This window comes from Carassius auratus, unplaced genomic scaffold (genome assembly GCF_003368295.1).
Source record: "Carassius auratus strain Wakin unplaced genomic scaffold, ASM336829v1 scaf_tig00036030, whole genome shotgun sequence".
Lineage (NCBI taxonomy): Eukaryota > Metazoa > Chordata > Actinopteri > Cypriniformes > Cyprinidae > Carassius > Carassius auratus.
In genome coordinates, this window is record NW_020526281.1 from 1 (window position 1) to 72,089 (window position 72,089).

General features: G+C 36.5%; 2 protein-coding genes and 1 pseudogene across 3 annotated transcripts; all 3 read left to right on the forward strand.

The window, feature by feature from the left end:
• The first annotated feature begins 1,716 nt into the window (after window positions 1-1,716).
• LOC113082405 (NXPE family member 3-like) lies at window positions 1,717-14,146 on the forward strand (annotated as a pseudogene).
• A 4,911-nt stretch (window positions 14,147-19,057) lies between these two features.
• On the forward strand, window positions 19,058-27,729 carry LOC113082406 (uncharacterized). The gene is made up of 6 exons (XM_026254062.1): window positions 19,058-19,386; window positions 20,847-21,248; window positions 26,020-26,085; window positions 27,228-27,323; window positions 27,435-27,478; window positions 27,691-27,729. The coding sequence occupies exons 1-6, from the start codon at window positions 19,341-19,343 to the stop codon at window positions 27,727-27,729; spliced, it is 693 nt and encodes a 230-aa protein (XP_026109847.1). The 5' UTR covers window positions 19,058-19,340.
• Window positions 27,730-30,712: 2,983 nt separating this feature from the next.
• LOC113082404 (uncharacterized) lies at window positions 30,713-35,725 on the forward strand. Of its 2 annotated transcripts, none has more exons than XM_026254061.1 (6): window positions 30,713-30,976; window positions 33,427-33,822; window positions 33,982-34,047; window positions 34,429-34,545; window positions 34,700-34,746; window positions 34,955-35,725. In XM_026254061.1, the coding sequence occupies exons 1-6, from the start codon at window positions 30,928-30,930 to the stop codon at window positions 34,970-34,972; spliced, it is 693 nt and encodes a 230-aa protein (XP_026109846.1). In that variant the 5' UTR covers window positions 30,713-30,927; the 3' UTR covers window positions 34,973-35,725. The 2 variants fall into 2 exon arrangements, with proteins under 2 accessions (XP_026109846.1, XP_026109845.1); XM_026254060.1 differs by having other exon boundaries at window positions 30,714-30,976; window positions 34,420-34,545.
• The last annotated feature ends 36,364 nt before the right edge of the window (window positions 35,726-72,089 follow it).

Consider the following 72,089-nt stretch of genomic DNA (forward strand, 5'->3'; position numbering starts at 1 on the left):
ACTAATCCTTGGTTTTATTGAATAAAATATTATTTTGTGTCATTCTGAATGCTTGAGACTTTAAAATCAATCTTATTTTTTTACTTCCATAATAATTTGAGGAGGGGACATAACAATACAAATTCTGCTTAGGGCACCCATTTGGCCAGCAGCATTCCATATTATTTTAAAAAATTAAATAATAAAAATAATACATAAAATAAAAAAATTGTACAAAACATAATCCAAATTATGCATTAATTTAGCAGCATTCCAAATAAAAAAAAAAGGAAAGGTATACAGCTTTGAACCCAAGAGTAAATAAATAAAAATACAAACATAATTAAAGTAAATAAAATAAAACTACAATAGAAGGCCGTGAATATGAATATGAATACGAATATGAATAAATAGCCTACTACAACCGAATGGTGATTTTTGAGTGGCTCTAATTTGATTTGCAAACCACTAATAAGACATAATTACAGAAAAACAAACAAAAAAATATAAATAGAAGCCCGTGAATATGAATTTGAATATGAATAAATATAACAACCGAAGGAGAAGTTACTAAAAGAGGAAAACAGTAGCGCCTTGAACTCGCTAAAATCTAAATCTACCATACCATCACTGTGTCTGTCATTTGCTCCTGCTTTTTAATGTTTCACTTGGAAATTAGACAGAGGAGTGCGGCTGAAGGCAAGGGAGGGGTAAAAGGTGATCAGCCACCAGGACATCAAAGCAGATGTCACATAAAACAAAAGATCAGAATGGTTTAAACCAATGAGACAGGCATGATCATACTTTATGAATGACAGACAAACAACCAGTTTAACAGGTGTGGTTTTTTATAGCCTATATAAATTATTCCATTGCATATTCATCATTTACAAACTGATGACAGACGTAGCCGTGGTCATACCATCCACGATGGGTTCAAATACACAAGGTAATCAGTAGTGCATGGGCATTATTACAAAGGGATGTTATGGTTGAACATTTGAAAGATTTGGCAAGTGATATTTTCTGTGTTTCAGTTTACAGGTTAAGAAAATATGTATTTTTTACATGTTCTATTTGGATTACATTCTGCCTGGTAAGTTCATATTTAAATACACTTACTTACTAACTAACTATATATATATATATATATATATATATATATATATATATATATATATATATATATACAGTCTTGTTCAAAATAATAGCAGTACAATGTGACTAACCAGAATAATCAAGGTTTTTAGTATATTTTTTATTGCTACGTGGCAAACAAGTTACCAGTAGGTTCAGTAGATTCTCAGAAAACAAACAAGACCCAGCATTCATGATATGCACGCTCTTAAGGCTGTGCAATTGGGCAATTAGTTGAATTAGTTGAAAGGGGTGTGTTCAAAAAAATAGCAGTGTGGCATTCAATCACTGAGGTCATCAATTTTGTGAAGAAACAGGTGTGAATCAGGTGGCCCCTATTTAAGGATGAAGCCAACACTTGTTGAACATGCATTTGAAAGCTGAGGAAAATGGGCATCGTATCAACGAACATTGTTCAGAAGAACAGCGTACTTGGATATAAAACAGTATGATTAGAGAGGGAAACCTATAAGAGGTGCAAAAATGATAGGCTGTTCAGCTAAAATGATCTCCAAATGCCTTAAAACGGAGAAGCAAAACCAGAGAGACGTGAGAAACAAGGATAGACAACCATCAAAATGGATAGAAGAATAACCAGAAATGGCCAAAAGGCTCAGACCAATGATCACCCTCCAGATGAACAAAGACAGTCTGGAGTTACTGTAAGTACTGTGACAGTTAGAAGACGTCTGTGTGAAGCTAATCTATTTTCAGAATTCCCCGCCAAGTCCCTCTTTAAAAAAAGGCATGTTGCAGAAGGGTTACAATTGCCAAAGAACACATCAACTGGCCTAAGAGAATGGAGGAACATTTTGTGGACTGATGAGAGTAAATTGTGAGTCCAAGGCCACAGGAAGTTTGTGAGACGACCCCCAATCTCTGAATTCAAGCCACAGTACACCGTGAAGACAGTGAAGCATGGAGGTGCAAGCATCATGATATGGGCATGTTTCTCCTACTATGGGTTGGGCCTATTTATCGCATACCAGGGGGTCATGGATCAGTTGTGCATATGTTAAAATACTTGAAGAGGTCATGTTGCCCTATGCTGAAGAGGACATGCCCTTGAAATGGTTGTTTCAACAAGACAATGACCCCAAAACACACTAGTAACGGGCAAAGTCTTGGTTCCAAACCAACAAAATTAATGTTATGGAGTGGCCAGCCCAATCTCCAGACCTTAATCCAATTGGAGAACTTGTGGGGTGATATCAAAAATGCTATGTTTCTGAAGCAAAACCAAGAAATGTGAATGAATTGTGGAATGTTGTTAAAGAATCATGGAGTGGAATAACAGCTGAGAGGTGCCACAAGTTGGTTGACTCCATGCCACACAGATGTCAAGCAGTTTTAAAAAACTGTGGTCATACCAACTAAATATTAGTTTAGTGATTTCCACAGGATTGCTAAATCCCAGAAAAAAAACATGTTTGTACAAAATAGTTTTGAGTTTGTACAGTCAAAGGTAGACACTGCTATTTTTTTGAACACACCCCTTTCAACTAATTGCCCAATTGCACAGCCTTAAGAGCGTGCATATCATGAATGCTGGGTCTTGTTTGTTTTCTGACAATCTACTGAACCCTACTGGTAACTTGTTTGCCACCGTAGCAATAAAAATTATACTAAAAACCTTGATTATTTCTGGTTAGTCACATGTACTGCTATTATTTTGAACAAGACCCCTGATCCCTGACAACAAGATACACAGAAAAATCCCAGTGTTAATTTAACACTCTGAGTGTGGAGTCTGTGGACTCATATAAACTCTGGAGATTTTGCTGTGTAGGTTTGTATTGCCATTTTGAATTGAATTGAGTCAATCCTTTATATTAAAATTCAGTTCCTCAGTCTGATTCATACAACATGCAGAATTTGAATTTAAGAAAAGTCAAAAACTTATAGAACAGGGGTCTTATTTATGAAACAAGACATTAGGGAAATATGAGATACAGACTATATAAAATGCCATTTGTAAAACATTAATTGTAAATAAAAAAAAATAAAATAAAAAACTATTTATAAGCCAAAACATAGTGTCCCAGATTTGAGCATGAGCTGTCCCACATTAGAAAATCCACAAATTCTTAAACGATTTGGCACTAGGAGCACTAATATGTGCCATATCCCCTTTAATTAAAATTTCTGGAAAAGTTCTTCTGATTTAGATAGGGAACATCTTGGTTTTTTTTTATAATGATTTAACATTTTGATGTATCATTTTGGCTTCATATGGAAATATGATGCACAAGTCAAATAGCTAAAAGTGTCCCACATTACCCTAATCCACCTTAAGTGATTAATGACATATTTCCATTTTGGGATGGAGTATTCCTTTAAGATAATCTTTTTTACCTCATTGCCGGGGTTTTATTTATAAACGTTGCATATGCACAAAATAGGTATAAGAATTGCGTACAACAATTTTGTATGCACATATCGGGATTTATGTACGCACCTTACAGACATTCTAGACCATGTATATGCACTATTTTTCCTGGCGTGATAAAGTAATGAAGTAAGGAACGATTTTAAAATCTGTTTCATTTCAATATACACCTTTTATATTAAATATTCCACTCTCATTAATGGAGATAAGCACTGAAAATACATAAAGTCATTACGCAGAAGTTAAACAAAAAATTATATGAGTTTAGACATATTTAGTGGAAGCGCTTTGATCACTTTTCCTGTTGCACGCTGTTTTAATGACAGCGAGGAGTGCTATGCACAATAATTCATCTTTAAACTAAACTGCAGATCTCATGCTATGTGAAAATATTTTAGTGAGAACAAATGATCAGTGATGCGCACTTCGTTATTATGGCATACACTGCTGGATTCAGTTTTCGAACGGTCCAGTTTGAATAGGTCCAATGATAATAGCTTACCGTACAACCGAAGCTGCACGGAGGTGATGATGTCGCCTGAAGTCATCTCCACAACATTAAGAAAAACGCCACTGTATCTGAAGGATACAACTTGAAGAAAATGGTAATTTTGGTAAAAGTTTTCTTTTTTTTAAATAGGCTACTTTGTCAGTCACTCAAAGAGTCAGACGATTCTATTTACACTGCAATAAATATAGGCTAAAATAACTAAAATATGTTCACCTTATCAGCTAAACTGATAAGGCAAACTAGAAAACCAGATGAGGTTATCCATATTAAAATTAGGTGTGGTAAACTAAATCTATGTGTATTTTGGGGAGGAGTCGCGGTGGAAATGCACGTATGCACAATTTTTATTCTGACTGGGATTTATAAAGGGATTTTTGTGCAGGTTCTGGCATATGCAATGGTTTTATAAATATGAAACTTTTGTGCATACGCAAAAATCTAGCTTTTGTGCCTATGTACACTTTTAGGATGAAATCTACAAAGAGTTTTATAAATGAGACCCCAGATCTTTTGGAGCAAAAAGATGGCACATGTGTCAGTGTGTTTGGGAGCGGCCAAATGTGGCGCCTACGTAGGCTATATATTACTATATATACTCTCATATGACCTCATCTAAGAACCTTTAACTAATGTATTGTATATAATGACTAATTGTATATATATATATATATATATATATATATATATATATATTATATATATATATATATATATATATATATATATATATATATATATATATATATATGTGTGTGTGTGTGTGTGTGTTTGTGTGTGTGTGTGATTTATATCATGATTCATTTCCAGATTTTTTTGGAATTGCTTCCAAATAAGACAATTTCACCTCCCTGCCCCTAAACAAATTCCACCAAAAAATATCTCATTTACAATATCAGCGTCTGAGATGGGAATCAGTGATGAGGAGTGGGAAAGTCTACAGAGGACTCTCGACTGGCCTGGTCCAGATCAACAAATCACTCCACTGGATCTGAGCACAAGTCCAGTCCACTCAAATTTCTCTACAGTGGAACCGAAAAAAGAGTTATAAAGTGGGAGATAACATCTCCGTTATCATCACAGCCAGAGACCACAACAAGAACCTGAAAAGATATGGAGGAGACTTTTTCAAAGCAAAGCTTTTCAATTCAGAGCTAAATGTGTGTTTAAGTACATTTAGGTCATTTATAATATGTTTATTGTAAAGTTTTTTGGCATTACAGTTATCCTCTTCCATTCTTCTTGAAGGCGAGTGTGTACGGGGAGGTTGTGGATCATCGTAATGGGACTTACTCAGTCATTCTTCTCCTTCCCTGGGAAGGTCAGGCACAAGTCTTCGTACGTCTTGAGCACTCCAGTGAGGTTGTGCAGATTCTTAAAAAATACAGGGAGTCTTCATTCCCACGCAGCCACTATAAAGGCTACTTTGAAGGAGCAGGACCCAATAAAACCAGGATCAGTGAAGTAGTAGAATGTAATATTAAATGGGGTGAAGGAAGTTGGAGTAAAAGCAACTGCTGCTGCGAGTATAAGGATATAAAAACTGGAACGGTGTGGCAGTGTGAGAGACCAAAGAAACTGCCATGTGACAAACTGGTTTATCACTCAAAAGGAGGTTTGGAAAACCCATTAAATCCCTTTGAGAAGCAGCTTTTTGTGAAGTAAGAAATGAGTCTAAACTAATTTCAGAAGAAATGTATATCCGTATAGAAAAAAGGTGTATATAAAATATCTCTCTCCCTCTCTTCACAGGACTTTAACAAATGTTCGTATTACTGGAGACACACAAATCATCAATATCCTTCCCAACACTACAGGCAATGGTATGAGTATATCTCTGTGTTAAGTGCTTCAGCAAATACATTTGTTCTATAGCTGACAATGCAGTGATTTGAGTGAAAGTCATGCATTGAGTTACTTTACTTCTACACACTAAGTGTTTGCATTTTTATATTAAGAAATATGCCTTCTCAGTGGACTAAAATGAAATAAGTTCATAGTACTAACATCGTAGGAATGCTAGTTTTTAAACTTTAACTGTTTGAAGCAGTGGGAGTGGAGCTAATTTCCATGGTAGAATTTACAGTAAAATACTGTAAAAACAAATTAAGAGTGGAAAATTAATGGTTGAGAGCTGTAAATGAACAGTACTTTACTGGCACCCCTGCTGCCAGTAAATTACTGTTATTTAACGGCACACTTTTTTTACAGTGTATGATCTGTGTACATTTTGACAATTTAATTTACTGTTTGGAAAGAATAAATAGAAGTAGAAAGGAAACGATGGATTTTTTTCTTCCTCTTTTAGCAAACTGAATGGCTTGATTTCTTTAATTCACTTACATTCTCTTAGCATTTTATTTTTCCAAACATGAAATGGTCAAAACACACACAAACAGATATCATCTTAAATCAAATTTAGTTACGGGAGAATTGACTGAATTAGAATATTTAGTGCACAGTCCTTTCAGATGAATGTTTCTTTGCTTTAGGCACAACAGAGAGATGCAGATCAGGATTGAAGACACCAGTTCCTGCAGGGTTCTATTTGAAAGATGTCTGGAAGTCTTTCGTATGCAACACTCAACAGTTCGATTATGCCCAAATGTTGGAATGTCTCCAAAATAAGATTGTCTACATGCTAGGAGACTCCACCACAAGGCAGTGGTTTGAGTTTTTTGAAAGAAAAGTGCCAGGCAAGTTGATCAGCGACATAAATGGCTTTGATTTGGGGGTTATGACTTTTCTGTCTCTCAATAAAAAAAATGTGTGATAGCATGGATGTATAACATGTCTTTGTTTTATACATTCTTCAAAATATCTAGTTCAAGGAAAGAAAGATATTATGAATTTAATACATAATATAATATTATAATAACATAATAATACATGTTACATGTGTTTGGGTGAGCTTGAGTAAGTGATGTGATTGGATCATTTCCATTATGTGCCCATATACTTCTTGGGATTGCTGTATGCAATATCCAAAGGCAACTGCGTAAAGCTGTTTAATTTTCGCTTCTCCTTATTAGGCTTAAAAAGAATGAACCTCCAGGCTCTTTCTTATGGACCCCTAATGGCTGTGGAGTTGAAAAATAATGTTATTATTCACTGGAGGCCTCATGGTGTTCCTATGCAATTTCCTGTAATACCTATGACCAACCTGCATTTTATCTCCAATATTATTGATAATATAGCCGGTGGTCCTCATGTAGTCATTGTCTTTACAATCTCTGCCCACCTGGTGTTTCACCCGATAACATTTTATGTTCACGAAGTGGCCAAAATCCGTCAGTCTGTTGTTGCCCTGCTAAGTCGTGCACCACAGACCACCATCGTCATCAAGTCTGGAAACACTGCAGGATATAAGGTACGCTTAGTCACTTCAAATACTTTTCCATCTTGTTTTATAACGACAATATTTATGGTCAATGGGAAAATATGATGCATTTGTTCTGTTGGTGTCATTTTGAAAGTCTAGAAATACTGGGCTCATAGGTGCGTGTTAGGAACAAATTTATTCTAATGTACAACAATAATTTAGATTCAGTATAAAATTCCTTAGTTTCAAAGGATAATTTATCAATAAATAAAGAAATGTTTCTGTCATGCCTCCACTGAGCCCACTGAGTTTTAACAGACCCCCTGAAGCGTGCGGTGGGTTAAGTGGGGTAAAGCCCTGCATTTCAGCCAGAGCCCGACGGGCCCCGATTTATTTATGCCCCTACACAGCAAAATCTCCAGTGTTAATTTTACACTCTTGAGTATGGACTCATATAAACACTTAAGCAGTGTTAAAAGTAACACTGGAGCAGAGTTGAAGTTAATGAGATAATTAAGAAGTTAATTGAGTTATGATTGAGCATTACTGAAGACACCTGAAGTTAACAAGCCGACTCACCAAACGAGAAACTAACAATTTGTGTGTCACCATTATAGTGGTCAGTGTTTGCTTTAGTTGGGATCTTGACCCTTCAGTTATTAACTTTAGACTTTGTGTTGCTGTGGTAACATAATTAATAACATACATACCAAAGCAAAAGCAATCATGTGTGCTATTGATTGTGGTTTGAGCTATTTGTCATGTAGTGTCCCGAATGCGTAAGTTCAGGTTTTTTTAATGTATACATAAATTAAGTGGAAAAAAAACAGATAGCAATCCAGCATTTTTTGGCATAATGTGACATGTTTTTAAAAGTTAGTTCTACATAAAGAAAAAAAATCTTTAGTTTAGTTACACAGACATCAGTGTGAGCATCACAACAACAGTGACCATCAAAAAAGCATGTTGTAGCCAATAAAAACTCATCCATGGCTCCCATCATGCATTGCGGCATGAATAAATTATGAGCTGAACTGTCTTTTTAACTTTTTATTCTAACTAAATTTTATTTTTGCTTTTTTATGTGAATTTTTAGTATTTAGTTTTGTGATGTTCAGAATAGATGTGTTTATCTGGATATGCTGTTTGTCACCGTTGTTGAGATTCATACGCTGATTATTGTTATCTTTGTGTGCCTAAAATAAACACTCTCTAATAAAAAATAAAAAAAATCAGAGTCACTTGCAAAAGATAGCTACAAAATGTGTAGAAAATGCAGACGCTTTCATTGGGGAATCAAAGCTGTTACAATCAATAGTGGAAGTTGTATTTAGAGATCAAGATGGCGGCGCGATCACATCGCGAGGCTCAGCGTCTTACCAGATTTTGGAAATTAGTGTTAATCTACCTGGTTATTTCACTCGTGTTCGCGCGATTCAGTTTTGCGAACTACATCTATACTAAACAGTCACTTTTGGACATCAACAAACGGTGTTCCAACATAGTTTTAGATCATCCTTTCGACTTCAGCGAACTCCCGTCGGAGCTACTGAGATCACCGCGGACAAGCGGATCACTCGTACCGACCGGAAGTTCTCAGCGTCGGCGTCAAGACCGTAAACAAAGACGGGGAAATCGTGGAGGGCTGCGTGCTAAGCTAAGGCTAAATCCACATCGACCAGCTCTTCCCAGCATCTTCCTTGCCAATGTACGGTCTCTGATGAACAAGATGGACGAACTAAAGATCTGGACCCTCACACAGAAATGGCTTATGGACTGTAATGTTATGTTTTTCACTGAAACATGGCTCTGCAACGATGGCCCAAGCAGCGGGGTACATATGGATGGACGCTCTTTCTTCAGGGCTGACAGAGTAGCAGCAACCTCTGGTAAAAACAAAGGTGGTGGAGTATGCATTTATGTTAACAAATCATGGTGTAAATACTCTGTCATTGTTGATACCCACTGCTCTGCTGATCTGGAGTTCCTGATTATCAAGTGCAGGCCATTCTATCTAACACGTGAGTTTACTTGCATTCTTGCTGCTGCAGTTTATGTACCTCCGGACGCTAATGCTAACGTGGCTATGAAAGAACTTTGTGCTGCTATTAGCAAATTACAAACCCTGCACACGGATGGAGCCTTTATTGTTGCTGGGGACTTCAATCACAGCACTTTAAGATCTGTTCTCCCTAGATTTCATCAAAATGTCTCCTGCACTACAAGGGGACATAAAACACTGGACCACGTTTATACTAATGTGACTGATGCCTACAAAGTCACACCCCTCCCCCATCTGGGTCAGTCTGACCACCTCTCTTTGTTCCTGCTCCCCAAGTATACTCCGGTCATCAAATGTGTGAAACCTACAATAAGGACTGTTAAAATCTGGCTGGAAGGTGCTGACTCCACTCTTCAACATCAGTTCCAGCACACAGACTGGAGTGAGTTTGCTGCCCAGGCCACCACAAACTCTCAGATTAACATTGACACTTACACAAACTCTGTCCTGGAGCACATCAACAGATGTGTAAGCAGAGTGACCACACTCAAAAAAATAAAAATTTTCCCCAATCAGAAGCCCTGGATGAACAGAGAGGTTCGCCTCCTGCTCAAAGCAAGAGATGCAGCCTTCAGGTCTGGAGACCAGGAGGCTTACAGCTCAGCCAGAGCCAACCTGAGGAAGGGTATCTACCAGGCCAAACTCACACACAAACAGAGGATTGAAGAACACTTCAATTCTTCAGACCCCCGGCGTATGTGGCAAGGCATACAATCTATCACAGATTACAAACCATCTAACTCTGTGCCCCCCTCCAGCTCTGCCTCCCTCCCAGACGAGCTCAATCACTTTTATGCTCGCTTTGACAAAAATAATAAGGAAATCTCACTCAAAGCTGAGCATCAACCCAGTGAACTGCCTCTCACACTCTCCACATCAGATGTTTACTCTACTCTGCGTAAAGTGAATGGATGGAAAGCAGCTGGCCCTGATGGAATACCTGGTCGTGTGCTTAAAGCCTGTGCGGAGCAGCTGGCTGAGGTCTTCACTGACATTTTCAATCTGTCCCTGGCCCAAACAACTGTCCCCACTTGCTTCAAAACCTCCACCATCGTGCCTGTACCGAAGCACTCCACTGCCTCGGTCCCTAACGACTTTCGCCCTGTTGCACTCACCCCCATCATTGCCAAGTGCTTTGAGAAACTGGTCGCATCCCACTTAAAATCCTGTCTCCCTGCTACATTAGACCCATTCCAATTTGCCTATCGCAACAATAGGTCAACAGAGGACGCCATCTCAACGGCACTTCACTCTGCCCTCACCCACCTGGACAGTCAGAACACACATGTGAGATTGCTGTTCATAGATTTCAGTTCTGCATTTAATACGGTAATCCCCTCCAAGCTGATCTCCAAACTCAGCCATCTTGGAATCAGCACACCCACCTGCAACTGGATTTTAGATTCTCTGACTAACAGACCTCAGTCTGTTAAGTTAGATAACCTCTCCTCCTCCATCATATCCCTGAACACTGGAGTGCCACAAGGCTGTGTACTTAGCCCTCTCCTGTACTCCCTATTCACCCATAACTGTGTTCCTGTTTATGGCTCCAACACCATAATCAAATTTGCAGATGACACCACGGTGGTAGGTCTGATCAAGGATGACGATGAGTCAGCCTACAGGGATGAGGTGCAGCGCCTGGCTGTGTGGTGTGCCACCAACAACCTGGAACTAAACACCCAGAAGACTAAGGAGATCATTGTGGACTTCAGGCGGACTAGGAATCATGCACACACACCCATCTACATCAACGGAGCTGTAGTGGAGCGTGTGTCGAAAAAGGCTCAGCAGCGCCTTTACTTCCTACGAAGCCTTAAAAAAGTTCAACTCAGTCCTAGGATCCTTTCTGAATTCTACCGCTGTACCATTGAGAGCATACTCACAAACTGCATCTCAGTGTGGTACAGCAATATCTCTGCATCTGACCGCAAAGCACTCCAGCGGGTGGTGAAAACTGCTCAACGGATCACCGGCACCCAGTTAAACTCCATCGAGAGCATTTATCAGAAGCGCTGTCTGGGCAGGGCAAGAAACATCATCAAGGATGCCTCTCACCCTAACCATGGACTTTTCACCCTCTTTCCATCCGGCAGGCGTTACAGGAGCCTACGCTCTCGAACTAGTAGGCTCAGGAAGAGCTTCTTTCCCGAGGCTGTGACACTCCTGAACGCCACACCACCAATCTAACCTGCACCTGCTCTTTTACTGCACTGGTCACAGTACTTTACATACATGTATTGCACTACTCATATTTTGCACAGACTGCACATGGTTAAATCCATTACACTATAAACTGTCTAAAGCTGTTACTGTACAAGCACAGTAAACTATTCTACAAAAAATATCATTGCACTACTGTTATTTTGCATATAATTGTTAAACAATACTTTTGCACACTCATTTATTTATTATTACTGTTCTCAAGTTCCTGCTATTCATAATGTATAAATAATCCTTCTTTGCTCTGTTCATAATGTACATACAATCCCTACATTACATTCATATTGATATTCTGTATATACTCTGATCAATATTGTATATAGCAACTCCACTGTACATTCTGTATATCATAAGCTTTACTTATTCTGCACTTTTATGTATATATAACACTATATTCTTGAACTTCTGGTTAGATGCTAACTGCATTTCATTAGCTCTGTACTTGTACTCTGCATAATGGCAATACAGTTGAATCTAATCTAATCTAATCTAACACTGTCAATTAGTTCAGTAACTCAGGTCAAACAACGATTACATTAAAACATAATCATCATCACCACCCGATGACATTTGCTCTTGGCTTGCCAAACAAATTTTAAATGTAAAAAGCCACAAGCCAAGATCACAACTAAAGCAAACACTGACCACTATAATGGTGACACACAAATTGTGATTTTCTCGGTTGGTGAGTCTGCTTGTTAACATCAGGTGTCTTCAATAATGCTCAATCATAACTCAATTAATTTCTTAATGATCTCATTAACTTCAACTCTGCTTCAGTGTGTTACTTTTAACACTGCTTCAGTGTTTATATGAGTCCACACTCAAGACTGTTAAATTAACACTGGGGATTTTGCTGTGTACGATCGGGCTTCGGGCCAATTTTCATGTTATAGCTCACATGCGGCCGAGCCTCTGGCCTTTTTTGGGTTATCCATATCTAACGATATGATCATGCGCATCTAATCAGTAAAGCTGCTTCCGTGATCACCGCTAAAATCGCCATCACATAATTGGAGTGACATTTAATAGACAGAGCCGATTCATCTGCGATAATGAACACGATATGGCGAGGCTTGTCAGCGATCTACGGCTCTGTCTATTAAATGCCACTCCAATTATAAGCAGGTGATGGAGATTTTAGCGGTGATCACGGAAGCAGCTTTACTGATTAGATGCGCATGATCATATCGTTAGATATATCGCCCAGCCCTAGGTTAAAACCTCCCACTCTGCATAGTATTCTTTTTCTCCACGATGTTCTGTAAGAGACTGTTCTAACTTTTCGTTTGACTGGACTTTATTTTCGTTTAACTGTTGGAAAATGGAAAAAATAATGGACATGTTCTGTGGTGCATTTTTGAGGTAAAATAATCTGCAGGTTTGTTTTTAATTAATTTAATTTAATTTGTTTAGATTGTAGGCTATTTCTCATTTTGTTTACGAGCGCTGTTGCGAGCCTTGGTATTTCAAAAATTTTCATTTTACTCATCACTGTGGTTTAATAAATAAACATTAAACTAACTGCCTGTGTGATATGCTTGAAGTGTTTTATATCTATTAATTTTATTGTAGCCAAGTAAAGTATTAGCGTTGATTCTGATAATTGATAATTCTGATGAGCGGTCGGACATGGGTCGGGCTAGGGCCTGAGCGTCTCGGGCCAGGGCCGGGATCGGGCCTAGATTTGAGGCCTGTGCAGGGCTCTATAGTGGGGGGTAACCGAGAATGAATGTGGAAAGTCACATGAGAGGAAGCAATGCCTCCATCGTGATATGATTCGATATGGATAAAGTTATGTTTGGCTGTGATTGATTCATTCGATAAATCCCCCATCTTGTGTACATGCGTGTTCCCCTTTCGTAAATCACGGTATAATGACGTTAAAGGGAAGACTAATTAAGTATGTAAACAACTGACACACTTTGTTATATTGATAAAACTTGTAATCACTTGGTGACAGGATCTGTGGGATTTTTTAGAGAGCAATCAGCTTTAGTAAAGTAAATCTCCATTTCTGTCACCAATATTTACCTCAATTAAAATAATTCTAAAATAGTTAAAAGTTAACTATTTATAAGAATATCTGAACATGAGTTCTCAAATAAAATATATTGTTTATATTGCTAATGCCTTGAGTTATTATTATTATTTAGGAATAAAATAAATAAATAATTAAAACTGTGAGGACAGACAATGACCTTATTCCATGTCTGACAGTATCTTTTGTTACTGATCTTTTGTTGTTACAGGATATTTTTCAAAGTGACTTGTATACACTGCAAGAGAACATAGTGATGAACGAGATGTTCAGAGATATTGATGGAGTAATCTACTTCGATATCTGGCAGATGACTTCCTGTCACTATCTCACTGAAGATCTTCACCCAGGACCTGTTGTCATTGCTAATGCAATCAGCATGTTTCTCTCATATGTCTGTCCTGTCTAATATATTCAAACAATATTTGCTTTTTCATCTACAAGATGCTTATATAACTGCTTATATAAATAACTGCTGACCAGAACATTTTCTTTCTTTCTTTTTTTTTATTAACTGCATTATAAATGTAATAACACTAATTGTTGTGTGAATATACCATTTTGTAAATAAAGTGTCTTGTATGTTGCAATAATCTGTACAGTAAATGCCTTTTAAATTACCAAAATATTTTTCAGCATAGCCCAAACACAGTTTTAAGTACTGCACTACATAGTACAAATATTATCTTTTTTAGATTGCAAATGTTATAATTGCTGTTCAATTTAATGAAATTCTGAAGCAGACTTTCCATTTCAGAGACCAGGGCCCATATTTATCAAGTCTCTGGGAATTACTCTCAAGAATTCTGCTAAAAATTGACTTAAGTGTAAAATATTTTTTGGGGGCTCAAAGCTGTCCTTAAAAGTGAGTTATCGAGCATCTCATTAGTAATTTAAGCAAAGTATAGGACTAAATCTTAAGTGTCAGTCTTAAGAGTTGATGACTGAAGAAATTTATGTTGTTCTTTTGAAATTTAAATATTCTTTGCTTGTTTTCTGTTTGAGCAACTGATAAAAATATAACAATTTGATTATTGCTCACTGTCCAATATTTCAAGATTCTTCCTCTCCTGAAAGTCATCTCTGTCTCCTCAGCACCATCATGAGCCCCTTCTGGCAACTCCTAACCACTTGCGAGACTCTCAAACTGTCTTAAATAACTGGGAGAGTAACTCTGTCCTCTCCTCCAGCAGCATGGGGTCTGCTCTGACTGGCATGGTTCAATGCTCTTGGCAGGAGAGGTCTTTTCATGCAAGTTATGGGTGCAAATTGAACATGGTGACCATTTGGAGGATCCAAACTCTTAAATAAGCACTTTAGCTCTCACACTCTGTGCCCATTTGGAGGCGCCGTCATCACGGAAAGAATCAGCGCAAAGCATCATGGGGGCCAAAGTGTCCATCATTTGTACCCTTCAAAATCCTTCATCCCGAAAAGGCCCTTTGAAGTGGCAAGTTTTAAGGCTTTCGATTTGTAACAACCCTTCAATATGGCAGGCATGATTGTTTTCACTCTGAATACCCTTCGGAGGGTGATATATCCTGTTTTGAACTCAGCGATATTCTATGCAAAGCATCTGGTGTAAAGAGCTTTAGATTCTGATCCTGACAAGGAGGCCGAGTTCTATAGAGAATTGTGAAGCAGGAAACATAAATGTTGACTTGGTGATCTCATCATTCAAGGGCTACAAGTGGTAGAAAGCAGAAAAGCCCAAAAAACAAGCGAAAGTGGAGAAGTGTCGCCGAACAAAGAAGAAACCTGGAACATCAACACCATATGGACTTCAAATTGAGAACTGTGATAAAATTGATGCAGACACAGGAAACTTTGAATAAAAGAATAATGAAGTTGATGAAAGAGATGGCTGACTATACTAGGATCAGTCTTGAGCTGCAAACATTAACAGATGATTTAGAGTCATTGCAACTTATGACTCCAGTTAAAAGAAGATAAAAGTTTTAAATGTATGTTTTTGCTCACACCTACCCCTTAGCTATATGTGATATTTTTGTGATAAGAAGATGTTATATGCTATGCTGTGCAAAAGATGGAAAAAGGAAGGTAATGCATTTGGTTGCAAAATAGAACATCTACCCAGCTATGCTGTTTTGCTATACCAAAATGTAGGTGTGACCTGCGTGGTTAACACAGGTCAGGCCAAATAGCTATGCTTGTGAAAAGCTATAAATTATTTTGTATCGATGTGTGGTTGACCAACCCCTGCTATTTTTTTTCCAACTTGAACTTTTGATACTCTGTTTAAACGGTGATAAAGATCATATACTATGTGTGTGTAGGAATATATGTGATTACCAAATATTGAGTAATGCAAGGGGGATCATATGTAAATTGCATGCAAGGGCTATAAAAGGTCCCGGAGTGTTGAGTTCAGGGCTGTACTGTCACAGTGTCTGGTTTGTGTATCCCTGGGTGTCCATTAGGGGTCTCAGTTCACCATATCATCACCCCATTTCAGTACTCATTTCACACAAGCCTTTATCTGGACTCATCACTGTTCACTGCACATAGCTGTTCCCACTCACATTGTTTGCACCTGTTTATATATACCCTGTTTGTTCTGTCTTTGGTAAGGAGTCCTTGGTCAATGTCACCCGGTATTTTCGTGTTTCCTGGTTTTTGTCTTGTTTCTTGTTTTGGACTGCTCATATTATATTTATACTGTTGTATAAATAATAACAGTGTTATTATTAACCAATCATTATTGCCTCATTGTTTTTTTATATAATGCATTTTAAGTCATTTTAAAGGCTATGGCTTAGGTCTGTTTTTATAGTGTGATGTTGTGTTTGGAATATCGTACTGACAACCAATTAATGAGACTTAAATCCATACTGACAATTACGTAATGAGACTGATTGGGGAACAAGGAACACCGGGGTGTGATCTGTGTATCCAGAGACTGGGGTGAGAAGGATTAAAAAGAGGGTAGGAGAGAATGAAGGCGGGTTGGCGGTTGATCTATATACAAGCCGAAATAGGACAGCGGTACTCAGACATTTTAGGGACGGGGAGTTAGGAGTGCCATCGTGCTGTGTCTTCTTAAACTGCTGGATGTTCAGAGCACGCTAGCGTATGAACCAATCCCGTTCTGATCAGACTGATTGCTGTTTCTGCCGATGAGACATAATGATAAAGACATAGACATAAAGCATGAGGTATAGAGGTTTCCCCATAGACAGTAAAAGAAATGGACACATCGACCCCATGGGATTCAACGGAGACAAGTGAAGTCAATTAGAAGCACTTACTTCCTGGGGGTCGGGCGTACTGCAGACTCAAACTGAACTTGATGACGTAGATGTCACGGGAGCAACCTGTAAGTCTTCTAATCGCTGTGCCAAGAGAAATCTGAATCACCCACCGAATCTTGCAGAGAAGACGAGCGTGAACAGGAGCAAATTTTGGTAAGTGTTCTGATTAATTATTTCCCTTGACTTTATGCCTCCACGTCCCCGATAGCCGCATAGACAGTAAAAGATTGCCTGCGAGCTTCTCCTCCTGTCCATACTGTAATTTATCTACTGTGCGACAGAGAGTCACTGGTTATGTCGCAATCGTTAGCCTATTTTTACAAAAACTGCTTCTACGGGACCATAACGTAAGATACAAGGCAATGGAGCCTTTTATATATTTTTGTGTTTCTTTAGAAATAATTAATGGACAAGTTGAACCTTTAAACGCCTCAGATGTAAAGTTATTCTCTGTCAAAGTGACGCCAAAATGAATGCGAGTCAATGGAATGCTAACAGCAGGTGGGGGTCCGCTAGCCAATGGCGGCACCCTGGGGTGCTTCGAAAAATATGAAACCCTGCCCCTGGGTTTCCCCAGTAACAGCTGTAAACAAAGCAGAGCTGGTACGCTCACACGCTGCGTTATCAGGCATATAACATGCAAGTCTTCCTTCAGAAATACAGCGATATAAAAACACCTGTGACTCGTTTTGATATTTAAACATAAATGTAAGGAATTATTATTATTAAACGTGTAGTACGTAACGTTACTCATGTTTATTCAATGAAGCCTTTTGTGGCGAGTCTGTATGGGAAACACATCCCACAGCACAACCACCTGAGCCCAAATTCAGTCTACTCATCACCTTAACTTTAACTTTTTTTGTAGAAGGCACTGCAACACAGACTGGAAGTTAACTTAAGGCGCGTGCGCCCGATGAAACCGTCCATGGTGCCGTTCACATATCGCGCCTAAAAAGGCGTGGAAAACGCTAGGCGCAACCATGACCCGCTCTCTCCATGAAGATGCGGAAATTTCAGCAAAGGATAAATGGATTTGCAGCACTAAAAATCGCTTGCACTAGCTCTGCTACTAAGTTTATTTTCAAAATGGATATCCATATACAACTATGATCAGCTGTTCCTTCATCTTGGCTGAGCTTTCAACGTTGTTACGGGAAAGGATGAAGCTGATTGGTTAGTTATTATTTAATAGTTATTATTTTTAATGAGCCAAAAAGAATACACGTCACACCTCTGTTTATCAATTTGCACTGGCTTCCAATAGCTGCTCACATAAAATTGAAGGCATTGATGTTTGCCTACAAAACTACCACTGGCTCTGCACCCATTTACCTAAATTCGTTACTTCAGACTTATGTGCCCTCTAGAAGCTTGCGTTCTGCAAGTGAACGTCGCTTGATTGTGCCATCCCAAAGAAGCACAGTCACTTGTACAGACTTTTAAATTAAATGTTCCCTTCTGGTGGAATGACCTTCCCAACTCAATCCGAGCAGCTGAGTCCTTAGCCATCTCCAAGAATCGGCTTAAAACGCATCTCTTCCATCTTTATTTGACCCTCTAACTTTAACACTCACTATTCTAATTCTTAAAAAAAAAAAAAAATCTAACTACCTTTTTAATCTTTTTGTATTCTATTTTCTTTTCATTTATTATGCAATTGTATATGTGTGTGTGTGTGTGTGTGTGTGTGTATGTGTAAAGACCTCTAACTAGCTTGCTCTATTCTCTTTTTTATTTTTTTTTATTTTATCTGTTTTCTTTTTATTTATTATATTATTTAAAATGCTACGTGTACTGTGTTAACCTAACTGAGACTTGTTATAGCTCTTATATATCATTGCTCTTTTTGTAGTTTTTGATTGCCTCCACTGTCTTCATCTGTAAGTCGCTTTGGATAAAAGCGTCTGCTAAATGAATAAATGTAAATGTTAGTTCTTGTCACATGACCTGCGGTGCGCTTGCAGCATTCTGAAAAGTTGAGATGTTTTTAAATCGATGCGGTGTGGACGCGCCGAGATGGACAAGATGCAACCGCGTCGCTTCCATTATGAGCGCGCATACCACGCGCCTACATTGGAAATAACGACCTTGAGCGCGCAAAAGACATATGTGATTGGCCCCTATAAGATGAATAAATAGAAAGTCCCTGCGGTTGGGGCTTTCATATGAAGCGGGGTTTTTTAGCTTTCTCTTTCTTTTTGACTGAGCAAAGCAAATTGCCACACGTTACTTTTCATTTGAAGTACGACCTTACTATTACTGTCATTTTATCTGCACTATATAGTGTTTTTGGCATCCATCATTTATTTATATTTACACACCAGATATCCAATAATCGCGGGCGATTGACGCAGGGATAGAAAGCCATCGCATTATTAATTCTAACAGATACTATATTGACAGGATGGGATGCTGTTTTGTGCTCACTCTGTTCGTTTCGCTCCTTCACGGTAAGACATTTACATTTGTAACTTCCACGCGTTTTCAGCGATGAAAAAATAAAATTTCACATCAATAGTATAGTGTATTTTTTTTATAAAGTTATATTATACATAGGGCAGTGGTTCTTGACTGTATTTTTAAAAACAGCGTTTGCCAGTAAGGTTATATATAGCTAATGATGCATGTCTAAAATGATTGCATAATTATTTCATGTTTAAGAAGATCTATTGATAAACATAATTGTCCTTGATAATATATGCTTTGTGCTTGATAACACTGTGTATATATGCATATATATATATATATATATATATATATATATATATATATATATATATATATATATATATATATATATAGTACAGACCAAAAGTTTGGAAACTTGACTATTTTTTATGTTTTTGAAAGAAGTTTCTTCTGCTCATCAAGCCTGCATTTATTTGATCAAAAATACAGAAAAAAAAATGTAATATTGTGATATATTATTACAATTTAAAATGATTGTTTTTAAATTCATTATACTTTAAATTATCATTTATTTCTGTGATGCAAAGCTGAATTTTTAGGATCATTATCACATGATCCTTTAGAAATCATTCTAATATGATGATTCCTTATCAAAGATGGAAACAGTTCTGCTGCTTAATTCAGCAGAACATGTGATACTTTTTTTAGGATACTTTGGTGAATAAAAAGTAAAAAAAAAAAAAAAAGAAGCTATGTTTTTAAAATATAAATATTTCGTAATAACAATATACACTACTGGTCAGTAATTTGGGGTCAGTATTTTTTTTTTTCATTCTTGTTTTAAATAAAATTAAGACTTTTATTCAGCAAGGATGTGTTAAATTGATAAAAAGTGATAGTAAAGAAAATATATTATTAGAATATAAATTATTTGATATATATTTTTTGTGTGAATAAATGCAGTTCTTTTTAACCTTTTATTCATCAAATATATTAGACCGCAGAACTGTTTCCAACACTCATAATAAATCAGAATATTAGAATGATTTCTAAATGATCATGTGATAGACTGATGTTACATGTGACACTGAAGACTGGAGTAATGATGCTGAAAATTCAGCTTTGCATCACAGGAATAAATATTTTTTTTTAAGTATATTCAAATAGAAAACTATTATTTTAAGTTGTAATAATATTGCACAACATTACTGTTTTTTTCTGTATTTTTGATCAAATAAATGCAGACTTGATGAGCAGAAGAAACTTCTTTCAAAAACATTAAAAATAGTAATTTTTCCAAACTTTTGGTCTGTACTGTGTGTGTGTGTGTGTATATGTATGTATATGTATGTGTGTGTATATATATATATATATATATATATATATATATACACACACACACACACACACATACAGTGCTAATGAAACCTACCTCTGATTTTAACGTTTTGCATTTTTAGATATTAATTCAGCATAATACAGTAACAAAATGTGTTTTCAGGTGTTTTTGGTGGTGATGGAGTAAAAGTGTCAGAAATGGAGGGAGACAAAGTCACTCTAAACACTGATATAATCAAAAAAGAGCATGATAAGTTGCTGTGGTATTTTGAAGACACTCGCATCGCTCTGATCAATGGACATCCCAACACGAGCTGTTTATATGATGGTGAAGACGGGAGATTCAGAGACAGACTGGAGGTGGACTATAAGACTGGATCTCTGATCATCACAAATATCACAACTCAACACACTGGACTTTATGAAGCAGAAATCATCAGAAGTGACAGTTCAGGGAAAAGACAAAGTTTAAACAGAAACCGCAAGTGTGACAGCACAAAAATCACCAAAAAAAACGGCATCAGTCATGATGATAACATAAAAACTTTCAATGTGATCGTCACTGGTGAGTTACTTAACTCCTTAAGTGTCACTGGCCCACCGGTGGGCCCAAAGCCATTGCATATTTAAAACCGTAATATTCTATACTAAACCTAAACTAATCTTGACAAACTATATATCATTGGAGACCTTAGAGGTTGTATTTTTTATATTTGACCACTGTTTTATATTTAAAATTATGTAGTGACAGTAATTCATAAATTTGTGACAAGAAAATTTAGCAAAATAAAAAAAGTAGTTGCCTTTTGTTACAAAAAGCTGATACATACATATACAATCACGAAAGTATATATTTCTTATATTTTTTTGGCTGCCAATAATTCAGACAAAACATCTTTTCTAGTTTTTATAAAAAAATTTGAGAATAAATTGAATATGTATATTTGTATATCTATGATTGATGTTGCAAGTATTCAGTAAAAAATTTAATGAATGTCAATTTCATGTATGATCATAATATGATGTGATAATATGATCATGATCATGTATGAAGTTTCTGTAACAACACTCTAGTAGCTATGTTTGATTAAAAAATCATTTACAACCTATCTAGAAAGTTTTATTGCTGTTTGAATAAAAAAAATCAAATCAGTCGTCCATTACAATTCATACAAGGATTATGACTAGTACCTAGTGGACATTGTTGGTATAGCAACTAAAAATAACACAGAAACCTCATTTTTTGTGATATCAATGTCAAATTTGGAACACAACTTCTTTAGATTTTAGGCTTTTCATTTGACATGAAATTAAATTCAACACATACTTTTTTTTTTTTTTATATAAAATATAAATAAATATTAAATGATTATTTTTTATTACAACAAACTTAAACACCTATAACTTTTTTTATTTTACATTTTATTCAACTTCTTTCACATGTACAAGAAACTTCCAAGTGTGTTTTTAAAAACGAGCCCAAAATTAGGTTCATATTCCAAACCGTTCCAGAATTACATTAATTTGAATCTGGACATGCCCTTTACAGCTCTACCCCCAAAAAGGGGGGGTGACACTTAAGGGGTTAATGTAAATTACTCTTAATTGTTTTTTGTTGTTGTTGTTGTTTTTTTGTTTTGTTTACTTTTTGTTTTGAATAAATTACATATTAGAACACATAACTTTTTTCTATTATAATGCATAAATGCATATTATTAAAACCAGATTCGACCTCATAGGCATGCTTTAAACATAATGGCTCATCGACATGAAAAACTACATTTCTGATTAAATATCAGTGTTACGGCCCATAACCATTATAAGGCACGTGCGTCACGGAGACTTTTTTTCTGGAATCTCCGATGACGTCAGATTCTCGCTTAGTAAGAATCCCCCCACCACGCCACCCACGGACTCACTCACGGAAATAAATGTCTCGCACAAGGCCGGATTAAGATCAAATTGGGCCTGATTCTGCACCGCAAAAACTCCAAAAAGGGCATATTTTTTTCTCTGCATTGGTGCATGTGCATTCGACACTCGCACATGCGCACTCAGACCGACTAAGAAGCGACGCAAGCAGCCAGCCTTTATTGAACATGAATAATAATAACGACGTATTATTATAACAACTCGAGATTAACATCAAGCAATGTAACATCAACATTCAATAGCAATTGTTTGAAAAAATGCACTTAATGCAAAGAAGGCTAAACCAGACCAACTTAACCTACAGTAGGCATATTGTCACTACTGCGCTAGTGCTGCTTCCTTATTGCTGTTTCTCAAGATCGTGTCAGTGAAGTAAAGTCTGCGTAACAGTTCATGCTCAATGCTCATAAGCGCCAGCATGCTTAGCCTTTCATGTCCCATTGAGGACCGCAGCTCTCCTTTGACTATTGCCCAATTCAGGCTAAAACGAAACTGAAACCAACATTGGGTCTGTCATTCGACACAAAATCAAATGTTTACGTATGCGCGATGTATTTCAATGCTAAACTATTAGGCTATGTATTATATAGTTCACTCATGTTCCAATATCTACGTAAACTAGCCTAAATGTTTTGTATAACATAACGGCGGTAAGGCTATAACACTTAATGCAACATGCAGTGTGTGTGTGTGTGTGTGTGTTTTATTATGTTAAACAGCTGCAGTCGGACTCCTTTTAGTCATAAAGATAATCTGAATAGTAAAAGGTTTACCTTTATGTGTGTACATTCACAATAAAAACAAATCTCTGTGCTTTTATAAAAAAAAAGCCTAAAGAAAATTAGGATGCCGTTTTCTGCCGTCTGGGATCATTTCTTTCAGCACAAAAATGAACCGAAACTCAGCCTACTCGTTTTTCTTTCATTTTCTTAATTTATGATTTAAGTTAAAATATATTTCTGTTGTAGGCCTATTTATTTGTTATATTTATATAGGCCTATATATAGCCTAGCTTTATTGGGGCTTTCTGTTTTTAATGGGTCACAGACAATTCTAATTTAATTCAATTGTAATATAAAACTAGATAAAAAAGTTCGTCAAGACAAACTTTAAGTTGGCTTGAGAAAGCCTGGCCAGAAAGTTTAAAGTTTAAAATTTAATTTTAAGTTAAGTTAAAAAGTTTGTTAATTGCTATGCAGTTGTTAGGGTGCCCAGAGTGGTTGCTAAGGTGTTGCCATGCGGTTGCTAGGGAACCCATAGTGGTTGCTAGGGTGTTGCCATGCAGTTGCTAGGGTACTCTGAGTGGTTGCTATGGTGTTTCCATGCGGTTGCTAGGGTACCCTGAGTGGTTGCTAAGGTGTTGCTATGCGGTTGCTAGGGTCCCCCGGAGTGGTTGCTAAGGTGTTGCTATGCGGTTGCTAAGGTGTTGCTATGCGGTTGCTAGGGTATCTGGGATGGTTGCTAGGGTGTTGCTATGTGGTTGCTAGGGTACCCTGAGTGGTTGCTAAGGTGTTGCTATGCGGTTGCTAGGGTATCTGGGATGGTTGCTAGGGTGTTGCTATGCGGTTGCTAGGGTACCCTGAGTGGTTGCTAAGGTGTTGCTATGCGGTTGCTAGGGTATCTGGGATGGTTGCTAGGGTGTTGCTATGTGGTTGCTAGGGTACCCTGAGTGGTTGCTAAGGTGTTACTATGTGGTTGCTAGGGTACCCGGGGTGGTTTCTAGGTTGGTTTGGATAGTTGCTAGAGTGTTGCTATGAAGATAGATAGATAGATAGATAGATAGATAGATAGATAGATAGATAGATAGATAGATAGATAGATAGATAGATAGATTATTCTGAATAGATAGATAGCTAGATAGCTAGCTAGATAGATGAGTTTGAATATAGATAGATAGATAGATAGATAGATATATTAGAAACTGTCAGATTATAGATAGATAGATAGATAGATTAGTCTGAATAGATAGATAGCTAGATAGCTAGCTAGATAGATGAGTTTGAATATAGATAGATAGATAGATAGATAGATAGATAGATAGATAGATAGATAGATAGATAGATAGATAGATAGATAGATATATAGATAGATAGATTAGAAACTGTCAGATTATAGATAGATAGATAGATAGATAGATAGATAGATAGATAGATAGATAGATAGATAGATAGATAGATTAGAAACAGTCAGATTATAGATAGATAGATAGATAGATAGATAGATAGATAGATAGATAGATAGATAGATAGATAGATAGATAGATAGATAGATTAGAAACTGTCAGATTATAGATAGATAGATAGATAGATAGATAGATAGATAGATAGATTAGAAACAGTCAGATTATAGATAGATAGATAGATAGATAGATAGATAGATAGATAGATAGATTAGAAACAGTCAGATTATAGATAGATAGATAGATAGATAGATAGATAGATAGATAGATAGATAGATAGATAGATAGATAGATAGATAGTTTAGAAACAGACAGATTATAGATAGATAGATTAGAAACAGACAGATTATAGATAGATTGATAGATTAGAAACAGACAGACTATAGATAGATAGATAGATAGATAGATAGATAGATAGATAGATAGATAGATAGATAGATGAGTTTGAATAAGTTTGAATGGGTTAGTAAAAGTACATAGAAGGTTAGTCTGATTGAGTCTAATGGGCTTCAGTGTGTTTAGATTTGAATTTTTGACAGTTGGAGTTTGACGGAATGTTCAGTTGAGCAGAGGCTTTTCAATGCAAGTCTATGGGAGTTTTTATGATTTTTAATCTCCGATCAGTCCGATCAGTCTAAAAAGATATAGCAACTAACTTCAGATCAGTCTGAAGAGCTGGGCTGAGTTTGGAGTCTGTAGAGTTAAAGTTCTAGGAGGAATAGCAGTTGAAAATTTTAGTCTCAGAAGAATAATAATAAGTTTAAATACAATATCAGTAAGTTGGCTCTCTCAAGCCAACTTAATAATCTTGTTGGTTTATCGCTTAATAATCGGTCGGTAGAAAAAAAAAACAACAAGAACGTTAACACCGCATTAATAATACCTAGTGTCAGTAATGTCACAGTGCAGATAATATAGAATAATAATAACTGTATAAAAAGTTACGCTGTTTATGTGTCCGAAAGTCCATGGTCCTGCCTTTATATTTTATTTTATTAATAATTTATTGAGATGTCATTTCACTCACACACAGGCAAGAAAAGCCTATCACAACATTCATTGCACATCATATGCAATTAATTTTGTTGTAGTAATATTATTGTTATATGTAGTAAATACATATATACTAATTAATAATACTGTCAAAAGTACTTATTTTTTCAGCATCAATTCAATTTAACGGGTTCCTTTATATATATATATATATATATATTTTTTATTCCAGCAGCTCTATCTGATCAAGTCAAAAGCAACGACGAGCCCAGTATGGAGAAGAGGGAGTCTGACTTGGGTATATTTTCAACCTTACTTTTTTATCTCTTAGTAGATTGCATATAATGTAGCACAGTACAGTATATTATAAATGCATTTGAATTTAATTTAAACAGAATATTGCATTAGGTGTTTATAAATTAAACATGTCAAACTCCACCCTAAACACTCGCTGCTTATAATAAAGATGTCAAAAATAATTATTTACACAGTTTAAGAGTGACGTCATGGGAAGCCAATACAATTCTCTCTCAGAACTTGTAATTTAATAAACCATGACTATTATGAGAAAGACAAACAGAAACACTTGAGATGCAACAGTTCAGTTGCATAATGAGATTACAAAGAGTGAAAAGCTATAAATTGACATTTCTGGAGGCAAACCTTTAAAGGGTTAGTTCACCCAAAAATGAAAATTATGTCATTAATAACTCACCCTTATGCTGTTCCAAACATGTAAGGCCTCCTTTTATCTTCGGAACACAGTTTAAGATATTTTAGATTTAGTCCGAGAGCTCTCAGTCCCTCCATTGAAGCTGTGTGTACGGTCTACTGTCCATGTCCAGAAAGGTAAGAAAAACATCATCAAAGTAGTCCATGTGACATCAGAGGGTCCGTTGGAATTTTTTGAAGCATCGAAAATACATTTTGGTCCAAAAATAGCAAAAACTATGACTTTATTTAGCATTGTCTTCTCTTCCGTGTCTGCGTGAGAGAGAGTTCAAATCAAAGCAGCTGGATTTCCGGTTCGCGAACGAATCATTCAGTTCACCAAATCGAACTGAATCGTTTTAAACGATTCGCATCTCTAATACGCATTAATCCACAAATGACTTAAGATGTTCACTTTTTTAATGTGGCTGACACTCCCTCTGAGTTCAAACAAACCAATATCCCGGAGTAATTCATGTACTCAAACAGTACACTGACTGAACTGCTGTGATGAACACAGAGCCGAGCCAGATAACGAACAATAGACTGACTCGTTCCTAAAACTTTCTTAAATTATTCCATTATGGAATAATCTCTATTTATAAACAGAGGAATAAGCCTTATGGATTGCAAAAGTGTCCATAGAGAGAATATATGCAGTGAATATGGTATATAAACACACTGTAATGTTTTCTATCACTAACGTATGTGTGTCTTTATCTGTTCTAGATTCAGGTCTGTCTTTAGCTGCTGTAACAGGAATATGTGCTGCTGTTCTGCTGCTGCTGACTGTTGTAGCTGCTGCTGCTGTGATCTTCAGAAATGGTGAGTAATACATGAAGATCCTTAAGTGAGAGGGAAACGTGCTTGATGCAGAATTTTTATTCCTGATAATGAACATTGTTGCATGTGTGATTTTTTTCTTCTCTCTTTCAGGAATAAGGAAGAATGAAAACAATGGACTACAGAGCAAAGAAGAGGTAAGACACTGTTGTGAAACCTGACTTTACACCACATTAAGATCTGTTTGATTTTAGTTACGCAGACAAAATCATCCTAATGGCTAACAAGCCTTTTTAACAGAATCTAATGCAGTGCTAGAACAGAAGTGCTGATTGTGTCTGATTGTAACTGCAAACAGCACTGTTTGTTTCTCTAACTTTACCTTCTGTGATTTATTGTTTTCTTACAGAAGGAGAAAGACGATCCCAAAAGTGTCATTATAAAATGAGGAAAGCGGAAGCAATCTTCTCTTTAAAACATATACTTACATATATACAACACTTTAAAGGGGGCATAACACACACATTTTCACCTAATCTTGTGTTAATCTTTACTATAAAGTATAACTGCATCCTTATTATCTCCAAAAAAGTGTTTGGTTTGATCATATTGATAAGAGAAAGATACAGCTTTACGATTCTCTCCGGAAAAAGGCGAGCTCTCGGAGGCGTGCCGTGGGCGGAGCTAAAGAGTGACGAGCACTTGGGCGCCGAATTTGATACTGATTAAGGCTTACCGTCAATTTACCGGCAGTTCTGTATCATGACCAGGATCTTTTAAAGCTGGGACCATTCCATATTTAAATCTCAAACCTTTGTTCAAATCCAGCATTGAACTGGACCTTGTTTATAAAACATTTGTCAACAAACACACTTGTAAAACTCCTTTGCTGTCGCGTAAAATTAGACATCTCTGAGATGTTTCTGTTTTGAACATGGCTCCTGATGACTAATTTATTATGTGTTTCTGTGCCCACGAGCATATGTCCCTTGCTAACGAGAAGCTATGCTTCTAACCACAGGTGGAGAGCTGTTTTCCCTACCACATCAGATTGTGACGCTATGTTTCAGGATGTTCGTTTGAACTAATGTTTCGGGGAAAACGGGGCGTTTCCTGAACATTCCTGTACAACGATGTAACTCGCTGATTAACCACCATAGTGCGATGCATTGTTGTTGAAACAAACTCAGTTAGCTGGATTTGATTATTGAGGATTTGGCATGACTTTGGATTGTTTGGTTCTTCGAAGCTCGTCCCAGTGTTGATCGCATCTTTTTAACCAGAACTGCTACTTAAAATCTGTCCGTTACTGCAGCTACTTTATTACTAGAGTATCCTACTGATCCAGGGACAATCATTTTAAATAATAATCATTTTATTAAATTAATTTAAAGACAGTATAATATTGTTGAGTAGTCTTTAATACTATAGACACAGAACGTTTTACTATTCAACATAAAATAAGTACTTCATGATTGTATTAGAAGTATATATTAATGCAGATATATTAATGCAGATAACATGATCTTGACTTTTAAGAAACTCTCACACGGCAAACCTGTTTCAAAGATCAAAATTAATTTGAAATATGAATAGCTTATTACTACTTTGAAATAAAAACGTAACGCCTGTACAAATATTAGAAGTCATAAATATAAATTATCGAGCAGCCATGAAATGAAATGCGTGCAGCTACAATTATGTAATATAGCCTACCTCATGTAAACTGCGTTACACTCACTGTACACTGATCTAGAGTATATATTTACATTCAATCAATTAGCAAATGGTTTTATTCAAGTCGTGATGATGAACATCGCAAGCACTTTATTACATTAGTTATTAAAATAAGCTGAATAAGGACAGATCTTTGATCCACCGCAGTTCAACGGCGAGGGTTAAGGTTCTGGAAAGTGACTTTGACGGTTGTTGATTCTTTGTGCAATATAAAATATGTTACCAAATAATTGTAAGACACAGCTATTTTAAGTTTACGCACAGGACAATTGAACTTTATAAACTAGTCAAAAATGAGGGAATTGTCTTTGTCAAAATGTTTTATATTGACATTATGTGTAACACATTGTGTAAACTTTTACTGTCATTGCTCAGAACTGAGGTTGAATTGATCTTTCAAGCTTCATCCATAAACTGTGTAATGTTTTTATAATATTATTCTGTATTCTGGAAGTCCAATTTATTTTCTCTATTGAAAAACTGGTGAATGATTCTGTATAAACTACAGATATGTAAGCAAGTATACTTACTTAAAATGAGATGAAGAAAGTTGTAGTTTATGTAATTTAGATTACTCATTTATGGTAAAGATTCTGTGCTTATGTTGCTGAGGTGTTTTTCCTGTTCCCCACACTGTTCTCCCCACAGGAGCATAGTCTGTTTTGTTTTTCTTTCTCTTCCCTCTCCTCATGTTATGCTGTATTTATTCAATGCCCTGTCTTCCTGTCCTGTCCACCCCCTTGTCATATTGTATGTATGGACAGTTTGATGGCTAATTGACCAGTGACAATAAAGGCTACTACTACTAATGTATCCTGACCACATTACTTTTGATATAACTTGTTCAAAATCTCAGGGGATCTCAGGGGGTTTGTCTGACGAAACAGTTTGGGAATCCCTGCATCACATGAAAACAACGATGACACATGAAGGGTTTTCAGGTTTGAGATCATTTTGACTGACTTTTGTCCAGATCAGTAATTAGAGGAAGTCATTAGATGCCAATATTTTCCATTAAAAATTTAATTTCAGTCATGAGGATATACATAATTAAAAGATGTTTTTTGGAATCTGATGTAATCCAAATTACATGAAAATCTACAAGAAAAATCAATCAGAGAAACATGACAAGTTTTGCATCACAGTTTTTTTTTCCCCCTTCAAATCAAAGTTTGTAATGTTGTAACTCATCTGTGCTTTTTGTGAAGTCTTTATGGAGAATGGAGAATAAATTGTCCTCACATTTATTAATGCAAAAGATAAAATGGTAAAATAATAAAAAGGTTCTTGTTCTCTAGATTTCCCAGTGCATGTTGTCACTACTGGTTTTATTATTAAATTGTATTTTGGTTTACTTTTATTTCAATTATCAGCAGACAAAATAACTTAACACTCTTCATTTATATAATAGCCTACCGTTATATATTCCTTAAACTAAAAATAAATATAGTTTTTATATTCATAGAAGATATATCCATACAAAAATAAATAAATGAATAAAAAAAATTGCAAAGTAATCTGACAAATCAAGACAATATATATGTATGGATATCTTCTATGAATATAAAAACATGTATTTTTAGTTTAAGGAATATATAACGGTAAGCTATTATATAAATGAAGAGTGTTTAGTTATTATAAAATAAAAAAGTTCATGAACCCTTGACGCCGTGTGCAAAAAAAGCTGACTGTGTTCCTCTGTCTTTGAAGTGGAGCACGTTATACAACCAGTTTGCTTTCTTTTTCATTTTATGCGCTATAGGCTACGTGTATTTTATTATAACCCGAGAAATAAAGATTAATACCATTAATTAATACTATTGCGGGCGTTTTGTTTGTCCGGAAGAAAAGGCCGTCGACTCTATTTTAAACGCTCAACGGAGAAACACTTCAGAAAACACATGAAATAATGGCATACTACTGTCTTCTGCTCACTGCTTTTGTTTTGGTCGTTGTTGGTAAGACATTTATTTAATTTTCTATTTTCAACTATTTACGTTTTTAGGTTCATTTTATATCAACTCGTAATATAGCCTATCTATGTCTTATCTTGTATAGTCGCTGTTTTTTTAATAATATTTTAAGAGTAGCCTACTAAAGTGTGACGATAATCCTTGTTCTATGTTGTCGGAAATGTATTTGTTCATTCTTCCTGGCGTAGCCTAAATGGCGAATGGTGCAGTATAACAGTGACGTGCCTGACATGGCTTCTCGTAAACAAACTAAGGCTAGGTTTACATCAGATCCATTTGAAAACGTCGTTTTCATTTTAAAACGCTCTCCGTCCACACATAGCGTCTTCAAGCGTTTTGCAAACCTTGTCACATCCACACTGAAACATCAGAAAACGTTAATTCGCAGTTCTTCTGACAGGATTATTTTATTAACGAGAACCCACCATCCACTGACGCGTCCAGGTCGCAAAAACATGTCTGATATAGGCTATATTTATTTTACTGTTTATGGATACAACGCAGCTGATCGTGTTTTGCCGCAAATAGCAATTGCGAGTAAATTTGCTTTCTCCTTTGCAGGACTGTGATATGAAGAGTGCACAAAATTAACACATCTGTAACAATAGTCTGAAAGTGCATAGCACACAACCTGCACAATATCAGTATGAACACGGATATCATTCACCAGAGAGTGAGACCAAGGACTTTGAGATCACCCAGCAGCTGTGCAGTCTGCAGGTGTAGGCGGGGCTGCACGTGTCACCACGCCCCACACCTACTCTGATTGGTTCGATCGTCTTTAGGAAATGTGTGCGTAGTTGGTGCAGGAGGGAGTTGGTTGTGTAAAAGCTAAGAACTCTGTACAGTTTTATAAAGCCTTTATTATAATGCACAGAAAAAAAAAAAACAGAAAAAAAACATTAGCCTGTAAATCGCTGTTTTCCTGAAATTGTTTTGTTAAAGTAAGCTGATCTTTAGGCTAACAGACGAACAACCTGCTACATTTAATAAATGAAGTGGGTTGATTATCTACAGAGCGAGGATCAGGTCAGATAGAAGAGTGAAATATGAATTAAATATATATATATAAAAAAAGATTATTTCATATCATCAAAGCATGAGAAAGGAAACTAAACGGATGTATCAGTATTGTTTTAATTTATATAGCATGACAAGACAATTATTATAATTATCTGTCATGCAGTTGATAAACGTATACTAGCTACTGTGTCTGCTGTGTGCCATTTAATTTTTATGAAACTTAAATTTTCTTTACCACATTGCAACCATAGACTTTTCCTCCCCTTTATTTCAGGAAAATATGCTGCTCATCATTATTTTTAAGGGAATAAATCGAGAAACGTTTATTTCTACACAGCCATTGTGGTCAAATATAGAGATAAAATGTATAAAGTATTATCTATTTATATTAAATTAATATATTAAATTGGTATCTTCTCTGATACTCATTTTGTGACCATAGAGCCGATTCTTTTCAATCAGCAGGAATGATTCGGGCCTACGCTTAACGTGGCTTAATGCATTAAAACAGTGTTTTTAAAAAGAACAAACTCAGTAAACACATAATTAATAACGCATTATATTCACAGACATGCAGATGAGTCCTGAATAACACAATGCATTTAACTACGTGTTAAACATTTTCCTCCCATAGAAAATCTAGCCTAAAAGGAAAAATCCCTTAACATGGCGTAATGCTACTGCACCAACTACACACATTTCCTTTCATGTATGCCTATGGACACGTACATCTCGGAGACGTCTATTTGACGTGTGCCTTTATATCTGCAAGATGTATTTTTTAAGAGTGTTCTCAATACGTCTATAGGAAGCTTCCTTCTATATGTTAAATAGATGTCTATTAGATGACTTTAAGATGTTTATGATTTAGAATGTATGTAAAACTGACATCCAAAAGACATCTGTCAGACTTTTGTAGACACCAGATGCTTTCCAGATCAACAGATCTTTAACAGACATCTTGCAGAAGTACATGTGCTATCTGGGATCAAACCAATCAGTGTATGGGGCGGGGCTACATGTGTAACCCCGCCCCAGGTGTAGCCCCGCCTCGATCTGCAGGTTGAAAAAAAAAAAAGCCTCCGTTTTCACTTTACACACTACGACACGACAACAGCGTTTTCTAAATTTGTCCACTTTAGAGAGCGTTTCCCTTTAAAAACACAGTCTCAGTGTGGACGGAAGGCCAAAACGAAGAGAAAAAGATGAAAACAAAAACGTATTAGTGTGGACATTGCCCAAGTTGATCTATAGAGACCACTGTGGCAATAGTTCAGCGATAAAATCAGGGTTATGATGTTTTTGTGAAATGCAGATATGTATGCTATCACAAAAAAAATAGTTGCATGTGTTAATTATAAAGATGTTTGCGGTGTGTTTCTGTTAGTTACGCGCAACTTTTTTATTTCCAGGTGTGTTTGGTGATGATGTGGTGACAAAGATGGAGGGAGACACAGTCACTCTAAACACTGATATAATCAAAAAAGAGCATGACAAGTTGCTGTGGTATTTTGAAGACACTCGCATCGCTCTGGTCAATGGACATCCCAACACGAGCTGTTTATATGATGGAGAAGACGGGAGATTCAGAGACAGACTGAAGGTGGACTATGAGACTGGATCTCTGATCATCACAAACATCACAACTCAACACACTGGACGTTATGAAGCAGAGATCATCAGAAGTGAGAGTTCGGGAAAAAGACAAAGTTTAAACAGAAACCGCAAGTGTGATAGCACAAAAATCACCAAAAAAAACAGCATCAGTCAAGATGATAACATAAAAACTTTCAATGTGATCGTCACTGGTGAGTTTCTCAATGTAAATTACCCTTAAGTGTTTTTCTTCATCTTCTTCTTCTTCTTCTTTTGAAGACTCTACTGAACTGATGAGCGTAATTTTTCAACATTAATTCAACGTCAATGTGTTGTTTTATATTTATTTTTATTTATTTATTTTATTCCAGCTGCTCTATCTGCCCAAGTCAAAATCGACGAAGAGCCCCGTATGGAGAAGAGGGAGTCTGACTTTGGTATATTTTCACCCTTCCTTTTTTATCTCTAGAAGACCAATAACATGCTCCCTCCAAACCTGTAATTCAACACACCACGTGTACTGTACATGTAGCTGGAAAGACAAACACTGCAGCTGAATAAACACATTTAAAGTACATGATGACATTTGACACGTGGCTATTGTCATTAAGTCATGAGACAGTGAAAACGCATCTCTTGACTTTTCCCAAACCTTTCATAAACTACTGAAATATGGAATAATTTCTATTTTTTACAGAAGCATACACCTTTTGGACATGCAAAAGTGTCCATCGAGAGAATATATGCAGTGAATATGGTATATAAACACACTGTAATGTTTTCTCTCACTAATGTCTGTGTGTCTTTATCTGTTTCAGGTTCAGGTCTGTCTTCAGCTGCTGTAGCAGGAATTGTTGTTGGTGTTATTGCTGTTCTGCTGCTGACTGTTGTAGCTGCTGCTGTGATTCACTATCGCCGCAGGAGCTCCAGAAATAGTGAGTATCACATGAAGAAACTATAGTGAGAGAGAAACATCATGTGCTTTATGGCTCTCTGGAATACTTGACTCTGATTGGTCACACATTCCGGATATTCCCTGGTAATGACTTTCATCATTTAATTGTTTGTGTTTTTTTTTTTTTTTCACAGCAGCCAACGAGAAAAACTACAATAAAGGATTACTGCAAAACAATGAGGTAAGACACGATACTGTAAACTGACTTTTCATCACATCTGTCTTTGATTTTTACATGCACTGACAAAATCATTTTAAATTTCAAATAAAACTTTTTAACCAAATCTAATTCACTGATAGATGATGGAGGCGCTGATTGTGTCTGATTTGTGTTTGAGCGGTGTTCGTTTCTCTAACTTTATCTTCTGTGATTCATTTTTTTCTTACAGGAGGTCCTAAAAGTGTGATTATGAAACAAGAAAAAACTGCTTACCTGTAAAACATATTGCACTACTGTACCTTAATCAAACACTGATTGTTACACTGGACACACTAATTTTAAGGCAATAAGTGCACCCTTTTAGCTTTAAAAGGTAGCATCATAGGTTTGATTTGGTGTGGTTTTATCATTCATTTATAATCATATGAGTCTGCAATACTTCCTATAATATATTATATAATGTTTTCCATTGTTAATCTTTGGTATGACTATTTTGGTATGACGACTGTGAATGTATTTTTGGATGAAATAACTGTGTAGTCTGGGCACAGCTGAACAGAGCAGGTTAAGGATCTGGAAGTGACTTTGAAACTTATGTTTCTTTGTGCAATAAATAAAGATTTAGGATGAAACATATACTTTATGTACAGGACAATTTTAGGATTATATACCAGTCAACAATTAGCAAGTGTATGTATAGGTGACTATAATCAGATGGTTATGCCAAAACATTATTTAAAACAAATGTAAACTTTTACTATCACTGTACTGAAACTGCTGCTTTCATTATATCACAGAGGATGAAATATCCTTTTAGCTTTGTCCAATAATTGTAATGTATGTATAATATTACTAAGCATTCTGGAATTCCCATTAATTTCCTCTGTTGAGAAACACTAATCTCTGTTATTCTGTGATTCTGTATAAACCACTGACATGTAAGCAGTGCAACTACTCACCTGTATTACAAATCACAATAAAATTGGCGTTTGTAATTTAATCTAGATTACTAATTTTAAGTAATGTATCCTGGCTACTTCTAGATTAACTTTGAAATGACTCTTAAAAATATTGTAAGCAAATATTTTTAGCTCAAAAGGGTTTGTCTGGCAAAAAAAATAAAAATAAAAACTTTGGCAATCCTTGCATGACATGAAAACACAACAGTTCACATTTAAAGTTTTTCAGGTTTAAGAAAATGTTGTTTAGACATTTGTTTAGATGAATGATTAGTTAAAGTCATTGGATCCCATAGTGTGAATTAGGGCTGGGCGATATGGAGCAAAAAATATATCTCGATATATGACATATATCTCAATATTTTTACAAGAAAAAGAATCCCCCAAAAACTACTACTAAAAAAAAAGCAAAATATTACGTTTAGGGCCCTATGAAATGTTTTATTTTTTCTTCGCCATATGTTTTTATTGTTACCTAATTCTATGTTTTATCATGTGTAATTGTGTAAAACAACTTAATTTGTAAAAAAAATAAAAAAATCTTAAAATAGCCTCATGAAATGTTTTCCCCCTCTGAAATTCTGTGTATTTACATTTTTCTGGTTATCAAATTAAGGCATAAAACATTCATTAATTTATCTTTTAATTATAGAAGATTAAGCAAACTTTATTTTTTGATAAACAATGGTGAATTACTATTAAAAATAAAACATGGATGAAATGTTGTGTGATTATTCCTTAAAAAATTATGTTAGTTTCATTTTAATAGTAGTAGTAGGCTATGTACATTCTGCTGAATAATAGTAATAGATTTCTGGCAAATACTTGTCTTTAAACTAAACCAGACATTTATTTTGACGGGTTACCGTACCTTTACAGTTCTGAGTATGTGATACTACAGTCTATGATGTGATATGATGCTAGTTTTACTGAAATCAAATGGTCTGATGCTCATGAAGTAACTCTCAGTGCAGTTCTGGAGATGTTCATCATGTGTTCACGTCTTTATTTAGTGAGAGGAAAGATGCTGAAATCACTGCGAGAGTCACACGCGCTTCCGTCTGTTTAAAGGGGGGGGGGGGGGGTGAAATGCTCATTTATCTCCTGTTAATCTTGAGTACCTACAGAGTAGTACTGCATCCTTCATATCTCCAAAAAGTCTTTAATTTTATTATATTTATAAGAGAAAAATAGTCTGTGCCGATTTTTTTCGGAAAAACACGAGAAAACACGAGCCACTGGAGGCGTGACGTGTGGACGGAGCTAAAGAATCACGAGCGCCAGTAGGCTTTTGCGTTGAGAGTGTTTGGAAGTTGTGACATTACCGTGAGAAAAAAACATCATTCAAAACAAACCATGGCTAACAGTCAGATTCAGCCGTTTATTTATTATTCAGAATCAGATCCCGAAGCTGAAACTGAACGAGAGCAGCAGCAGCAACGACTACAACAGGACGTCTCTATAGCCCCTTTCCAACCTGGTCTCACATAATTCCGTGAAATGTCCACGGGTCCTTAACTCAAAATCCGTGAAACCATCAGACCCGCACTATTTCCGGAACATTGCCGGGTGGCCTTCTGTGTGAAAGCAACCAAGTCCCGGAATTGATTACTGCATTGAACCCGGGTCGGGGACCTAGTAACATTGCGGGGTTCAACCCGGGACGAGCGCTGTGTGAACAAAAGCCAGGTCTAATTCCGTGTCGAAGTGATGACGCGCATTATCACGCGACTCTTTTACCGGCTGTTTTGAAGGAAGATCAACATTTGCGACGAAAAAATATGTGCAAACTGTAATGAAGCAGAGATCAGTTAGTTCCTCACTTACGGCGAGACTGTTTGCTTGCTTCAGTGAAAGTATAATGTGCCTAGCGTTGTCGACTCGTACATTACACGACACGTGCTGATGTCACGTGTCGTTACGGGATCTTCAAGGTTTGTGTGTGAAAGCACGCACATATACCGGGTCATCACTGGCAGTGTGAAAGTGCAAAATCTAGCGACCAGGGAACAATTGCAGGAACACTTTACCCCTGTATTTGCCGGAATGGCAGTGTGAAAGGGGCTTATGTGGTATGTATTGAAACTGTATATATTTGCTTATGTAACCCCTCTCTCCTGGGTCCTTTCTGACGCTCCTCGCACTCACTCCGAGCGGGGCGCAAACCCAGGTCTCCAGCATGGGAGGCGGACGCACTAACAAGGAGGCTAAATGGCTACAGCCACTAGCGTCTGTTGCTAGTGCATCTCTTGAAATCGGGGAGTGAGGTTTACCTGCACAGCACTACTCTCTGGCCTCCGTTACACTTAGCGTTACACTTGGCCTCAGTTGCACCTTATGTCATCTTTTTTTTTTCTTTAAAGGTGTAGAAGGTTTACTTGATGTGCTTACGCGCCGATAGCTAAGTTAACAACACAGAGATATTTTAAGCAGTTTTACTCACCGCCTGCGGTTCCAACACACGATCGTGACCCTTTTTCGTTGGGATTGCATCATCCTTAAGAAATAAACGATACGCAAATCCAGCATCAAACTGGGCCTTGTTTGTAAAACAAACATCTTCGAAATGCAGGGAACAAACACAAACACTTGCACAACTCCGTCAATGCTTTTTAAAAATAAACTTTGCCCACTGGTGCCTTAATGTTTTTTTTTTTTTTTTTTTGGTAATCTGTGCAGGGTTGTCTTGCCCTCTTAACCAAAAACACACTTCTTTTGTGACATTTCGCTCTCGCTCTGATCAGTGAATGTCTCTGCTCTGCTCTGCTATACGGGAGCGCGCGCTCTTCCGGCAGAAGTGCCTTAGGACTCATATAAGGAAATTCCGCTCCATCTAATGTCACACAGAGCCATACTCGAAAAAAACTTTCCGAAACTTGTGACAAACCGGAAGGAGTATTTTTGGAACAGAAATACTCCTTCAAACGTACAACTTAATTTTTGAAACTTTGTCCATGTTTAGCATGGGAATCCAACGCTTTAACAGTATAAAAAACTCAGTATAAAAAACTCAATATTTAAATAGACGTTTCGGCTTAATATTTACAGATATTAGTCCATATTGCGATTTGACGTGAGTGCAATGATCTACTTTTGATTAATTCATTTAAAGGATTTGCAGCGTGTTTCGTTATATGCATGTGTTGTGAGCATTTGTAGCACGTTTCGTTATATGCATGTGGCGCGATGATTTGCAGCGCGTCATTATATGCACGTGTTGTGATGATTTGCAGCGTGTTTCGTTATATGCATGTGTTGTGAGGATTTGCAGATATGCATGTGTTGTGATGATTTGCAGCGTATTCGTTATATTCATGTGTTGTGATGATTTGCAGCACGTTTCGTTATATGCATGTGTTGTGATGATTTGCGACACTTGTGTTGTCAAACTAATGAAGATATTTTCTTCATTTGCTGGTGTTTTTTCAGTTTGCATATGTTTTCATAAGTTCCAGCGGGTTGAGCTATCTATTTTTTTCCACACTAATCATAACCATCAGCTGGTACAGACAAAATAAGTAAAATAAGTAAAATCCATGACAGATGGATCACTTTTATTCATTTATTTTAAAATATTCACAAACTTGCATATCATGTCATGAACAATCTTATATTCCGATTCATAAATATGTGTAAATGAGTGCGTTTTGTTGTTTAAAAAGCTTTCTAAATGATCTTGATCGTGATCTGTAATGTGAGATGGGCGCCGCAATGTTTGTCCGCGCTGCAGTTCAGAGAGTCCTGTCAGTCGGATTTACAGCTCGTGAATTCACCAATTTCTCCCGAAATACAAGTAATAAGTGGCGGATGAACTGGGTGAAGAATAGAGTTAAATTAATGGTTGCTTACACTATGTGTATCTAATATGAATAAAAAAACATCTGCAAATTAAATTTGATGTTGATTAAAGATTGGATGTTATTGTTCCATAGACATATGCTTGTATTTTTCAAAATCTAAATGTATTGTTTTACTAGAACTTAACTGTCACCGTCCCACCTGTGGGACGTTTGGCACTCTTTTTTGTTGTTGTCCTTTTTCTCTATAAAATCTTTTAGTAATCATCATAAATTATATATCATTTGAAAGCTTAGAAGCCAAAGATTCATCCTATGAAAACCTGATGATTTTCAAATCAGACGTTGCGTTACCATTGAATTCGTACTTTAAAATCTTATGGTGGTCTCGTCCTCCTTAGTGGGCAGTGTCAAGTGTCATATTACAAGATGCATTATGGCCTTTTAGAATCAAAACTTTTTTATAATTTTGGCAACAAACATATCATTGGAAAGATCTGAGCCTCAGGATTCCATATTTGGTAATTATTTTGAGATAGAAGTAAAATTCACAGAGAAATCTAGAGAAAAATTAATGAAGCAAAATTCAAAGTAGTTTTGATGGCTCCCAGTGGCTGTTTGTGGTATGACGCCATAAATAAAATCTCACAGGAACCTCAATTTTTTTCATATCAACTTCAAATTTGGAACATAACTTATTTAGACACAAGGCTTTAATTTTATATCAATTTTAGAGTAAAACCTGTTATGTAAAATATTTAAAATAAATATTTATAATAATAGATTTTAACAAAGCTTAGTTTTGCCAACATTAACAACTGGATCACACATATTTTCATCTGATTATAACTCCCATATATGTCACAATATCTTGAATCTGTTCTGTTTTCTTTTATCCTCTAGCAGATCTGATGTCATTGATCAGAAGAACAGCAGCAGCTGCAGCAGCCACGCCCATCAGAGCAGTGACGACCAATCGCATCACAGCTTCAACTGTATCACAACAACTGATGTGGACTTCTGAAAATAAGAAATAAAATGAAATGGGGTTTACATTTCTAGCTGGCTCATGGAGAAAGTACCTCATCTACTGTCTGCATCCTTAAAAATCATTTTAAAGAGAAGATTTAAAAATGTATGCTCTGACTGCAAAGGGAAGTAAAGGGAAAAAAATATTATTTGCAATTAGTGGCGAAAAGGGTGAATAAGGAAATTTTGTTGTAATTGGGAGTTGGCAAAAAATATCAAATCCGTATATTTATACAAACATTTAGCAGTAAATTCTTGAAAAAGAAAAAAAAATGACAGTTTAATAATATGCACAATTACATATATTCATTTAAATGAGTGTAAATTTGATGCTAAAGAGGTTGAACTTGTCCCTTATCAAAATATATTAGATGGGTTTTCAAACAAAAAAGCTGAAGGATCAATTCTTAAAGTAGGTTGGAAAAGCAATAAATAAATAAATACAATAAATACAATAAAATAAATAAATTCTGATTGGAAAGCTTATGATTTGGAAACCAGAAAATCATTGCTATTTTTTGTGAAATTTTATAATGATTTATTCACTTCAAATATATGCACTTAAATCTAACCAACATGCATTGGGTTTTTTTTTACGTTCTTTTTTTCATTGTTATCTTCCATAAACACATTGATACAGATCAAACTTTTTGTGATGCTTCTATTATTTTAAAAGAAACTGAAATCATATAAATCTGTTGATACAGATAGTCTGACATAAGAATTATAAGAAGTAAAAATATAGCTCTCTTCTTGTTAAGTGTTTGTAAATTAATCTTTTCATTCCATCAGAAATCAGTAGCTTTTTAACACTCAGGGTCTCTTCGTTCAGGAGTAACACTTGGCTCCTTCACGGTGAACAAAAGTGACTGAAGCCTTGAAAATAAACTTTTTTTTTTTTTTTTTTTATCAATGTAATGTATTTTTGTTCAATAATATTGTCTGACTGTAATTTACAATTTTGAGAGTAATTTATGATATTGTGCAATATTTATACAGTTTTAATAAGCTATTTTTTCCATTAGAAATAATATATATTTTGTTATTTAATTATTTATTTATTTATTTTAAATAAATGCAATATTTCAAATTTAAACATAATAAATTCTTCATCTTTTGAAGTGAGAATTGTGTCATATGGTGGCATTAAAAAATAAAATATTTTGTAATGTCCTCCTGTATAGCTGGACAGAGTATAGAGGCTTTTGGATTCCAATAGTTTTTTAGACATCATTTTTTCATTTTATTACCCTCAATTCTGATGTTTTTTTATCTTTTTCATAGTTTCAGGCACCTTCAGATCAAGAAATTAATTCAGTGAATACGTGCAGAAGAGCTGCTGTACCTGAACATGTGCAACAGAGTTTGCTGATGTCCAGATGTGTGGTCTGGTTTGTGATGGGATTGTTGATCACACAGCTGTAGCTGTTTTTCTCCTGATATTCCACCTCCAGAGGTAGAGAGAGACTGATGCTGAGATCAGACACACTGATGCTGGACAATAAACTGTTTCCTTTGTACCAGGAGAGAGTCACATGACCCACATTCACCACTGAACACAACAATGAACAATTCTGCTGTGATGAAGATGATGATGATGATGAAGAACATTGTGAAGAGTCTCTGCTGATGACAGGAACAGACAGACGAGCTGAAAACATGAAGAAAAAGAATTATTAGATGATTACGTTTTTTGCAGCATCAGTCTCATAGCAATTTTCTTCACTCCTCTCTCTTTACATTTATAAAAGATTATTGTTTACATGTATGAACAAATATCAGACAGGAAAATTATGCTTAATTAAAGTTATCTAGTTATTTTAATGATCAATAATCAAAATATTATAAGTGTTAACATGCATCTAGCAAGTTAATAAAACCAATATTTAACTCACCATAGACAGTGAGACTGAATCTCTTTCTCATACTCTTGCTCTGTAGTTGATAGACCCCAGTGTGTTCAGTTCTGGTGACTGTGATGGTCAGAGATCCAGTTTGATGATCCAGCTTCAGTCTGTCTCTGAATCTCCCGTCAAGAACATCATCATATACAGTGACGCTGCTGGCCATTACATTGATTTCAGCTAGTAAAGTGTTTTCAGATCCAAACCTCCACAGAATCAGATCATCATCCATCATTTCAGTAAGACCAGAGTGTAGAGTGACTGAATCTCCCTCCAGCACTGACACTGACTTCACTTCATCTGCATCAACAAACACACCTGAAGAACACAGTCACAGATTAAAGGTCTCAAATAATTGTGTTGACCTTCTTCAATAGATCAGTTTTGCAAATGTAATGAAGAACAGCAGAACAGACACAAGAGTATCCTGGGATTCATATTTACTGAACGTGTTATTTTCAGTTAGCTGACACTGTTAGTAAAGCTGGGTCTGGAGCCAATCTGATTGTTCCCTTTAGTGCCTCTCAGACGTTAAGACATGTTTCTCAGACAAAACCAGAATTAGGCCATAGTAAAAAAAATTAAAGTAATTTGTATAAGATTAGCCTACTGATGTGTGCATATTGATATGAAACATAAGATCAATCAGTGCAGTCAAGTTTCTTTCAGCTGAAACAGCTCAGACTTCAATCTGGGAGGCCTTGTCTGTTTGCGAAAGTGACCTAAGTATTGAGAAATGTGTCCTAGCATCTGTAAAAATCTGTAACCACACACATGCAATAATAGCCACATTCTCAAGCACATGCTCAAAATGAAGCTGTGGTAAAGCAGAGTCTGCAACCGAAGACAGTGTTAGGAAGTAAGAAGTATTCTACTCCTAGCACACATACACTATGTTACAGTTTTTTACAACCGCTATGACAGTGAATTGAAACACAAATAAATTCCCTGTACTTTATTCCATTGCTAATGAGAAACAACTTATTGCAGTTATGCAAATATATAAATCACAGCTGATTCACATCTAGGAACCACACATTTTTCAATCGCATAATCATATGTTCTAAAAGAAGACTCTTTGGGCTGATCTTGTGTGTAAAAGGAACAATATAGAGCAACACAAAAAGAAAGAAAGAAAGAAAGAAAGAAAGAAAGAAAGAAAGAAAGAAAATGCCTGGGAGAGGAAGACGAGTACCAGGACAATGGATAGGAGTGGGGCAAGGTAGAGGGAGAGGAGTTAGAATTCGTGGTGGAGCTCAAAGAAGGAGCAGAGCTAGGGTAACTGATCAAATAAGAGCTACTATCATTGATCATGTCATAAACCACGGGCTATCATACAGAGAGGCTGGTGAACGAGTACAGCCAAATCTCAGCCGGGACACAGTGGCATCCATTGTCCGTATTTTCAGAGAAACCAACAGGTAGGATATTGCTTCTCCTACAGCAAAGTGTAAATCATTTGACCAGTTACTGTATTAGAGTGACTGTATGCCTCCGGTCTCTAATATGTAACTGTATTTTATCCCTGTAAGGATTCAACGTCTACCTCCTTCAGGGGGCAGAATAAAGCTCTTGAATGAAGAACAGGAACTTGCTATTGTCAACATGGTGATTGCTAACAATGAAATAAAACTGAAGGACATTCAGTCCAGAGTTGTAGAGGCCAACCTTGGCCAACCAGCACCAATCAGCACAACATCCATTTATCTGACTCTAGCTAAACACATATTTCCTTTTGGAAGGAACAGTGAGCGCATCAAAGACCTCTGTCACCAATACGTCCAGGTAAGATTATGCAACACAGTCATTACTGTACTATACACAGTGTGTTTTGCAGTAAACTACTCTTAATACCTGGAATACATTAGAACATGCAGTAGATATACAGTACAGCACAGCATTTACACACACTGTGTCTAATTGAAACATAATTGTCAAAAGGGCCACAGAGGAGCCAACGTCACCATGTGAGCCACAATCTCCAACAACGGTGCAGGAGACATGTGAGATTGGCCCCTACAACACAGACCGCCTTCTCCTGTTTTTAGATATCAGGTGTGATGTGGATGAGAACATGTGGCCAAATGCAGAAGACCAGGCAGATTAGAATATTACTTTGATTTTCTTCTTATTATTATAATTCTAGTGCTTTTTCTGTTTGTATATCTTGCAGTAATGTCCTTTTGCAAATAAAGTCTTTACTGCAGCAATTCTCTGTCTGTATTTTTTTTTTTTTTTTTACATAAACTGTACATTTTATAAAGCTACTCTGAGATGGTCATTCATTTTTTGTATTGGAATTTTTGCAGCAACAGAAAAAAAATGCATGCATTTACTAAACCCAACAAAACAAAAATGTAGAGAGGCTTCAAAAGAAACTACAGTGCAAAACACAATCTATGATCAATACAATATACTGTCTGTCTATTGTATAAGGGCAGACCTGACACATAAAATAAAGCAGTTTCTGTAATTTCAGCTGATGATAGTGTTTTTCATTGTGTTATGATTGACTAATTATTTGATTTTGAAACACCTTTGAGGTGTTTTGTTAGACATAGTGTATTGTGTTATTTTATTATTGTATTTTGAAAATTAGTTTTGGGGTTTAGTTTATAATGTGTAATTTTGAGCATGAAATTAACCGTTTTGCCAGTTGTGTGTTTTAGGTGTGTTGGTGGGATAAGAGTTTAGGAAACTTGTTAAATGTATTGAAAAAAGTGTCATAACGATAAAAAAAAAAACTGTATTTTGTGCTATTACACATAATGCAACAATTTCACTTACAGTTTTTTACAGACGCTAGGACACATTTCTCAATACTTGGGTCACTTTTGCAGAACTCTTCACACAGTTCTCCAAACCAACTTTCAGCGTGGCAAAGCAGTCATTTCACATAAAAAATGCAACAAAAACACTTTCTTCAGGTCTTATGTTTTGAACATAAGTAACAGTTTTGAAAACAGTATGTAAGCATGTGCAAATTGGCCCATATGTACAAAGAGTTTGGGCAGTTGTTGTGTCTGAGTGAGAAAATAATTCATGAAATTTGAGAGATGTAGTCATTGAATGCATTTTGTGCCAAAGCAATGATAATTGATCCTCAGTTTGTTGAAAACCACTGAGTATAGAATTTTCTCAGGTTACTTTGAAAGTTCAGAAGAACAGCATTTGTCTGAAATAGAAATCTTCTGTAACATTATAAATGTCTTTATCGTCACTTTTGATTGACTATATTGTTGAGTATAGTCAAATAGAAAGCAATTATATATATATATATATAATGTTTTAAACCCTTTCTTTTTGCCCTTCATAAAAACAACCACATAATCTTAAACGTGAATGTACTTTTCAAAATTAGTTTTAAAACAATTGCTCCTGGCAACAGGGATAGGTAGTATGTTTGCTTAACATAGCGTCAAACTTTATAATTCATGAGACTTATATCATGTTTTGCTCCAAAAGCACTATTTAACTATTTAGTCGTGTTTGAAACAGTTAGTTTCTGTGGTTCTATGCTTCTTATCACAGCAAGACAGAAAATATTCCTTATAATAATCTTTACTGTGATACAAGATATGTCAATTAGTATTGTATTGCAACTGTGTGTATTGCCTTCCATGTTTCATCAGTCAAAGCATCTCAATCTGCATGTTATTCAGCTGTAGTGATATCTAATGCATTTTTCCAGAAGGGTTAGTACCCTAGTACACACTGTCAGTGTGAACACAACCCTTTAAATGGTATATAGTTTGTGCAAAATCGTCCCAGTTCTTTAGTGCCGTACATTTAGATCTGGAACTAAAGCGGTGCGAAAGGCACTAATTATTTCATGATCCCCCTGACACTACAATACAACATTTTGTCAAATTAATTAAATGATGAAACATTCAGTTTAGTTTAAATTGTTATAGCTTATTCTAAAGATTCCAGTGATACATGACAGTATGAAAAATGACTGAATGAATAATAATAATAAAAGTAGTGTAAGAATCTATCTATATCTATAAGAGTCTTCCCCGACCCAGATTACACTCCATAATAGATGTTTGATCATTTCCCAAAATGCTTTATTATAGAGAAGAAGAAAGTCAACAGTTATGTTGTTTGTAGACAATTTGGGATGATCACATGCTGAGAAAATGGTCATCAATTGTAGAATAGAAGCAGGTGTTGGTCACCAAGAACTATCTCAAACAAAGGGCTGTCAGAACTTAATTAATATGCAGACCACAGCTGTTCATCAGGAGTAACTTCATTTACATGAAGCGTCCTGGGTTCATTCTGACTCCACTGAACCCAAGGTACTATGTACTTTGTTACTGCTATACTGCAGTGAACATCTTTATCAAGATCTTCAACATCCACATCTCTTTTTCTTACAGTAGGTTAAGATGAATTTTAAAAGTCATAATCAAAAAAAATAACTTGAAACACTGAACAGTAATGAAGCAGTTGGCTGCATCAAGACAGCAACATAATGACATCATAAGTAAAATCAAGGAAACCATAAATGTTCTATTAGATATTTATTATTATTATTATTATTATCTATAATATTTGTACAGGCTGCATTATTTACTTTTTGATAGTGGAACTGAATTCATGAGACTGTAAAACTGTAAAAAAATAAAATAAAAATAATAAATAATAAATAAAAAAGAATTAAACCAACTCTGTAACTTACCAACTAAGCAGCAGCAGCACAAACAGCAAAAAGCCAATGTGTGAAACATTTTCATCATCAGTCTGAAATATTTTCTGTCAAATTTGGAAGCTTGCAGTAAAGTTGTGTAGAGAACAAGCTGTTAACAGTGTGAACTATCTGCTGACTTCCTCCAGACTGAAGACTGAATCAGATCATGACCGACGTGTTCAACAACACTTCCTCTCTAAAACACACCCAATGAGCTGTCAGTTAACCATTATGTGCAAAAAAAAAAAAAAAAAAGACAGCTAGAACAGCCTTCAGATTATTTATTTTTTTGTTGAGAAAACCAAAAAAAAAACTATAAATATTCCTTTTAGTTTGTGGTTTTCTAGACGGTGTGTTATTGTCTCATTACAGTGATTTGCTTTGTTGGTTTCCTAGTTTGTATGTCACATGAGAAAAAAAAGTATTTGTTAAAATAATAAATATAGGCATAGATGTTTATTCACTGAGCTCAGATGCTAACTCACCTGGGTTTATGAGCATATTATCTTGTGCATGTTGTGCATTAAATCTCTTTCTGGCAGTGGAGGGTAGAGCAGCCAAAAACTGTACTCAAGTAAAAGTAAAAGTAAAAGTTGCAGTCCTAATAGTTACCAATATATAACTTACTCAAGTAGCGAGTTACACTCTAAAAAACACTGGGTTAATAACAACCCAATTTGGGTTGTTATTAACCAAAGGGCTGGGTAAATATAGGACAGAACCCATCTAATTTTACACAGCAAATTAGGTTGTTTATTTGACCCAGCATAAGGGGTTAATTTAACCTAGATAAAGTTTATAATTTTTTACTATTTTACTAGCTTATTTTTAATTCATACATTAAATGATGTTTACTAAGGGTGTAACGGTACGTGTATTCGTACCGGACCGTTTCGGTACAGGGCTTTCGGTACGGTGCACGTGTGTACCAAATGACCGAATGCAATATTTTGTGTGCGGAACATAGGTACATTTTTGTGTTTCCAAACGAACATATTAAGTGGTGGAAGTCACTGTGTTCAACGCAAATCCCGCCCTGCAGCTGATTCTAAGGCCGTTGACACACTGGCTGCGTGGCATGAGCGTGGCGTTTCTGCTGCGTGTCAGTTGCGTGATGGCTGCTTTGCGTTTTCTGTGTATTTACACCTCAGAATAGTGCCTGACGCAAAATAGAATATGTTTGATAGGTGCAATATGCCAGTGTGTCACCGGCCTAAGGTTTTCAAAAGGAATCACGCGAGTGTGAACATCACTACAACTAGGAAAAAAAACTATTGTAATTTAAACGCAGCTCCCGTCGGCATTTCAACAGACCTTTGCTCTCAGTTCTGATCGGTCAAACGCAATAACGGAATCTGAGCAGGTCTAAAAACTGAAACTGTTGATGCTGCACTTTACACTTTGGAAAAGTTATATATATATATATATATATATATATATATATATATATATATATATATATATATTTAAATATGAGCAGGCCTACAAGCTGGGATTGGTAATGTTCCTAGTTATTTATTTATATTTTTCATTATATTTTATTATGTGATATTGGTTTGAGAATGAGAGTATTTTATTTAGTGGAGAACTATGCAGCTGTATTTTATTTATATATATATATATATATATATATATATATATATATATATATATATATATATATATATATATATATAGTATAAAAAAAGTGTAAAACAAATTGTTAAAAAAGTTTATAGTAATAAACAACCTGCAGTTTAATGTTTGCATTTCTTTCCCTTACTGTACCGAAAATGAACCGAACCGTGACTTTAAAACCGAGGTACATACCGAACCGTGATTTTTGCGTACCGTTACACCCCTAATGTTTACAGATTAAATTAAATCCTCTAAACATTTCTAAAATAATCCACACAACCACTGGTTTGCATATTAACTTCCTTTATTTTCCTTTAATTATCATTTACAGGATTGTTTATATCGTTTTTAATAGGCTATACATATTGCCCATATTTAAACTCGTTTAACAAACAATAAAACTAAAAATGAAACGTTAAACAGAAGTAATTTACGTGTTATTAACCAGTCTAACCAAACTACCTAAACACTGGGTTGTTACATTTGACCCAGGAGCTGTAAAACAAACCAAACACTGGGTAGTTACGTTTGGCCAAGGAGCTGGGTAACACAAAAATTACTTAAACAATGAAAAAATAACCCCAAAAAATTACCCAAAAGGCTCAACCCAGCACTGGGGTAAAAGAAAAATAACCCCAAGATTTTCAGAGTGTTAAGGTGCTTCAGCTAAGTAAAGATTTAATACATGAATACGTATGCAATGTACTTATTTCACTTTATAAATATATAAAGTTGTGACAGTTCTGTTTTTGCTTTGTGATTATAGTGTATGGATTGTTGATTGATATGAAAAAAGTAATTTTAAGCAGTTTAACACAAGGCAGCAACTTAACAAAACATGAAATAAATCAAGGGGTATGAATACTTTCGCAAGGCACTATACATATATACATATGTATAGATATTAGGGCTGTCATCGTTATCGCATGCAATTCATTTTACAGTCCTTAATGCATTAAAATAATTAAAGATAACGTAAAATTACTGAAGCACCTTTAAACCAATTTTGCTTCTCTGCTTGCGTTCTAGAGCACTGAGACAGAGACATTAAACAACCACACAAAGTGTTGAAATTATAAAACAGCCTACTTACCTGTCCTCACTGATGTGGATGTACCTCTATCTGAAAATTGATAGAGTTTAAGTAAATTTTTTTTTTGTATGTTTTTGATAATGTGAGAAATGTTTAAGGTGTCTGAATAAATTATGGTTTGAGGTCCATAGACCTCATAGTTGGCCCTTTGGTTAGGTGAAGGGGGCGTTAGATATTATTTGTTTAATATAATAAATGGTTGTTAGACAAATTATAAATGTATGTCTATAAAAAAAGAATGCTGTTCTCTTCAAATTTCCTGTGGAAAGTTGTCACTGTTGTTTTCATTATTGAATTGTATGTTATTGTTTTTTTTTTTTTTCATTAACTGTTAAATAAAAAAAATCCAATTGATGTATATGTATTTAAGTTAATTATGTAAATTCACTGTAAATTGCCTTAAACCATTCAAAAACCAAAATGTTTATGTTGTTTGTAATGTTAGTATATTAAATTGAACTTATTTGAGTCCACTAAACAAATACTTGTCTTTATACATATGTATCTCAATAAATTATAATGTCTTGGAAAAGTTAAAGTTAAAGTTTAAGTCTTTGGTTCTTTTAATTGTGATGATTTTGGCTCACATTTAACAAAAACCCATAAATTCATGATCTGAACAAGTTAGAATATGGTGACATGCCAATCAGCTAATTAACTCAAAACACCTGCAAAGGTTTCCTGAGCCTTCAAAATGTTCTCTCAGTTTGTTTCACTAGGCTACACATTCATAGGGAAGACTGCTGATCTGACAGTTGTCCAGAAGACAATCATTGACACCCTTCACAAGGAGGGTAAGCCACAGACATTCATTGCCAAAGAAGCTGGCTGTGCACAGAGTGCTGTATCCGAGCATGTTAACAGAAAGTTGAGGGGAAGGAAAAAGTGTGGAAGAAAAAGATGCACAACGCAGCCTTATGAGGACTGTCAAGCAAAATAAATTCAAGAATTGGAGTGAAGTTCACAAGGAATGGACTGAGGCTGGGGTCAGGGCATCAAAAGCCACTACACACAGACGTGTCAAGGAATTTGCTGAACCACAGACAATGTCAGAGGTGTCTTACCTGGGCTAAGGAGAAGAAGAACTGGACTGTTGCCTAGCGCTCCAAGTCCTCTTTTCAGATGAGAGCAAGTTTTGTATTTCATTTGGAAAACAAGGTCCTAGAGTCTGGAGGAAGTGTGGAGAAGCTCATAGCTCAAGTTGCTTGAAGTCCAGTGTTAAGTTTCCACTGTTTGAGATGATTTGGGGTCCAATGTCATCTTCTGGTGTTGGTCCATTTTGTTTTATGGAAACCAAAGTCACTGCACCTGTTTACCAAGAAATCTTTGAGCACTTCATGCTTCCTTCTGCTGACCAGCTTTCTAAAGATGCTGATTTCATTTTCCAGCAGGACTTGACACCTGGCCACACTGCCAAAAGCACCAAAAGTTGGTTAAAAGACCATGGTGTTGGTGTTCTTGACTGGCCAGCAAACTCTCCAGACCTGAACCCCAGAGAGAATCTATGGGCTATTGTCAACAGGAAAATGAGAAACAAGAGACAAACAATACAGATGAGATGAAGGCCACTGTCAAATAAACCTGGTGTTTTCATATTAGTGATGCACAGGTCAGATTTTTTTCAAACACGTGGGTCCTGCTTTTATGAAATTATTTGGCCCACCCCAGCCCGTCCTGCAAATAAATTACAATTTCTTTACCCACCCCGACCTGACCCACGCATTGGGGCCATCACGAAAGTTATGTAGCTACTTAGACCTTCGTATTGTAACCTTATCAAAGAACATAATAAAATATGAAAATATATATATGGCTATATGGAATTGCACTAATGATGGTTTGTGAGAGTGGGCGGGGTTTTGCGTGACATCCACCAGTGAATCTATGGCTGGATTGCGTTTACATTACACTGAGATTCGATCACAATGTGTCCTCGAATACCTCTGGACCAGGACACGCTGATCAGATAGCATTCCAATCAGAAGTGAATTCGTCAAGCATCATCAAGGTTTTCTGGTCCACCTTTGCCCTAAACACAGACTTTCTTCAGTACAGTCTTCAGTGTTAAATAAACACTGCTCAGTGTGAAAGTTCCCAGTTTTCGCTGCGACGCCTGGGAAGAAGTCAGGGATTTGGTGCCTTGCTGAAGGGCAACTCAGTTGTGGGTATTGAAGGTGGAAGAGAGCACTGGTCATTCACTTCCTCGTCTTACAATTTCTGCCAGTACTGAGAATTAAATGCATGACCCTTAGGTCACAAGTCTTAAGATCTCAGCAGACGATGAATAAACAACTCCACAAACAACATTACCAGCTTCACTTACAAACCAAGTTGACTGTGTTTCTTTCATACATCTTCAGAAATTGTTATTGAGAATTAACAGAGGTTTAGATGTTAATGTTTTATTAAAACAGAGTTTGTCTGTCTGAATTTGCTTTCATACACTCATCATAAAACGACTGTAAAATTATTATTAATTTATTATATATGTATTAGTACATTTCAAAGATTTTCACTCATTATAACCATCAGGTGGTACAGACAAACAAAGTATAAACATTCTGTCTTAATTTATATTGTAAAGTTAAACAACTTTTAAGCTAAAAATATAGGTTTACATATGGTTCATAGATATCAGTTGATTAAGTAAAATTTATGGTAATAATATACACCATTTTTCTGCATTTGTGTTTCTAATAATCACATTATTTACATTATAGCTGCCAGAAAGAGAGAAAGATAATTTCACATAAAGTACATCTATACACACATTTCTATCATACAAACCATTTTTATATCAATATGTATTTCAAAATCTTAAATCTTTTTACTCTCTGTGTTTTTATATACGGTTTAATGCTGTTCTTATAAAAAAAAAAAAAAAAAAAATCATCTGATTCTGAATTCATTTTTAGATATTTATATATAAAAAATATATAATTATTATTATGACACACATTCTACTAAAATATAGGCATGATTCATATATATTTCATCTTTCAAAATATTCATTGTTCAAGCTTTGTTTTGCTATCAAAGTAAAATAAAATAAAAATAAAAACAATTATACCACACATACTTCTATCTATACCATTTTAAACATCCAATATATCTGAATACCAATTATATCTGTTCTGATTTCTTCTTTTATCCTCTTGTAGATCTGACGTCATTGAGCAGAAGAACAGCAGCAGCTGCAGAAGCCACGCCCATCAGAGCAGTGACGACCAATCGGATCACAGCTTCAACTGTATCACAACAACTGATGTGTGCTTCTGAAAACACACACACACACACACGTGAGCAATAATAAAACATAACTGTGATTTAAACACCCTGGCTTTAGCAGCATGGAACTTAAAATTTAAATCAATTGATTAATCGGGCTGAAAAAAATCCCATTTAGAAAGGTGTGACTCAGGTAAATGATGGCAGGTGCGTCATCATTTCAGGCATCTTATGAGTTGACTGATGTCCAGTTGGAATATGAGGGTACAAAAAAAAAAGAAACACACAGTGGATAAGACACATGTCTTTGGTGTGAGAGACCTGGGTTCAAATCCACTGTGAGACACCAACAGGGACGTGCACAGATATTTTGAGGGGCAGGGGCTCAAGTGAAATAAAGGGCACTTCTCATAATTACATTTTTTTTTCTTCTTTTTTTTAAACAAAAAAAGTAAATATATTAACGCAACACTGACTTCCTTTAAAAAAAAATAAAGTTAATTAATTTTATCTTCCTCAAACTCTAATTTTCAAAAGATTTCTACAAAATAATCAGTTCACACAGAAACCATGGTCTCCTTAGTATTCACTAGGTTTATAGAGCAGCAAAGGAAACCATCCCACAATGTGCATGTTTTGAAAACATTTTCTATGCTACTAGTTTCAAGTATATATTTAGAATAACCAAAATAACTGCATCAAGCAGAGGGGTGTGTTTTACTAATAATTTGTTTATTTTTTTGCACAAGGCACTACATCATTTTAGTTATTTCCCACATAGCAACATTTTGTCGGCCCAGATCCGGCCCACATCTGGCACCCATGGAAAGATGATCTGGCCCACATGCAGCGTGGAATGATGGCACTTGGGCGGACCGCTCCTGTTTGCCAGATTTGAGCCACAAGCAGGCCATAGCAATGCCACATGTCAGCCAAGAGTAAAGAAATTAAACAGAACTGGACCTTATCTGAGCCACAAAATATGTGTATATATTAAATATGAAGTAATTCCAGTCTTTATAAGCCTGTTAACAAGCAGAATCACTGAAGGAGAGTAGAGAACAGAAAAAGAGAAGAGCAGAAACACAAGAACTACAACTGACTTCAGCCACAACCTTAGATGAAATCAATTGAAGATAAAAGAAGACATTAAATCTCTGGAGATGTCACCAGAGGAGGATTAATCAACTCCACAAACAGCTTTACCAGCTTCACTTGTAACTAACCAGACTGACTTTATTTCTGTTAGACATCTACAATTTTTTTTATTGAGAATAAACAGAGGTTTAACTCTAATGTGTTTCACCATAACAGTGATTAGTGTTTCCATTAGTTGGGCTCTTAACTCTTATTCTATCTTTTGTCTTTTTTGGCTGCTGTGATGGTGTGTTTGTTAAACACATTTGCAGCTTCAAACAATGCTAGAGTAGCTTGATATCAAGTGACGGCTGTTATCTGTTGTGGTGATATAATCATCATGAAGTACACTGGTTTACTAAAGTTTATTTTTAGTCTAGCAATTATGTTGCTCCAATGATACATTCATACAAACCCTGTGTTTCTGCCACATGAGATCCAGCAGTTTTGTAACAATCAGTTAAAATATTTTAACAAACATGAGCTTAAAAAACTTAACTTATGCTGACACACACAGATATAAACAATCAGCACATGAATCTCAACAATGGTGACAATCAAAAATATTTAGATAAACTGATCAAAAGCAAAAAATATAAGCAAATGTTTTGAATTAAACAAAATAATAGGACAATTCAGCTGCATAATTTATTCATGTTGCAATAATTGCTGGGGTTTTGTACTATGCTAGTACCCAGCATGCATTGCAGCAAGGTACATTTGATTCTCACCATTGTTGAGATTCATGTGCTGATTGTTGATGTCTGTGTGTGTCATCATAGATTGACTTTTTCATGTTTGTTAAAATCTTCTAACTGATTGTTGTAATATTGCTGGCTCTCATGTGGCAGAAACACGTGGTTTATGATGTGAATATATTAATGAAACAACTGTTAGATAAAACAAGCAAATCAGCCTCTTCCATGAGGATTATAAAACCATCAACAGATAACCGCCATCACCTGACCTCAATTAGTTTGCTTTGATGCCACAAATGTGTTTAACAAACACACTGTCACAGCAGTCAAAAAAGATAAACGATAGAATAAGAGTTAAGAGCCAAACTAATGGAAACACTAATCACTGTTATGGTGACACACATTAGAGTTAAACCTCTGTTAATTCTCATTAAAACTTTTGTAGATGTCTAACAGAAATAAAGTCAGTTAGTAATAAGTGAAGCTGGTAATGCTGTTTGTGGAGTTGTTTAATCCTCCTCTGGTAACATCTCCAGAGATTAAATGTCTTCTTTTATCTTCAATTGATTTCATCTAAGGTTGTGGCTGAAGTCAGTTGTAGTTCTTGTGTTTCTGCTAACATGCAGCTTCTCTTTCTCTGTTCTTTTTTCCTTCAGTGAATCTGCTTGTTAACAGGCTTATTAAGGCTGAAATTACTTCATATTTAATATACACAGATTTTGTGGCTCAGATAAGGTCCATTTCTGGTTAATTTCTTTACTCTTGGCTGACATGTGGCATTGCTATGGCCTGCTTGTGGCTCAAATCTGGCAAACAGGAGCGGTCCGCCCAAGTGCCATCATTCCACGCTGCATGTGGGCCAGATCATCTGTCCATGGGTGCCAGATGTGGGCCGGATCTGGGCCGACAAAATGTTGCTATGTGGGTTTGGTGTTATCAGAACACATAACACTTTTAAATCAACACAAATATTCACTCTAAACTGAAGAGGGTTGTTGCTGCTATTTTGTTAACTTTGCATTATGCTGCCTGCCTGGCCCTGCACTGCAAGCATGATTAAAATTAATTGTTTAAATACTTTTTGTTTCACAAGCAAAATAACTTTTTAGCTTCACACAACTAAGCATCAGAATACTGAATTGCCTTAATGTTTTAATCAAATACATTAATATTATTATTGCTATGCATGTACACATACACAATAACTGATGGTGACTGACAAGGACTTAGTTTCACATTTGAGGGAGGACTGTATCATCATCATCATCAAATAAAACCTTCAAAATCCACATTTAAATGGAGTTTGTTTTAAACCTACTACACTCAAAAAATATTCTGTGGCTTAGTAAATATTTAACTTAATTAACTTAATAAAGTCTCTGAAAATCTTACTTGATTGTTTGAATTAAACTTACCAAAATAATTGAGTAAAAATTAAATAAAATTAAATAAAAGCCAATGTCATGTATGTATTTGTGGTTGTATGGAGTACTATTTTATAAAGGTTTAGAGGAAATGAAAAAAAAGTTCATAAATAAAAAGTTAATTTATAAATATTGTTATTTTTAATGCTTAATGTTAACTTATTTCTACTCAGTTTTATTTATTAATGTACAGATGCAGTTACTCAGATTTACTACATTTTTTAGAGTGTAACCTATCCTCCATCTGTTTGCATCTGTAGATTTCTTCTAGATTCACCAATTTAGACTTCTAAATTTCAGGGGAAAAGACTCCCCCCTTGGGCTTATTAGCAGGTGGTCACCCTACTCTTGATGTAAGTCATTAACTAACTGGGGAAGTTCTTATTTTATTAACTTATTTTATTACATGGCTTGGTTGATCTCCAGTGTAGAATGCGGTCTGTTATTTCTTGATAACAGACCGCTGTGCGGAGTATAACAGACCGTTGCCATGAAAAACAGAGCGTTGCTATGGACTCACAGGATTCTAACCGTAGAGACGGAGCGTACTATTTTCTGTAGCGGAAGCAATACAATCGGGTTTAAATCAATAAACTCCCTTTTAATATTTTGTGTCAAATTATTTATTTATTTGGTAGGTAGCCATGTAATAAGCAGGAGGATAATGTATAGCGATTATCCCTTACACAGATCTAGTCTAGTAGCTCATGAGCCACGCATGCTAGCAAAACACAGGTTAACTAAGTTATATTTGCCTTTGGCTAATCAGCAGTAAATTCGAGCATTATTCGAGGCACTGGTATTTTAATCTTTTGTTCATCACCAGCTCCACTCACCTCAGCACAAGCCAAGAAAAACACTGCTGGGAGGGGCTGCTGCTGCCTGCAGGTGTGTGTCTGTGTATCTGATGTGTTCCGATGTGCGCAAGGGGGTAAGGGGGGGGGGGGTGTTTGGGGGTCAATGGGCGCTTCAGAACTCTTGACCTGATATTTAGATATACTATTCTTCAATAAATATATTTGTTTGACAGGGAAGCTGTGCGCAAACAGGAATATATATTATATATATAAAAAAAAAAAAAAAGCACCCCAGAAAAAAGGGCACTTTCTCTCCAGGAATAAAAAGGGCAGGTGCTCAAGCCCCCTTTGATCTCTATGTGTGCACGTGCCTGGACACCAATGTGTCCCTGAGCAAGACACTTAACCTCTAGTTGATCCAGAGGCGTGTAACCTCTGACACATATATAGCAATTGTAAGTCGCTTTGGATAAGAGCGTCAGCTAAATGTAAAAAAAAAAAAAAAATGTAAATGTAAAAAAATAAAAAATAAAAAATAAAAAAAACATTAGAATACTAAGAACATTGCCTTTGCATTTGTCCAAGGAACTTTTAGCAATCCATATTACTAATCAAAAATGAAGTTTTGATATATTTACAGCAGTTCCTCAATATCCTAATGGTTTTTGTCTTAAAGTTTTTATAACAGATCAGATTTACATTTTAGTCTGTGACTGGTCCTTGTCTGTGAAACCAGGGGTGAGGGTTATAGGTAGCCAAAAAGTGTTAACCAGTTAATGCGGCTGAAAAACATCCTGCAATATTCCACAGAAATAAACACTCGACTAAAAACACAACTGGAGAGAGCCAGTGCATGTATGCCTATTTTACCCTGAACATGTATAAAGCACATGAACATTGTGCTTTCATCACACAACAGAAGCAAAAGAGCAGTGATCATTTGACACTAATACTGTATATGTAGGACATTTCTCAAATCAAAACAGACTTTAAAAAAAAAAAAAAAAAAAAAAAAAAACATTTTTTATGGATTATTGAAGTATGTATTATAAAGGATTTATACCTTTTTATGTACACCTTTCCATGTACAAAATTAAGCCCCTCCCTACATTTGTTCTTGTTTAGGAAGCAGTTTACCTCGGATTAAATAGGAAACATAACTGATTTCATACAAAAGGAAACTATAGCCTGACTTTGCATTTACTTGCCTAGATGACAATTACATTGCAATGCTTTATTTTTTTATTTTTTTTATAAGTTACTTGATTGTGTCCTTGACATTGACAGAAAGACAAATAACCTGCACAGCCTGTGTAAATCATGGATAGGTCTTTTGTCTGTGTAGTAATAGATTCTCTATGGCAAATATTAGGTGCTTGTTGCAGAAACATGTACTGTATTTGTCTCACATCTGCACCCACATTACCTTTTAGTTTATTTCTTTGGCACAACACACATTTTATTTAACTATCCGTTATCAAATTATGTGTGGCAATGCAGTGTGCATTGTAACAGTAATTGGTGTAAGTGAATGTGTGTGATGTATAACAAACATTACAAACATCCACACAGCTGAGAATAGCCCGAGCATCTCTGCATCTGCTCCAGGTTCTGTGTGAAGATGCAGTGGCACATAAAAGCTGGACTAAAATAAGCCTCTAATGCTGCTTTGGTTCTTTTTTTGCGTGAATAAATTTAATATATAATGGTTTTGTGGTATCAATTTTGTATAATAATTTCAGTCATTTTGTTTTTGTTAATAATTTCATATTTGAAACATTATACATAACATAATATCTACTATTTTTATTTGTTGTAAATGCATTTATACAAAAGGGGGCTACAATAATAGAGAGTTCAAACCTCAAATACACCTGAACACTGTAAACCCTAATGTTGCCTTGACTTAAAAAATCAAGTAATGTTGACTAAACATTACTTAAAATTTTGCATTTTGGCCCTGTCACTTAAAAATATGAGTTAATTTAACTAATTTACCTTAAAAATGCATAAACTTAAGATTTCAAGTGTTGTGAGCTCAAAATCATGAGTAATCCTTTCGAAAAACTCAACGTCACTCTGTTCTTCCTTTAATGTGATTGGCCATGGGAGAAATTCTGCCTAGCAACAAGAGAACAAAAGCACTGATTGGTGGATTACAAAATTCGTCCTTTTGGTCTGTTTGGTTGCTGAACTACAATTCAAGAGGAAGTTTTTCTTTGTGTACTATGTTCGGTGACTAAAATTATGTAGATATAAAGTTGTTTTGCATGATTTCTACTGGTGAAATATGTTAATTTAAATCCTTGTGGTACGTGATTTTGAGATGATTATTGAAACTACAACTTAAGTATTTGATGAAGTGGCCCAATCGTTTTCCTTTGAGTGAAAGAACATGGCAGCTAAAGTTACTGCTTAACTCGTTAGATCGAAAACCCTAATAAGTTGAATGAACTAAATTGATTGAGTAAACTCATTGCCTCAATTTAATTGAGTAATGGCGTCCCTCAAAACTTACATATTTAAGTTTATTTAACTTGATGGTTTTGTAGATTGTACACTGAAAACCCTAATAAGTTGAATGAACTAAATTGATTGAGTAAACTCGTTGCCTCAATTTAATTGAGTAATGGAGTCTCCCAAAACTTACATATTTAAGTTTATTTAACTTGACGGTTTTGTAGATTGTACTTAAATGACTCAGTTCACCAAACTTTATGCTTATTTAATGTACTTAAACAATTATGTTCACTTAACTTGGTACTAATTTCAAGTGTACTTACATATTTAAGTTAACTCAAAATGTAAATTTAACTGAAAATGATGTTCTTATTTTTGACAGCACACTGAAGTAAAACAAATAACAGCATATTTTAACTTTGACCTTTTGACAAACTGTCACTATATTTATGAAAATACAGTAAACCCTATAGTGCACTTTAAAAAAAAAAGAAAAAAAAAGTATTTTTATGTCTTTGCAGACATTTAAAAGATATCCACTGAGGAGAGAATGTTTTTATGACGTCTTTTTTAATGTTTTTTATGTCTTCTGTACATCCGATATAGACATTCACATATCCTCCTTACAAGGTTCTGTGACTTTATTTCTGTCAGACATCTAGAGAAGCTCTTATTGAGAATTAACAGAGGTTTAAATGTGCATACTTGATTCATTTGAAGTCACCATTGTGGTGGAAAATGTTTGGTTTAGTTGGGATCTTGGTCCAGATACTTCTTATGTTCGCTTGTCTCTTGCTGCTATAACAGTATATTTTAAAATGCTGTTTTTGTGGTGAAGAAAGACAAAGTTTAAAAGAGCTCAGGTGTTATCAGCTCTTTGTTGGTGTTAGCTTGTCTCTTGCTGCTGTAACTTGTGTGTTGTAAAACACTGTTACTGTGGCAAAGAGAGTTGAGATCTAACATACACATATCTTGCTTTTAATGGTGACTAATTATAGTAAAATAAAATGTATTGCTGCAACTATGGATATACTTTTATGGATATAAACTTTGTAGATAAAACAATGTACGTACTTTTAGAAAACCGATCATGTCGTCACAAACAGACATCAAGATTTTGGATATGCATCACATCAATGGTGACAATCAGAACAAAAAAGGCTGGAAAATTAGGATGAGTTTGTGCTATGGAGCTCTTTTGTTTGTCACCATTATTGTGATGCATATGCTACATCTAGAACTCTGTGTGTGTGTGAGTACTTGATTGAATCTTTTACTCAAATTATTTCAAACACATTCATTTCATCCATCTTTAAAATAAGTATTTTGCTCCTGGTGCCTGTTAAAAATATCAATCAAAACGTATTTTATGATCTCAAATACATATTATGTGATGACTTTCCCATCAACAAAAAAACATCAAATAACACCTGAGTTCATTTAAATTTGTCTTTTTTTCACCACAAAAACAGCAGCAAGAGACAAATTAACCCAGAAGTAACTGGACCGAGATCCCAACTAAACCAAACACTTTCCACCACAATGGTGACTTCAAATGAATCACGTATCAACATTTAAACCTCTGAGGGATTTAGGTAGTCTACAAAACCGTCAAGTTAAATGAACTTAAATATGTAAGTTTTGGGAGACTCCATTACTCAATTAAATTGAGGCAACAAGTTTACTCAATAAATTTAGTTCAGTCAACTTATTAGGGTTTTCAGTGAACCAGATAATCAAGGTGTTGAGGAATGATTGAAAATAGCAGGAAGATGTAATGAAGCAGAGGGGGCTATGCTTGATATATACCATAATGGAGATGGGGTGAAATTTCAACTTTCATACCTGAAGATGTGTGACAGAGTTTGCTAATGTCCAGATGTGTGGTCTGGTTTGTGATGGGATTGTTGATCACACAGCTGTAGCTGTTTTTCTCCTGATATTCCACCTCCAGAGGTAGAGAGAGACTGATGCTGAGATCAGACACACTGATGCTGGACAATAAACTGTTTCCTTTGTACCAGGAGAGAGTCACATGACCCACATTCACCACTGAACACAACAGTGAACAATTCTGCTGTGATGAAGATGATGATGATGATGAACATTGTGAAGAGTCTCTGCTGATGACAGGAACAGACAGACGAGCTGAAATAACAATGTTATGTAATTAAAGAATATGTAGGGAATAAGGTATATAATATAATATAATATATATATATATATATATATATATATATATATATATATATATATATATATATATATATATATATATATATATATGGGGTGTGTTCATTTGTGCATGTTTCTGGAATTAAAAAGCAGTGTACTTATTAATGATAAACTGATCTAATGCCTTTGGATCCAAAAATATTTGTTGTTGACCTTATTAAAAAAACTAAAATAACAATAAGGAATGGCCTCTTTTGTATTTGTATTTTTAAAGGCAGGGTAGGTAAAACATGTATAAAAAACTTTTTTTCCAAATGTGTTTAAACTTTATTTATATATCAATACATAATTAAAATGTAAGTACTCTGAAAAAGAAAGTATACAAATCGAGTGTCTGTAGACCTCTCACGACTGTTTTAAAGACAGCTCATTATTTCCATTCACACCACCCCCTCCCTTCTGGGCGCCTTCCAAAGCCACGCCCCCAAAACACATGAACGCGCGACTCCGACCACTGAGCTGGAAGACGCATTATTTACCTGAGACGAGCGGAGAGGAAGGAGCACAGTGCATGTAGTGAAATCATGTCAGAATCACATGTAATAAAAATAACTTTATAATTATGAAGATAAACAAACAAGATGTATTTTAGTACTCACTATCAAGCTAGCATATTGATATTGGTGAAGTTTAAAATATATATTTTTTGATTTGCTAACGAGCTAGTTATCTATAAGGCAAAGCTAAAAACAGGTTGCATGATACACGTTTTTCCATTACCATCATTTACACTGTGATGAAGATGAATTTCGTGTAAGATTCATAACATATACGTTGTTCTGCATGTAAGAGTTTCCATGATGAAAGCATTGTTGACTCTGATGAGGACTACACTCCAGAGACAAGTACCGCATCGTCAGCTCGAGGACAGGTCCGGGGTCGAGGGCGAAGCAGAGGAGGTCGTGCCAGAGGCCGTGCAACTAGGGTCCGAGGAAGTAGAGGCCGAGGACGGGGTGGTCGAAGTGCAGGGCAAGGAGCACTTGAGTTCCCTCAGTTCTCGCCATCGCTGGAAAGGCACGCCGATATTAACTCGCGTTTTATTTCTTTGTTTATCCAAAGACTTTTTGTTCATTGCCTTTTCTTGTACTGTTACTGTCTTCCTTTTTTTTGCCTGGTTTGCCTTCACTAACTGCATAGGCCGGTACAGTGAATTTTGCTTGCTGTTTCTCTGCCATTGTTTTGGTATTCCTAGGATCCGTGCCTCTTGAATTCCTCAAATCAAACGTGCGTACGCAAGTGGGCAGGTCATGTGTGGCAAAAGGGTGGTTGCCATGGTTGCGAGAGAGTGACAGTCGCCTAAGCCAATCCTATGTTTCGTGCCGAAAGGAAATAATGAGCTGTGTTTAATACAGATTAAACGGTCTAGAGCCACTCGATTTTTATACTCTTTTTATCAGAGTACTTACATTTTAATTATGCATTGATATAAATAGAAAGTTTAAACAAATTTGGAAGAAAGTTGTTTATAAATTTCTTACCTACCCTGCCTTTAAGTGATGTAGTCTACAAAACCGTCAAATGAAATAAACTTAAATATGTAAGTTTTGAGGGACTCCATTACTCAATTAAATTGAGGCAATGAGTTTACTCAATCAATTTAGTTCATTCAACTTATTAGGGTTTTCGATCTAACGAGTTAAGCAGTAACTTTAGGTGCCATGTTCTTTCGCTCAAAGGAAAACGATTCGGCCACTTCATCAAATACTTAAGTTGTCATTTCAATAATCATCTCAAAATCACGTACCACAAGGATTTAAATTAACATATTTCACCAGTAGAAATTATGCAAAACAACTTTATATCCACATAATTTTAGTCACCGAACATAGTACACAAAGAAAAACTTCCTCTTGAATTGTAGTTCAGCAACCAAACAGACCAAAAGGACGAATTTTGTAACCCACCAATCAGTGCTTTTGTTCTCTTGTTGCTAGGCAGAATTTCTCCCATGGCCAATCACATTAAAGGAAAAACAGAGTGAGGTTGAGTTTTTCGAAAGGATTACTCATGATTTTGAGCTCACAACACTTGAAATCTTAAGTTTGTGCATTTTTAAGGTAAATTAGTTAAATTAACTCATATTTTTAAGTGACAGGGCCAAAATGCAAAATTTTAAGTAATGTTTAGTCAACATTACTTGATTTTTTAAGTCAAGGCAACATTAGGGTTTACAGTGTAGGAGAGCTACTTCAGCTGGTGGCCAGGGTGATCTGAGGGTAACTATGTGGGCTTCCCTGATGAGCCAGCCTCCTCGGGATACACCCCCCTCACAAACGCTGCAGAGTTTGCTGGACCCTCTCAGGCTCCTGACATCTCATTCGCGGCTCGGGAGGAGGACCTTATGTCGATCACCGCATCACAAGGGTGATGAGGATTCAGCTGCGTTGCCTCCCTCTGGAGTGCCAGCATTGCCCGAGTCCAATCCCGAGCTGACGTCCTTGCTTTCCCGGGTGCTTGAGGCTGGATGATTGGTTCCTCAGGGCTGCCTTTAACTGCCTGAAACCATTCTGGTACTTCCTCTGCCTTCACTGCCCTCGATGGCGGAGCGGCCAAGGGGTATGCTGGGATTCCCTCAGTGGAGCGTTCTGTTGTGATGCAACTGTGTCCACAGAGCGCCTCCGCATGATGTGGTGGTCCCAAGCTGCCCTCCAAGGCCTGTAAGTTTTCATCCACGCTTGTGGCCAAGGCTTGCAGAGCTGCGGGCCAGGCCGCTTCTGCCCTGCATGCCGTAGCCTCCCTTCAGGTCTAACAGGCCAAGCTGCTCAAGCAGCTGCACGGGGCAGTGCTGACCTGGGGGTTTTGCAGGAGGCGCTGCTTGGGTCAGGTGATGTCCACTTTAGTGGTCCAGGAGTGCCACCTATGGCTAAACCTGGCAGACATAATGGAAGTCTGATCAGGCTCAGCTACTCAACTCCCTGGTCTCCCAGGATGGCCTCTTCAGTAATGCAGTAGAGAGCTTTGCCCAGAAGTTCTCTGCCATCCAGAAACAGTCTGAAGCCATCAGACACATCCTGCCCCGGTGGCCCACTGCTGCATCCACCCTGCCGCCGCCGCAGTTTCCTCAGTCTGCTCGACGCCAAGAGCGCCCCCTGCGGCCTCCTCCACTCCTGCTCAGCCACAGCAGCAGCCTTCCCCCCGGCCGCAGTAAGGAGACAGACGCAGAAGGGCGGCGCAGCCCATCTCTGCCCCTAAACCTGCCAAACATCAGGCCAAGTGGCGTTCCTGAGATGGGCGACCCGGAGTTGGAGACGTCAGCTCTCCAGGAGATGGTAGCAGGACCCCTCCTTTGCCTGGAGGAGGGCCGGGGGAGAATCCTTTGCTCTCATTTTCTTTCTGTTCCGCACCAGTGGTACCCAAACCTTCACTAAAGGAGCTATTTCCTCTACCTCCGGGTCCCAAAAGGCCACGAACGACAGTGGGCGACGTGCTTCCTTGCCGCTCTCGTTCCCCTCTCCCCTTGCAAGTTCCCATGCAAAGCCGGCTAGAGAACACTTTGCCTTCTCATGCCCTTTTTACTACTTGGAGTCAGACGAGTGCCCGCACTCCGCCCCTGCTAAGGGATGCTATGCCTCCCATGCCGGGGCTGTCTGCTCCACCTCGCTGCCCCACTGTGGGTATGCCTGTAGTCCCCTTGAGCCCGCTGGATCGGTTTCTGGGAGCCTGGCTAGAGCTTCCCAGGCTTTACCGCTGGCTCTTCCAAACGATCATGCTCAGCTACGCGATTCATTTTGGCTGGCTTCCCCTAAGGATTCGTGGTGTTTGCATGACGATGGTGGGCAAAGATGCTCCAGTCACATGTGGAGGTCGTGACCCTGCTGGAAAAGGGCGCGATAGAGCAGGTCCCTCCAGTAGACATGAAGTCCAGCTTTTACAGCCCTTACTTCAGAGTACCCAAGAAGACAGGTGGGTTACGGCCAATCCTGGACTTGCGTGCCTTGAACCGAGCTCTGCACAGACTCCCGTTCAAGATGCTAACGCCCAAGCGCATTTTTGATTGCATTCATCCAATGGATTAGTTTGCAGCGATCGACCTGAAGGACGCGTACTTTCATGTCTCCATTCTTCCTCGACACAGACCATTTCTTCAGTTTGCGTTCGAGGGGCAGGCATTTCAGTACAAGGTTCTCCCATTTGGGTTGGCCCTGTCTCCCCCGTCTTTACGAAAGTCGCGGAGGGAGCCCTGGCTCCTCTCAGGGAACGAGGTGTCCGTATCCTCAACTACCTCGATGACTGGCTGATTCTAGCTCACTCTCGAGCACGGCTGTGCGAGTACAGGGATCTGGTGCTCAGACACCTTGCCCGACTTAGTCTTCAAGTCAACTGGGAAAAGAGCAAACTCTCCCCTGTGCAGAGGATCTCTTTTCTCGGTATGGAAATAGACTTGGTCACCATGTTCGCGCGGCTAATGAACGAGCACGTGCTGTCACTGCTGAAAGAGGGCAGTTCCACTGAAACTGTTTCAGAGGCTACTGGGGCAGTCATACCGCTCGGCATCTGATTCAGAGGCATCCGCGGCGGCAGTCAAACCGCTCGGGTTACTCCATATGGGACTGCTTCAGCACTGGCTTCACGACAGAGTCCCGAGATGGGCATGGCAACTGGGCATGCCCCGAGTGGCCATCACTCCGGCCTGCCTCCAACCTTTACCCCGTGGTTGGACCCCTCGTTTCTACAGGCTGGCATGCCCCTAGAACCTGTGTTCAGAAATGTTGTTGTGTCAAAAGATGCCTCTGCCATGGGCTGGGGTGCCATGTGCAATGGGCATGCTGCATCAGGCTCCTGCTGTTAGCCTCTTCAGAAAATTCCCACTGCCAGTTGTTTTACTCCCTGAGCGAGGGCACCCTTGGCACAGATGCTCTGGCGTGCAGCTGGCTGCTGGGCCTGCGCTAGTATGCATTTCCACCAGTGAGCCTGCTTGCACACACATTGTGCAAGATCAGGGAGGAGGAGGAGCAGGTCCTCATGGTTGCACCTTTTTGGCCCAGCCGGACCTGGTCCCCTAAACTTGTACCCCTCGTGACAGCCCCTCCCTGGTCAATTCCTCTAAGGAAGGACCTTCTTTCTCAGAGATGGGACCTTCTTTCTCACCCTCTGGCACCCACAACTGGATCTTTGGAACCTACATTTGTGGGTTCTGGACAGGTCACACCTATGCTTTGAAGTGGATCCTCTTCATCACTTGGTGTTCTTCAGGGCGTGAGGACCCCTGGAACATGCCTTAGGACCTCAGACCAGCTCTTTCTCTGTTACGGAGGCCAGCAGAAGGGAAAAGCTGTCTCCATGCAGAGGTTATCCCACTGGATAGTGGATGCTATTGTCCTGGCTTCTCAGGCTCAAGACCTGCCATGCCCCCTAGGGAAGAGTGCTCACTCAACTAGGAGTGTAGCTTCCTCCTGGGTGCTGGCGTATGGCACATTGCTGACAGACATGTGTAGGGTTGCGGGCTGGGCGACATTTAACACATTTGCAAGATTTTATAATCTACGTGTAGAGTCCTCCCGGGTATTCGCCCCTTCGGGCCAGTAAGGTCCTACTCGGTGTCAATCCGCTTGCTGTGCCATTCCACTCCGCAGACTGGATACGTGCGCTATTCCCTTTAGGTGAGTTCCTCAGCTCAGAACCCTGAGTTCCGCCAGCACTGTTGATGTTCAGCACTCGTGTACATGCCCTTGCGGTCAGCCCTGTGTTGGACTAGGTGCCTCCATGTGTTGTGATTCCCCTTCATATATATGAACATATCAGACATGAAATTATGCTTAATTAAAATTAGTTATTTTAATGATAAATAATCTAAATAATAGAATACATCTAGCAAGTTAATGAAACCAGTATTTAACTCACCATAGACAGTGAGAATTAATATCTTGCTCACAGTGTAGCTCTCTAGTCGATAGTCTCCAGTGTGTTCAGTTCTGGTGTTTGTGATGATCAGAGATCCAGTCTGATAATCCAGCTTCAGTATGTCTCTGAATCTCTCATCAGGAACATCATCATATACAGCCATGGTGTCAGCCATTGCATCGATTTCAGCTATTAAAGTGTTTTCAGATCCTAACTTCCACTGAATGAGATCACCACCCATAATTTTAGTAAGACCAGAGTGTAGAGTGACTGAATCTCCCTCCAGCACTGACACTGACTCCACTTCATCTAAATCAGCAAACACACCTGAAGAACACAGTCACAGATTAAAGGTCTCAAATAATTTTGTTGATTTTCTTCAATAGATCAGTTTTGTAAATGTTATGAAGAACAGGAGCACAGACACAAAAGTATCCTGGGATTCATATTTTCTGACGTATTATTTTCAGTTAGCTGACATGGTTAGTACAGCTGGGTCTGGAGCCAATCTGATTGTTCCCTTCAGTGCCTCTGAGACATTAAGACATGTTTCACAGACAGATTTTAGACAGGGCGGGATTAGGCCATAGCTCAGTTTTGGTACATTAAGTAAGTTTTCATAAAGTGCCTTAGAAAATAACATTACTGCTGTGCATATTGAGACAATACATAAGATCAGTCAGTGCAGTGTTTCAGATGAAACTGCTCAGACTTATATTTCAGTCTGGGAGGCCTCGACTGTGAAACCAGGGGTGAAGGTTAATTAAAAAAGTGGTGGAACAATGATGTCACTTTGTAGGCAAAAAAACCTGGAAGCAAGTTCTAGCACTTCCGGTTTCATCGTCTCAGAGTCAATGTTTTTTTTTTTTTAAGTTTGGTTAAATCCTTGAAATAAGGTCTGTGGTTGAAACCAGCTCAATATACTTTTTTACGTTATATTGTACGACATAAGGCACAACAGTTACACCCCACTCGTGATATTTTAAAACTGTTACGTTTATTAAAAAAGACGGTGCTTATTTGCTAAATTCTAAGTTGCTAAATGGGACTACAGGCACTGTCTGAGAAATTATACGTCATCACACCAAACAGTTTATCAGTTTACAGTATTTTTCTAAATGTATAATTTGTAATACAATTACTTGTAGATTAACCAATTAATAGTTTCCCGCATTTTGTGTTGGTGGTCGAGTTTTCTTTTCTCTTTTTTTCTTCTTTTTGAATTTTATCGCTTTCCTACTGATGCGGAGACTTTGGGTTCGTACTGTAAGGTGAATTCATATTATGATTATTCGTGTAATCACCACATTTAATGGCTTAGTCACGGTGAAAGTGAAACTTTAACGATGCATGCACTGCTTAAAGCCACGTAATTTTTCGTAACGTAAATTTTAGGTTTAGGGCCTCGTGAAGCTGTTACAGTGCATATACATTGAGGATTTTCTAGAAGCAAGGATAAGATATCATTTTGTGTAACTACCCTAACAAAGCTGAAACTTGAACTTGATACACTAAAATAAGTTTAATCTTTCCATCAGTGGTGGGAAGTAACGGATTAGAACTACTCACGTTACTGTAATTTAGTATAATTTTTTTTTAATAGATTGTGAAAACATCTTTTTAATTAAAATATTCATATCAATTAAGGATTTATTGACTTTTAATGCACCTTATTTCAAAATGTACCGAAATCTGTGCTTTCATATGACCTTTAGTTGTGATTATTTAATTTTTTCACCATACTGTTTATTATTAATTTCTCATTTCAGTTTTAGTTAGGATCTAGTTTTGTATTTATTTTAGTTTATATGAAAAGGTTAATGTAGCTTGGCTTAAACTTCATATACAGAGTAAATCCTCTTCACTGAACACATTAAAAATACGTTTGAAACAGTTGTTGGAAGCGTGATGGTGTGACACTGAAATCAAGTGACCATGGTGCTGTAGTTCATTTATAGCCTAAGTTAAGCTTTTAAGTTCTGGCGCTTTTATTTAGGCTTCAAAATTAATCAAAATTATATTATTTTGTGAAGATTATCTTGATGGACAAAACGTGTAAATTTCATGAAATATGGTTAAACACAGATATTATTTTTAGCAATAATCCAAAAGCCTATGGAAAAATTTTAATGGATTTTTGTCGAGGGAACCGGTGTGATGCTAACAGCTGATCCGCCTCCAGAGTGATGTCATAGTTCCCCCATTCTATAGGAAGCCAACTACTGCAAGTCAGGTAATGTAACTGAAAAACTCTCCAGCAACACAACTGGACAGAGAAGGTTCATTCATGTTTATTTCACCCTGGACACATAAGCAGCACATTGTGCTTTCATCACACAATAGAAGCAAAAGTGTAGTTATCCTTTGACACTAATATATGATGGTCATTTTTCAGTAATGCCAGCATGAAATCAAACTGATATTTTTATTTTATTTTTTTATTTTATGGTATATTGAAGTATTTATTATAAATGATTCATACATTTTAAATCCATGAGCCATCATAATCTTTAATCAAAATAACTTGCCTTCCCTAGGGTTGAAAATGGATGAAAAATTTCCGGTAAATTTCTCGAAAGTTTCCCAAAATCCCTGCTATATTCCAAAAAAAAAGGTTCTTTAAATTTTTTACATTGTTTTCAACATGTTTCATTTAAGATCTGTTTTTCTATGACATCACTGCAAAAACATCATCTTGGAGAACTGATCATTCATAGATTCTGTCCTTTATTTCACAGGAAAACTGTTTCTTATATTGTGGAGGTACTTTCTTTCGCACACTATATTCATAAGAACACACACACACTCACACTCTTCACACCTCAAGACATCCACACATACGTAAATTAACCACAAACATCCAATAATAGCCACATTGGCAAGACCTGCTTAAAATGAAGCTGTGGTCAAGCAGAGTTTGCAACCGAAGACAGAGTGTTAGGAAGTAAGAAATGTACTCCAAGCATAATCTATGCTATTTTGTGCTATTAAACATAATGCAACCATTCTATTTAAGTCGACTTAAATAATATTTGATATAATTTCACAGTTTAATTTTGTGTAGTGTAATGACTTTGGTTCATGCCCTTCAAAAAGACTCATATAGTTCTATTGTTTCAGTTTTCACTATTTCTGTCTAGCTCTGTTTTCTTTGTTTCCATGGCTTCTGGTTTTATCTTCACCTGTGTCTAGTTCAGTTGCTTTTCTAGTCTCTTGTATTTATAGCCCCGTGATTCTTTTTATTATTCATTTATTTTACACAAAGCTGTGAGGTTGCATTCAAAATTGCATTGAATTTTGTCTTGGATTATTGGTAAATCTTTAGATTGCCATCTTTGTAGATCCTCAACTCAACTACACATTACATGTAGCCTACAACAATATTAATACAGTCTAATTATAGTTTGTAGTTCAACTAGTACATTAATGGCCTGGGTAACTTTAACTGAGGAGACATCTGCTGCTGCTGAGTCAGATGTTCATAGAAGAGCTTTATCTTCAGTTGCTTTGTGAAAGTTGACTCAGCAGATCAGATCAAGACTGGGAAATCTATTTTTATTTATAGACACTTTTTTTAATCACACTTGGTGAGCTGAATTTAACTGTTAAACATATAAGCTGCACAATCTTTTATCAAAACTAGCTTCACTTTTTTTTCTGAATTTTTGCTCAGTAATTTAATCTGATAATCAAAAGTCATTTTTAGTGGCTGTATGTTCCAGTCTGAGTTTTTAACAGCTGTGTGTGAGACTCTATATGCACCAAAGGTATGTGCTTCATAGCTTGCTTAATACATCAGAGATTGTTTGACAAATGGCAGACCTTGTAATTATTTCAGACTCATTTGGATTTATTAAAATATCTGCATTAGGTTGTCTGAGATTACTGCAGAGATTGTGTGCACTGGAAAGGACAGATATATTGATCGTTGAAACCATGATCAGCAAAGCAGCAATTCACTGAATCAAGACAGAAACATAATGACATCATAACTAAAATCAAGGAAACAGCCTAGCAAGCATAAACGTTATATTAGATATTTATTATTATTATTATTATTATTATTATTATTATTATTATTATTATTATTATTATTATTATCATACAATCTCTAGTAATTGTGCAGGCTGCATTATTTCTTTATTGATAGTGGAACTGAATTCAATAATAACAATGAAAATAATAACAATGAAAAATAATAATAATAATAATAATAATCTGTTCTGTAACTTACCAACCAGGAGACAGCAGAACAAACAGCAAAAAGCCAATGTGTGAAACATTTTCATCATCAGTCTGAAATAGTTTCAGTCAAATTTAAATCCTTGCAGTAAAGTTGTGTAGAGAACAAACTGTTAACAAAGTGAACTCTCTGCTGACTTCCTCCAGACTGAAGACTGAATTAGACCATTTGTTCAACAACACTTCCTGTCTAAAACACACCCAAAG

Excerpts from the sequence above, each read along its gene's own strand:
- LOC113082406 (XM_026254062.1), top strand. The coding sequence starts at position 19,341 with ATGGGATGCTGTTTTGTGCTCACTCTGTTCGTTTCGCTCCTTCACG. Across the intron at positions 19,387-20,846 it reads GTTCGTTTCGCTCCTTCACG|GTGTTTTTGGTGGTGATGGA; the intron begins GTAAGACATTTA and ends ATGTGTTTTCAG. Across the intron at positions 26,086-27,227 it reads GAAGAGGGAGTCTGACTTGG|ATTCAGGTCTGTCTTTAGCT; the intron begins GTATATTTTCAA and ends TATCTGTTCTAG.
- LOC113082404 (XM_026254060.1), top strand. The coding sequence starts at position 30,928 with ATGGCATACTACTGTCTTCTGCTCACTGCTTTTGTTTTGGTCGTTGTT. Across the intron at positions 30,977-33,426 it reads TTTTGTTTTGGTCGTTGTTG|GTGTGTTTGGTGATGATGTG; the intron begins GTAAGACATTTA and ends TTTTATTTCCAG. Across the intron at positions 33,823-33,981 it reads TTTCAATGTGATCGTCACTG|CTGCTCTATCTGCCCAAGTC; the intron begins GTGAGTTTCTCA and ends ATTTTATTCCAG.